General features: G+C 46.4%; 8 non-coding genes and 1 pseudogene across 8 annotated transcripts; all 9 read left to right on the top strand.

Moving 5' to 3' along the window:
- The first annotated feature begins 34,068 nt into the window (after positions 1-34,068).
- Positions 34,069-34,263, top strand: LOC123150613 (U2 spliceosomal RNA). The gene has a single exon (XR_006475244.1). It is a non-coding gene; the product is annotated as a U2 spliceosomal RNA (small nuclear RNA).
- A 4,094-nt stretch (positions 34,264-38,357) lies between these two features.
- On the top strand, positions 38,358-50,605 carry LOC123082068 (sugar transporter ERD6-like 4; annotated as a pseudogene).
- Positions 47,382-47,579, top strand: LOC123150609 (U2 spliceosomal RNA). Its single transcript, XR_006475242.1, has one exon. It is a non-coding gene; the product is annotated as a U2 spliceosomal RNA (small nuclear RNA).
- A 401-nt stretch (positions 50,606-51,006) lies between the features above and the next one.
- Positions 51,007-51,198, top strand: LOC123150587 (U2 spliceosomal RNA). The gene has a single exon (XR_006475231.1). It is a non-coding gene; the product is annotated as a U2 spliceosomal RNA (small nuclear RNA).
- Positions 51,199-53,975: 2,777 nt separating this feature from the next.
- On the top strand, positions 53,976-54,172 carry LOC123150536 (U2 spliceosomal RNA). The gene has a single exon (XR_006475164.1). It is a non-coding gene; the product is annotated as a U2 spliceosomal RNA (small nuclear RNA).
- A 455-nt stretch (positions 54,173-54,627) lies between these two features.
- On the top strand, positions 54,628-54,824 carry LOC123150543 (U2 spliceosomal RNA). The gene has a single exon (XR_006475187.1). It is a non-coding gene; the product is annotated as a U2 spliceosomal RNA (small nuclear RNA).
- Positions 54,825-56,716: 1,892 nt separating this feature from the next.
- On the top strand, positions 56,717-56,913 carry LOC123150549 (U2 spliceosomal RNA). The gene has a single exon (XR_006475190.1). It is a non-coding gene; the product is annotated as a U2 spliceosomal RNA (small nuclear RNA).
- Positions 56,914-59,807: 2,894 nt separating this feature from the next.
- Positions 59,808-60,004, top strand: LOC123150592 (U2 spliceosomal RNA). The gene has a single exon (XR_006475232.1). It is a non-coding gene; the product is annotated as a U2 spliceosomal RNA (small nuclear RNA).
- An 8,252-nt stretch (positions 60,005-68,256) lies between these two features.
- LOC123150598 (U2 spliceosomal RNA) lies at positions 68,257-68,455 on the top strand. Its single transcript, XR_006475233.1, has one exon. It is a non-coding gene; the product is annotated as a U2 spliceosomal RNA (small nuclear RNA).
- Positions 68,456-72,089: the final 3,634 nt, after the last annotated feature.

Raw genomic sequence — 72,089 nt, forward strand, 5'->3', positions numbered from 1 at the left:
AGCATCATCATCACCGTTTCCTCGGATGAAGCTGCGGCCTAATCGGCGCCACCAAAAAGATTGTACACTAATCGCCGTATTGTCTTCTTGATTCGATCTCACGGTGCTGCCGGCGCTTGGTCCCGAGCCGACATGGCGCAGCTCCATCCACGGCGGCATCACCGGCCACTTCCTCCACGGTGTCGCTCCCTCGGCGGCGACGTCCACATCAGTAGGAGCTGCTGCTGCTTTAGCTCTCACTCGCGCTGCTGCTCTGCTCTTGCTCTTGGTCCCCTGCCTGGTCTGCTCTTGCTATTGCTCTTGCTCGCGCTGCTGCTCTCGCTCTTGCTCTTGCTTGCGATGCTGCTCCAATTTGGCTACACTTCAGTCGACTGAATTGACTTTTGGGTCAGTCGATTTTCAAGGGGTGGGCTCGCCGGGGTGAAGGAAGAACCAGCCGCAGCGGGGAGGGGGCTCGCCGGAGAGGTACCCCACTATCTATCTTAGGGTTCAGGATGGGGGCGGTGGTCGCCGGCGGTGGCGGGGCGTTGGCGGGGCGGTGGCACGGGGATCGCCGGAGAAAAAGCTCGGCACGTGGGGGCCTAGAGGGATGGCCGGAGCGGCGGCGGACCGGCGATGGGGAGTGTTTTCGGGGCGGGCGGGGTGGCTCACCGCCGGCCGCGGGCGGCGGGGGGCTGCTGTTTGGCAGGTGGTGGCTGGCGGCTCAGGGGGGTGGAGGTTGAAGATGAACCGCAGGCCCTTGATTTCGTATCCAACGGCTGCAAAATCGACTGACCAGAGATGAAAAAGTCAGTCGACCTACGTGTAGCCTCACCTTGCTAGTGCGTTCAGTTTCGAAAGCAAAATTCAGTTTCGACAGCAAAATTCAGTTTCGACAGTTAGGTTCAGTTTCGACAGTTAAGTTCAGTTTCGACAGTTAAGTTCAGTTTCGACAGTTAAGTTCAGAGATGAGCGGCTGATGTATTTTACATCTAGCACTTGGTGGTTATGTATTTTATGTCATGTATTGGAGATGCTATTAGAATTCCACTCAGGTTAACGTTGTTCGTTGTCTCTCTTGTCTTGCTTCAGCCTCGGCGTTTGTACAACTCACCGGAGCTGCTCCAACGACGAAACCCTCCATCACAGCGGAGCAATACCTCGGGCTCCATCTCCAAACGCCTAAGATCTTCTTCCCCTCCTCCGACAGCAAAGTCAGCCAGAGCATCCTCACCGGCCAACCCAATCATGCTGAGATCGACATGGCTTCGCCAAAGAGGTTGTACACTTGTTGCATCTCTTTTTTACTCTACATGTTATATATATTGCCCACTGAGCACACGGATTTGTTCCTTTAGTGTCTCCTTGAAAGAAAAAACGTAGGAATTTTAATTTTCACTTGTCCTCCTTTTCAAATTCCTATTCATGAAGCACAAGACTAAGAGATTGTAGCATAATAGCATTATAACCGTACATTTTCTTGTGGTTTAACTTAATCTCACCAAGTGTCGGGGATATACCCCGCGGTATGACCCGGCCGGACTTGGCGATTCACCAGAAGACCCGGCTGGAGCTAGGCGACTCACTGGCGATCTGCCTGGACATGGCGGTTTACGTATAACCCGCCTGGACATTGTGACTCACTGGAGACCCGGCGGGCGGGTCAAACGGACGACAAGGCCCAAGGCCCAGTAGGCCGGTTCATGTGATGGTGGGCCGACTTAAGAAGAAAGGTGTAAGGAATATTTCCCTTACAAGGAATCAAGACCCGGACTTGTATCCGGCTTGTAGTAGAATATAGGCTAGTCCTAGTCCTACTAGTACTCCACATGTAACCCGCCCCTCTAACTTATATAAAGAGGGGCAGGGCTCCCCAAAGAGGGACAAGTAACAAGAAACAATATCTAGGGCTAGACACAAAGGGGGAGCCGGCTTATGCGGCGACTCCCGCATGAGCATAATGAGACCTAGCGTCAAACAGCATGTAGGGCTATTACCGGATGATGTTTCCCGGGGCCCGAAGCTATCTAAACCCTTGTCTTGCGTGTTGATCCGCCCTGCGTCTCTCGTCCCACTCAACCCCTCTCAAGCTACCACATATATGCGTTGGCCCCACGACTAAGTCCTGACACTAAGGACATCTGCCGTGACAAATCCAGGACAGTTGGCACCCACCGTGGGGCTTGCGCACAGTGGTGTTGAGATCTTGGAGGGAACTTTTCCATGGTTTTGAGAAGTTCGCAAATTTCCAGATGAAGAAGAGCTGGTTTGAAAGGATTTGCATAAGCTTCAAATTCATCCGTCCAGGTTTAATATGGGTAAGATTTAAGGTTTAAGAGAAAGAGAGGGTTGCGCCTGTGCGCCATCATAAGTCGCCGACATCGACGTTTTCTACTATGGCATGTTTCCGCTGGCATGTCAAGTCTGAATCCATAACTCGCCAAAGCTGGTACGGTTGGAGTCGCCGAGTAATCATCAACAGCGATGGAAAAAGTATTTTTGGAGTCACTCAAGAGTTGGAAATTTACCGGCTACTAATCGGACACAGTTCATTGAATACAATTGGATATTATATTCGGAAGTGGACAAAGATTACAGCGTGTTTCTTAATGAGCGTGGAAAGACCCGTACAGGGGAAAGTTACCTCTCTAAAAAAAAACTGGCACAAGTTGTCCTCGAGTAGCGTTGGCCGTTGAATCATCATGGTCTGGTGTTTCCGAGCTGTGTCAGGCCTCGATAACATCGCTGAGCCGTTTCCTGCCTCCACAGCTGTTGCGGCCATTGCCGGCTGCCTCCATGTCGACCCGCCTAAAAAGATCCCTGACGAAGAATACGTCTGCTGCATGGAGCGCCTCAAATTGCCTGCTGACCCGCCGGCCTGAACAGTCACCGAGCGCCTTCGCTGAGCACATGTGCTCGCATTTGAAGTGGGCTTTTTTCCTCGGTACTATTTGGAAGTACAAACCATTTCACGTACTTAGTCAAGCCTCGACAGAAATTAAGCTAGTACAGATTCCATTTCAAGCCGTGGGTCACCTCTGCTGTGTTGAGCCGCCGTGGCTGTGCGCCAGCTACTGCCGGGTCTGCTCCGCTTCCCTGCTTACACGCGGGCTCTGACCCGCCACCAAGTTGGTCTCAGCCTGCGCCTCTCAGCCGCAGAGCCGCCCGTTTTGTCGGGCCGCACTTGCCGCGAGCCTCCGGCACCCCTCTGCAGCTGCAGCACCAGCCTCAACCGCCGTTGCTACAGTAATTACCTGGGTCTGCATAGTCTCAACGCTCGCTTCAGCTGTAGCCTGTCGCCGTGGCCGTGACCCGCCACGGCCTTGTATTACTTCAGACGCGCTCCGCCACATGCCGCCGTTGCCGGTTCATCTCCGTTCCAGGTTACTGCTGCATCCCACATAAGGCCAAGTACTGGTAGTACTTTGTCTGTTCAAAGGTTGAAATCGCAGTACAAGACATCCTGGACAGATTCTAGCGGACATTTTATGTCTGCTGTTCAAATACATCAGGTAATATCTATCCGTTTAAGTTTATTTTATTAAACATATTGTTTATATCAAAGAACAATTACACTGGTCTATGGTATTTTTTCGCAGGACCATTGTTTATTACAAAGGTGTCACAAAAGAGCGTGCGCCAATATTATTTTTGCGCTAGCATGTTCGTGCCATGTTCTGGACGGATGTGTGAGCAAGTCGCCGCCCTCGCTACATCAACACACGCAATGGACTCGTCATCCGCGCCCGCGGCCGACTCGCCCGCGTCCTTGCCGTTTCCAACACCGCGGCCGACTCGCCCGCGTCCTTGCCGTTTCCAACACCGCGGCCGACTCGCCCGCGTCCTTGCCGTTTCCAACACCGCGGCCGACTCGCCCGCGTCCTTGCTGTTTCCAACGCTCCTGCCGACTCTTTCATCCACGCCGGCTTACAACGCCGGTGCCGACCTTCCCCGGACGCACCAGCTTATAAAAACTGCGGTCGGTTCACCCGTGAGTGTTTTTAGTTTCACCATAAGATGTCATCAACTCCATGGCGGATTATTTTCAGCCTAACATATCAGGTGATATCCATCTAAGTTTGTTTTATTAGCACATGTTATTTTTACTAGAGAACAATTTATCTTTGCCTTGGTCTGCAACATTGTTTATGCCGGCAATTATTTATGACAAAAAGTGATATTATACCACGGGGATGGAGGCACACCAACATCTTTTGGCACAGGTGATCGCCGTTACTCAACAGACTCCTGCACCGGCTTACAACGCTGTGGGCGTCTCTCGCGACCGCGCCGGCTTACAACGCCGTGGCCGTCTCCTGCGACCACGCCGGCTTACAGCAAGGTGGACAACTTGCCCGTCCGCACTGGCTTACAACTCCACGGCCGGTTTATCTGTCTGTGCCGCCTCAGATGTTGCAGTCGTTTTTACCGTCCGTCTCTCGCGGCCCGGTCTACATCAACGCACCAGGCCGCACTTGTCTGGATGAGCTGTTTATTGAGTATGATCAAGTCACTACTTGGGAAGCCCGGTTTCTCTTCCAATATATTGGAGGCAAATTATCATATATTATCAACCGCCGTCTGCACTTGATGGCTCAATGGATAGGTGCACAAGTCGCCGGCACTACGGTTTGGTTAACTTCAAACAGCCAGTTGGAAGGAACCATTGGCCGAGTTGCTGACACGGTTCATACAGGATCATTTATAACCCGCCGCAATCACCTCAACCTTCTGTGGATAATCATTAGCCTAACATATCAGGTGAAATCCATCCAATATATTTTATATTACATATTATTTTCTTCAAAAGAGCAATTACTTTGGTTTGCAAGTTGTCCCATGCAGGATTCAAACCGGTCTATATCGCGGTTAATTATGGAGAATCTCAAGCCAACTCCTCAAGTCGTCTTGAGACTCGGGGGCTACAATGATATGACTCGGCAAAATTAGCCGGTTTCAATGAATTCAAGAACTCCAGGTCATTAAAGGGAAAAATAACCCGGGCCCCGGAGATTACTGCTAGATCGATGAAAATTTAAAAGCTTTCAGAAGATTTCCGGCTCAAAATAAGGACTTTGGTTTAAAATCCGGTTCAAGAGACATCTTTCTCCCACAAAGCAGCGAAGCTCTTAAATCCGGTTCAAAAGCCGGCCCAGGGTAAATTTGTCCCTCACAAATTTTTGAAGCTCTCAAATCCGGTTCAAAATCTGGCTCAAGGTAAATTTGTCCTTCACAAATTTTTAAAGCTTTCAAATCCGGTTTAAAGTTCTGGTTTAAAAAGCATTAATCTCTCGCAAGTTCGAGTTCTCAGAAAAATTAAAGGTTGCCAAAAGAACTTCCTGCCATGATGCGCGGTTCAAAATTGGGTATCCTGCCTTACGGCTTATCTTATTATGATCACTTGGGGGCTTCTTGCTCATCGAGCATAGCTATCAGTACCCTCTTGATCGGCGCAATGCCAGAACTTATATGATCACTTGGGGGCTTCTTGTTCAAACATAGGTCGTATTCGAACCGAAGAGAACATAGCTGTCGATACCCTCTTGATCGGCATACTGCCAAACCCACTAGGGGGCTTCTTGATCATATCTGAATCATAGCTTAACCCCTTTGGGTCTGACGTGGGTCGTATTCGAACCAGCGTCATTAAACAACTCTTATGGTCACTTGGGGGCTTCCTGTTCAAACATAGGTCGTATTCGAACCAAAGAGAACATAGCTGTCGATACCCACTTGATCGGCATCGCCAAAGCCACTGGGGGCTATATGATCGTATTCGAATCTTAGCTTAACCCCTTTGGAATGGTTTACTGATCGTATCCGAATCAGAAGCCTCAAAAAGTTTTATTCTATCTCTGGTAAAGTTTATTGTAGCCACAATTACTTAACTTGAGACCTTTTGGGGATTATATCTCAAATGTATATAAGTGTTTTATGATTAACCCGGCTTGACTTTTGACTATAAGTCGCCAGCTTATGACAACCATCATTTATATGGAAGCATTGGCTTCTAAGGATTGGGTTATCACCCTTACTACACAGGTCATGTAAACCGGCAGTACAAATTCAATATCACAATGGTTATATGTGAGGTATTATGACCCGCCCTGCGGTAAACCGCCAAGGGTTCTTGTGATCTACTTGTGTGCAGGATAAGACTACATTTGGGTAGTTACCCGTCCTGGTTTTTGACGATAAGTCGCCAGGGCATATGTTGTTTAAACTCTTTGCAGGATTTGCAGAAATATGATGGATAAATGGTTAAGTTCAAGCTCATTACCAAAGTTGATGCTTCAAAATGATGATCCGTTCTGGATTTTTCTCAAAGGCTATAAGCCGCCGGGTTATAAAAATTCCGGCTTACAATGGAGGCGTATTAAATCACCATCGGCCAAGAGCCGCCGAGTATTTAAACTCCGGATTTACTTGTCAACCGATGAGGTATTCAAATCTTTAATAGCCAAAATTGGCTGGATTTTCATGATGATATTGAATGATTGAGGTTTTCATACCGGATTATATTATTCAAATCTCGAATAGCCAACATGGCTGGATTTCTATTGTGATTATCAATAACCAGTGCTATGATTGAGGTTTTCAAAGTCGCTTTAGCGCAACGGCTATTATTTTTATCAATGGATATGATTTATTCTACAATGGAAGGAATAGTCCCGAGTCACTGCAGGCTTACGACCCAGCGCTTGGGGGCTATATTATTCAGATTGGGATTATATCAAATATGCAAGTCCCATGTCACCGCCAGCATGCACCATGGCACTTGGGGGCTAATGTAAAGTCATTTTTAATCAACTTATTGAAGACTCGACTCATCCCATTGTAATGAGCCGGCCCTTGGGGGCTACCAATTGCTCCTGTCAAAAATTCAAGGTACACAAGCATTAATCCATTATATTGAACGGTCCACTATTTAGTTGGTGGAGTACAAAGCTCTTAACCTTGTGGACGTGGGTTCAAGCCCCATGGTGGAGACTATATTATATGATGTTATTATCAATTATATACAAAGTCCCAGCTCAGTATTATCTTACTAAGCCGGCCCTTGGGGGCTACACATTGCTGTTCAAATTTACATGGTTATATCTACAAAGTCCCTGCTCGTTATTTGCATAATGACCCGGCCCTTGGGGGCTACACTGGTTGAAGTTTTCATGAGCATAAAGCAATTACAAGTCCCAGGTTGCTGCAAGCATGACAACCTGGCACTTGGGGGCTACATGTGTGGAATATTCAGTTTATATGATTGAGATGAATAAACCGGATTTCTTCAAGGTTGCAACATTTATTGGAGCAAGTCTTAAATCATCACTTTGTTCTGCTCAAGACTTGGGGGGCTACAGGTAATATGGATATAAGGGAGAAAAAATCTTCAAATTATCAGTTTTGAGCAAATCAGGAGGATCAATTACATAAACCGGTGTCAACAACAATTATGTCCCGGCATCGTCTGTTTTATAATCAGGCAGTTTTTGGTAATGATAAACTGGCAAGTTTTACATCTTCAAGCCGACTGAATATCAGATGAGTATTTGAAGACCAAAATTATTTAACCCGGTGCCTTGGAAGCCGACTCAAGTGGATTATTCTTCACAATAATTTTTTCTGTGAGAAACCAACATCAGCAAATTGAGTATGAAGCTAGCTTATTTGACCCGGATTTTCTAGATGAAGGAAATGACAATTGGACTTAAGGATAATCAGGTCCTGTCTCAGGAGAATATTTAACCCGGAGCGCAAGGAATTAAGGATGATCAGGTGTCGGCTTACAAGAATTTTTAACCCGGAGCACAACCTGTCAAAGTTATTCTGGTGTTTATTTTGCAGGATCAGTTTAACATGGATGAATCCAAATTAAACTGGGGGCTAATGTCGGGGATATACCCCGCGGTATGACCCGGTCGGACATGGCGATTCACCAGAAGACCCAGCTGGAGCTAGGCGACTCACTGGCGATCTGCCTGGACATGGCGGTTTACATATAACCCGCCTGGACATTGTGACTCACTGGAGACCCGGCGGGCGGGTCAAACGGACGACAAGGCCCAAGGCCCAGTAGGCCGGTTCATGTGATGGTGGGCCAACTTAAGACGAAAGGTGTAAGGAATATTTCCCTTACAAGGAATCAAGACCCGGACTTGTATCCGGCTTGTAGTAGAAGATAGGCTAGTCCTAGTCCTACTAGGACTCCACATGTAACCCGCCCCTCTAACTTATATAAAGAGGGGCAGGGCTCCCCAAAGAGGGACAAGTAACAAGAAACAATATCTAGGGTTAGACACAAAGGGGGAGCCGGCTTATGCGGCGACTCCCACATGAGCATAATGAGACCTAGCCTCAAACAGTGTGTAGGGCTATTACCGGATGATGTTTCCCGGGGCCCGAAGCTGTCTAAACCCTTGTCTTGCGTGTTGATCCGCCATGCATCTCTCGTCCCACTCAACCCCTCTCAAGCTACCACATATATGCGTTGGCCCCGCGACTAAGTCCTGACACTAAGGACATCTGCCCTGACAAATCCACGACACCATGCTTCTTTGCATCCTGTGATCTTCCAATTGTTGTGAATCAAACACACAGATTGGCAGAAATCCTGTGTTTTTAAATTCTCTGTTTTGCACATGCATTCCTATCCTATACCTGTCTATTTCCTATCCCTGCATTGTTGGAATCCTCCAATTCAAACGAGCCCTTACAGAATTACTTCTCTTACAGATAGTTGTCAAAGAAAATCTTGCGTGGTTTGTCCCGCTCCTGCTGCGCCGTCGTCCACCCCAGCTCAGCTGCTCCAACGACAGAAGGGTCCAGCACAGCAGGGATCCGGCCTCCTGACTATCTTTCGCCGCCTCAGATCTTCTTCCCCGCCGCTGGCAGCCATGGAAACTGCATTACCATCATCAACCGAGAAGATGACCTCGAGGACTACACGGGTCCGCAAGAGAGGTCGCACTCTTTCGTGTCTACTTACCTTATGCATCGCTTAATATTAAATGCTACTTTATCATCCTGTTCACCGATTAGACTCTGAGTCAGCTCCAAACTAATGGTCAAACTTGAGTTTTTGAATGGTTGTGGGGTACATATCGGGGCCGCTATCAATAGTATCTATCTACTATCTGGTTAATCTCCGGTGTCTACTATGAGTTTCATGTTGGGTGGGAAACAAACAGTAAAGAAGCCATTATCTGTATTTATTAACTGAAGCCATTATCTACCTGCTATTATTGGTTTTGGGTCTACCCACAGGTTGCTACCATCACTCTGGATTTCTGCATGCACTCCTTACATAATCTCACTATGTTTTATTCCTATGCATGACAGTTATTGTAAACAATGGAACTGAACATGTAGAGCAAAAGAGACGAGCCTTGCCTGACAATATAATTTCATGCATACGTCGCTCCATGGTAGGCGCAAAGGCAGCCCCCCCTCCACGCATTTTGGATTGTAATCGAGAGGAAGATATCTGTTCTGAGGGGGATTCAGAAGGAGAAGATAACTCCTATTTACCCCCTGAGGTCTTCGCTCTAACATGGCATGCTGATGTTGGTTATATCATGCATATGGTGTCTTGCATTGCTTACTTTATACATCAAATATGTCATCTGCTTAGTTTAGACATCCTTTGTGTGAATGCCATCTGTTTAGTTTATTCATCGTTTATGTGAATTATGCAACGCCGCCTTGTTTAGCCAGGCATCATATATGTGAATTTTGCAATGCCATCCTGCTTAGCCAGTCATCTTATATGTAAATTATATCAGGCCATCCTTTTTTACGTTACATATTACATTTGTCAACAATGTTAGTACATTCAACTACTCTTCGTGTGCATCAGCCATTTGACACGGTGATGGCAAATTCTGGAGTGAAAACAAGGTCTTCTGAGCAGACTATGCTATCTGACGAAGCGCATATCTGGCTGGTTACGGATAGCTCCTCAGAGGAGGATTCAGAGACAGATGACCGGTCCTATCCCCCCCGAGGTGTATGCTCTAACTTGGCAGGGTTATGTTGCTCATATCGTGCGTATGGTGTCTCGCATTGCTATGCCATTTGATTAGTGGGACATGCTTTGTGTGAATGCCACCTGTTCAGTGTCTAATTACCATATATGTGAATTTTGCATTGCCATCTTGTTGGAAGACATTATATATGTGAATTATACAATGCTATCTTGTTGCAAAGGCATTATATATGTGAATTATGCAATGCCATGCTGTTTAGCCAATCATCATGTATGTGAATTATATCATGCTATCATTTTTTTGTATTATGTGTTCCATTTGTCGACAACGTTTGTATATTCAACTACTCTTCCTGTGCATCAGCCATTTGAAGCGGTGATGGAAGTATCTGGAGTGAAAACAAGGTATTCAGAGCAGACAATGCTACCTGCTGAAGCAGACATCTTGCTGGCTACAGAGAGCTCCTCAGAGGAGGATTGAGAGACTGATGACCAGTCCTATTTCCCCCCTGAGGTCTATGCTCAAACTTGGCAGGGTTATATTACCCATGTCATGCATGTTGTCTTGCATTGCTTAGTTTTTACATCATATATAGATTGCCATCTGCTTACTTGCTTACTATATAAATCATATATTTGAATTATATCATGCCATCATGTTTACATAGTACATACACATCATCTATCTGAATTATGGCATGGCAACCCATTTAATAAAGACATCATATAGTTATATCATCTCATCCTGTTTAGTGTTTACAGTCATCATATTTAGAATTATCGCATTCTATCCATGAATATATGTGAATTATGGCATGCCAACCTATTTAATAAACACATTATATAGTTAGGTCATGTCATCCTGTTTACATAGTCTCATATTTTGAACTATGTCTTTCCATCTTTTTTAGTTAGCCATCATAATGTGAAATTGTGTCATGCTATCCTGTTTAGTTAGCCATCATATATGTGAAATTGTGTCATGCTATCCTGCTTGGTTAGACAACATAAATATGAATTATTTCATGCCCTCTTTTATTCCCCACTATCCATTGCACCTGTCTATCATACAATTTCTATACTTTCAATTACTTTTCTTGTTTATCAGCCATTTGAATTGGAGAGCGTGATGGCAGTATCTAAGGGAGTAACAACACGGTCTTCAGAAAAGATAGTGCTCCCAGTTGATGCAGATAGAACCACGGTTGTACTTGCCCAAGGACCAGATCCACCACACATAACCCAGACTCTCATAGATTGTACCCCTACCCGGTTGGACAAAAAACCAGCTACACCCCTTCTAACCCCAACCCCGGCATATAGTAACCCAGTTCCAGTTGACACAACACCATCTCCAACACAGAGCACCCAAACACGAGCGGTTAGTAAGGGAACTGCAGTGCCCAAAGCACGAGGACCACCACTCCGAATCCCAACTCAACGCTTAAAGGAGAAGAAGATTTGTTCTCAGGTCAGGTTCTGTAGCTATGGTTCATACTCCTTTGCTCTTGCATTACTGTACTTACTCATACCAACTATTTTCAAATTTGAAGGATGGAATTGAAACTCCAATGGCGCAACAGGTATGTTTTAAACCTGTTTCTTTAAATGGTTTGCTGTTGTAACCTGCTCTATGTTGATTTCAGTTTCAATTCAATAAACAGTTATGTTCTCATGTCATGCATATTACAAGTGTTGTTATTGCTCTATAGTTACCCACACTTATATTCTGTCTATTCTGCTTTGTCTTGAACAAATATTATTTGAAATGTGTCTCTATCTTGATTTGGCAACAAAAACTAGAATGATATAGACCATAAAGTGACCATGGTACATAGATATATGTTTGTTTCATGCTGTTATCCTGTCCACTTTACTACTGAACTCATTTACCAAAATGAATTTCATATACAACATGGTAAACATGTGATGTGTCTGCTTGTTTCTCTTTTAGAATGTGGACAAAATATTGGAGAACAGTACTGCGTTATCCAATGGTAAAGGAAGTAATGCAGATAAGGTTCAAGATAGTGAGACATCCCTGTTGGTCTCCAAGAAAGCTGATAAAAACTATCTTGACGACAGTGAGGGAACCCAAAAGTCCTGTCTTGATGTAGTGTTCGAGTTACTGGCCACTACTGCTGGTAGAAGCTCTTCGAACTCGCTGCCTGAAAAAGTTCGTCTTCTTGAGTCTCAACTTCAAGTTGAAAGACATCGATCAGATGTGCTGCGACAGGAAGCTGAAGGACTGAGGAAGTCCCTGCAGAATTCAGATGCATATTTTCTGGTGCAACAGCAAGCGCTGGAGGATTTAAGCGCCAAACAGGAGAAAGCTAATAAGCTTGCTAAGCATCTTGCCAGCATTATGGGTACCCAGGATATTGTTTCTTGATATCTTCTAAAGTGGTTTCAGTTCTGGATTTGTTTTGCTGCGGCGTTTATTTGCGTTGGTCGCCAACTTTGACAACCAGTGTATATGATATGATGCTTTGTTCCCTATATTTGCACTGGTGGCGAACTTTGATGCCCAGTGGATGTAATATGTGTAACAGCCATGATAGCCTAGCATAAGTTGCTTGCTTATTTATTTCCTTGTTGTCTTGTTTATTTGTTTGCTTGTAGTCAGTGCAGTTCTTTTTAAAACTAGGCCACAATAACCATGGGCTAATATTTACTGTAGTGACACTGGGCCTCCTACGGGCCATAGAAATAGTGGTTCTTCTACGGCCCATAGAAATAGTAGACCTTCTACGGGCCGTATGTGGCGACCGGTTTTCCGGGTATTAATTTCCAGAAAAGGGCCGTCGTGCTCACCAGCCCCAGGATTACTGTTAGCTGATGAGGCATCAACTTGATACAGAAATTCCAAGCAAAAATACAAACTATGTAGCACAAGACCATTCTGGCCTGTGAGTACATCAAATGGTTTCTAGTGGTTGATGGCGGAAGCAGTTTGTGGATCATCAGTGTCTGTGGAACTCCATTTCCCACAAGAACAGCTAACCAGGCTAACTCCTATCTTCACGAGGCTGCTATCACCGTTGCTTAGGTTCGGGGGCCGTCATCGCGTCGCTCCTCTCCGTGCAAGAAATCTGGCCAAGACAATAGCCAGGGACAAGCCAGTGAGTACTTTGAATGTACTCGCAAACATTATGAACACGGGCATAACATAACAACGATATGCTAAAACAAATATCTATGCTCATGACGCCAGTCACAAAAGTTAATAAAAACTCTGATGCATGCAAGCAGGTCATTTATGAATATGCAATGACATAAATAAATAAATATAATGCACCGATTGGGTGTCTGAAGCGACACCTCGAAAGGTTGGTAAGCAAAAGAAATGCCTCAGTCGGGCGCCTGAGCGACACCACAAGAAGGGCTTATAAAGTAAATGCCACAGTCGGGCGTCTCAGCGACACCACATAAAGGGCTTACAAAAATAAAATGCCACAGTCGGGCGTTTCAGCGACACCACATAAAGGGCTTATAAAAATAAAATGCCACAGTCGGGCGTCTCAGCGACACCACATAAAGGGCTTATAAAAATAAAATGCCACAGTCGGGCGTCTCAGCGACACCACATAAAGGGCTTATAAAAATAAAATGCCACAGTCGGGTGTCTTAGCGACACCACATAAAGGGCTTATAAAAATAAAATGCCACAGTCGGGCGTCTCAGCGACACCACATAAAGGGCTTATAAAAATAAAATGCCACAGTCGGGCGTCTCAGTGACACCACATAAAGGGCTTATAAAAATAAAATGCCACAGTCGGGCGTCTCAGCGACACCACATAAAGGGCTTATAAAATAAAATGCCACAGTAGGGCATCTCAGCGACACCACATAAAGGGCTTATAAAAAATAAAATGCCACATTCGGGCGTCTTAGCGACACCACATAAAGGGATTATAAAAATAAAATAACAGTAAATATCTGGGAGGTAGAACCATCCCAAGGATATTCGGTATTACCAATAGTATAATGGGTTAGTACATAACAAAATAATAATCATAAACATCACAAGTCTCAAGTCGTAATTCCAGTTCTGGTTTAACAGTTTCACCTCCGAAGACCGACGCTAAGACTGACACTTGACCCATCCCAGACTGTAATCCTTAACCATGGACACGGCTATTCGAATAGGTTTAATCTCTGCAGAGGGTGTACTCTTTACCCACGAGTAACGGATTCCTTTAGTCCTTCGGGACTAATTCCGTCTACGGTCTTTTAATTGAAAACACTCCTGACTTGCACACACCAGCTTACTTACCGGTGTCAGGAATCACCCATGACACTTGTTAAGCAAAACTCTAAGTGGGGAGGCTACAACCTCGCGTAGCATGGGATCAAATTTATATCACGCGCTCTAAGGGGTGGCCTCCCCTCTCGGTCTCAACTGGAAACACCCATGCCCCCGGACCAGGTGGCATGCCTACCGGCTTCAACCGATATCTTCCACCATGGCCTCTCTGTACAGTGTGTGCTAGAATGGGGTTGACGACTGACTGAACCGTACCCTACTTGCGGTAGGGACAAGTGGTAGTACGAAACAAGTATGGGGTTACTGGTACAAGACTCGATCTACGGTCGACTCAGGAGGTTTATAACTTCCCTGTATGACATGAGTAACAAATATATCCACCAACAAAATCAACACTCATCATACCTTACTATACCATACCGAACATAACCGTCCCGACGGAGATCGGCGATAAACTCATGCGTACCCAAGGCAGGAGTTTTTCGCGGATTCCTTACCGGTATGCATGCAAGGCACATCAGGATGATTTCCATCACATGTATATTCATTGCCAACAGCAAGGAGATCACTAATATGCATCCATGCAAATGATCATATCACATGAAATAACGAGCTCTTCGAAAAGAGGTGGTGTTATGAATGTGTCGAATAACACACCAAAATTATTATGCCGGGGTTCAGAATGCTTGTCTTTAATATGTGGAAAGGCAGGGTGCACTCCAAAACTTTTGAAAGTTTGCTTCTCTCTCTCCAAAGTCCTATTTTAAAAAGAATTGAATTAACACACAAATTTTAAAACAGCACAAAAAATTTTCTTGAAATTTTTTCAAATAAATCTTAAAATAAACTAGACTAAATTTGAGAGAGGTAGGAAAAAGAATCATTTCATTTGGAGTTGTATTTAAAAAGTTACAGCCAGTGAAAGTTTTGATCAAAATCTGTTATTTAAATTAAAACAGAAAAAGAAAACGATTCGAATAAACACGTACACGTTGAAAGCGTATTCGGGAAGTATGCTTCCACTTATCCAGCGTGGACGGCGCGGGGAGTCACTGACAGTGGGTCCAGGTGGCCCACTAGTCAGGTTTGACTAGTCCGCCTCCCCTCTTCTTCCTCTGCCCGAGAGGGGGCGGAACTCCGGCGACGCTCGCCGGCGAACGGCGGCACCGTTCGGGAAACTGAGATCACCCACGGACTCAGGGGGGCCGATACGGTCGCTCCGGTGGTTGTTTTGGCCTCAGGGGTGGACGGAGCTGCCAGCGGCGAGCTTCGTGGCGGAGCTGCCAGGTTCTCCGCGGCGAGTCCCGATCAAGACTGAATAGGGGGATGGACTCCTGAGAGGGAGGGGGAGTTCCTGGTGAAGAGAGTGGAGTGGGGGAGGCCCTGGTGGCGCCAGAATGGCCGGGGCTGTGGCGGCGGCAGGAGTTGCCGGAGACGGGGAAGAAAACCTCCCCGGGTCGACTGGCTGCCACGGGGAAACGAGGGGGTGATTTTGAGGCTGCTACCGTGCTCGGAGGGCTTTAGGGGCTTCCTTTTATAGCGCTCCCACGTCGGTTCACGGCGGCAGTGGATGAGCTCGTTGGCGACCGACGTTCTGTAGCTTGCAGGCATCATGGCGAGGCTGGGGATGGCAGCAGGAGCTAGCGGACGAGTGGGTACTGCTCCAAGGGCGAGCTGGCGAGCGGGCGTGGCTCGGGCGGCGCTGGCCATTGCAGGGGCTGTCAGGCGGCATTGGCGGCTAGCTGCTAGCCTGCCGGAGACGTGGCGAGGGCTGTGGTGCTCGTGGGGAGCAGCAGGGGACGTGGCGTGCTGGCTGCGGTCGGCCACGAACCAGAGTGAGTGCGGGGCGAGACGCGGCGGCTTGGGCGCGGCACGTGCAATACGCGTGCTCTGGTCGCGCCCAGAGCACGCACGGGATGTGCTCGACGAAATGCTATGGCATGTTAGGGGGCTCCAAACCACAAGAAAATTAGCAGGGTGGGGTTATAGTCTAAGGCAAAACCATTGGACATGTTGGTCTGGTCAGGGGATCAAGTTCATAGTGTAAACAAAAACTCATGTCAAAAGAGATCATGCCCATATGGTGTTTGACAAAATGCCAAGGGCACTTAGGCATTTCTTGGAGTGGCCAACACTTCCAGAGTGGGGTCTCCTTAGATGAAAGAGAGGGTGGTAAGGTTAGTTTGTCCAAAGCACAAACTTTCTAGTGCAAGTTTTGCAAAACTTCAATTCTGGACAGAAAGTAAATGGCATTGTTGCAAGCACTTAGAATCATCCAATGGGTCCACTCTCGAGGACAGCACCTAAAAACAACCCTTGTGCCATGGAATATTCCCTTTTACGATTGGAGAACCTGGACTTAAGGGTTTGGCAAGGAGGACTACAAGTAGGAAAAGGAATCATGGATCAAGGAGCAACTAAAAGGTGGTTGTTGTACAAAACCTCAAGTTGGACCAGAATGGAAAAGAGGATGATTCACTCAGTTTTTTCCAAAGGACATCACTAGGTTATTGCATAAAGTTGAATAATACGCTCCTACTGACATCCTAAAATTTTGGTAGGAGTTTTAAAGAATTATTTAAATAGGTTGTAGTGCAAATCTGCCCACTGGACCGGATTTTTAAATATGGTGTAGAGCTCTAAATATTCAATGGGCAGAAGATAATTTTGCACAAAAGTGGTTCAAATACTCCATATGACATCTCTATATTTTGGTGGGATTTTTGAATGAATTTATAAAAGGGTTGTAGTACAAATGGGACCATAAAACTATGGGAAACCATTTTTCAAGAAAATAAAGATCAGGAAGAATATTATATAATTAATTATTCTGATAAAAGAAAAGATTTTCTTGAGAGGGTAAACAAGTCCAATATCATAAGTGAAAGGTTTCCATCTTAGGGAACAACTCCAAGATAACCAAGAAAAGAATGGTTCTGAAATCAAGAAAACCCAAGAAAAAGGAAAGTTAAATTTCCTGGCAAGATTTTAATTAACAAAACAAGGTTAAAATTTTTGGGGTGTCTACCCCCCTTAAGAAAAATCTCGTCCTCGAGATTTGTTAAGAGCTGTGGTAATGAAAAGATAGCATTAAAACAATTGCGGCTACAGTGAGAGGGCAATAAGTGGTGCAAAAATACAGTGTGGGACACTGGCGTGGCGTGGAGAATTCCATGGTTAGGGGAAAAATCGAGAGGTTTCTACGCCGGATATAAATTTAGAATAAATTCTAAATCTCAAAATGCGCTGGTCGCACCCGAGAGCACAGTGCTGTCTCTGGCTGACAGGTGGACCCGGGCCCACTGTCAGCCTCTTCTCCTTCCTCCGGCTCTTTCCTCTTCCTCTCTCCCGCATGCTTCCCGCGCTTTCTCCCTCAGCGACGCCTAGCGCGTAGGGCATCTAGGCCGTACTGCGGTAGTGCGTGGCGTGCTAGCTGCCGGTGCAGTGTGCACTCACTTCGCGGGCCAGTGCGCTGTCGGCACTGCTCGAGGATTCGCCTCCGAACACCGGCGATCGGGCGACGAGCGGCGCTGCTGGACCTCGCCCACCGTACACCGAGCTCGAGCTATAAAACGGTCGAGGTGTTCTTCTCTTCTTCCTCACACCTGGCCTCGCTCCTCCTTCTCCTTCCTTCTCCTCTGTTTCCGCTTGCCGAAGCTCGAGGCGAGGCTCTAATGGCGGCAGTGGTGCCGGACTGGTACGTGATCCTGTTGTGCGGAGGGCTGGCAGCGGTGCTGGGGCTCTCCGTGCTCCTGTGCGCGATGATCCTCGATGATCGTCGCGATGCTGCTGCTCGGGTGTTGGCTCTCTGCGGTGGTGGTGATCACGAGGAGTAGGTGGGGTGTGTCGGGCGCTGACTGTTGTCGGGAGGTGCTCAGTTAGATGTAACACCGTTGCAAAATTTTTGCAAGCAGTGTGTGTGTTCGAGTAGTTGTGGTTGTGAGTCTGCTATCGTGGTACTGCGGGAAATAAAAATAATCCATGTCGTGAGGAGATGTATGATGCAGCAATCAGGGAAAAGAAATCCCACTCCAGGATTTTTCGCGAGAGAAAACAGTAATACATTAGAGTCAAACTGCAACGGAACTACTCACCTTAATAGAAACTAAATAATTTACCTGCCGCACAAACTCGGGGTACCACGCATAAGTTACAACACATAAATAAATGTCACCGCAATAAATGCAGCGGCGACGTCTAAAATGAAAACGGTAACTGGACGGGGTCCCGAGAAAATGTCTCTGGTACTGGGATACACTCTTCTTCTATCGGGGAAAGTGGATTGACCAGACGATGTATGTGCCTCTCCTGGTCGGGCCTTAGTGATCTGCCGATGGCGATCTGAGGATTTAAATCCGCGAGGCTCTGGAGATAACCCATCACGCGTTGGGTTAAACGCTCTTGAGCGATGACGTACTGGACGAGGTTGGCCAGGACTGGGTCTCTCTCAATTCGTCCACCGGGAAAAGATGTTACTCCTCCGGGTGCTGCACGGCTCGGAAAGTAATAATACCCTCGTTCGCTGGCATAGGGTACCGCGAATCGAAGGCGAGCAAGCGCTTCGCATGCAGCAGCTTCTACGGCCATATGTGGGGTTGGCATAGATTTCCCTACGAAGGAGACCTCCGTTGGGTCTTGGTTTGGGTTTACGGGAGGGATGTGCACTGCTGCCCAATATCTCGAGGTGGAAGGGGTGATCCTTGATTTGAACAGCTCGTACTGGGGTGGCTGGGTAGCGCCCATGGTACTGCAGGTAAAATCCCACAATATCTTGACAAAACTACCCAGGGTTGCATCTGGGGTTCTCAGATAAATACTAGGGCTCGGCATGGCAAGAAATGGTTGTGAGGGGGGTGCACAAGGTGAGGGGTGTTTGGCAAGGTCACGCGGTGGCCTCTATATAGCACTGGAGTTGGGTCATTTTACCGTGGTGAATGGTAACGAATTAGCCGGCTCAGCTCCAAGGGTCGGGGTCAAGCCACAGATACACATATCTCACTAAAGTGACGTATCACTGTGGGAAATGTCGGGGTGGTTTTGGTAGCTGTGCTTGGGATAGAAAAATCACACTGCATGCTAATATATCCATGCAAGGCTACTATTTAAAACAGAGGCACGACGACAGGCTGCGTTTATTTACAAGGTCACATGATTACAAAGCGACGATACACTGGGACTCGACACTACTTTAGTGACTTAGTCTACCTCGTTTACATCCAAACAGGCGTGCCTTGTGGATGTCGAGGTTTCTCCACGGGTGTCACCGTCGGAATCAGCTGGAGAGGGTTGAGGGGCTGTAGGCTTGGGGTAGCGATGATGACCATCGCGGGGATTGTTGGCCACAATCCCGTTGGAGTGTGCTCCCAAAAGACGACGAAGTACTTCTGGGGTCATCAAAGCACCTTGGTTGATGGATGGGGCTGACCTCAGGGTCTCGATCGGGTGTCCGAACAGCACAACTGGGTTGTCGGCGTCGGGCTCGTTTCCTACTCTCGCCGGGGCTCGACAAACCAGCTCTCCACGAGCTGCGATCAGATCAATGGTGATTTGATCGAACAGTTCCTCCAGTGCACCTACATAGCGCACTAGGTGCAGCAATGCAGGATCCGTCTCGTGATCTCCGTTGGCGACTTGGGGTGGTCTACCATACCCTTCACGTCTGGGGTAGTAGTGGAACGATCGACAGTTAACTCTAGGCGACAAGTGCCTGAGATGAACTATAGCCTCTCGAGCAGCTAGTTGAATGGCTTGTGGCTCAAAGGAAGTTGTCCTTCCGGTGAACCTATAGGGGCGTTCGGGCGCTAGACCCTTACCGTAGATGTGTACAGTGGCCCAGAATTGACGGCTCTCACCGCTCATGGGTCCTTGGTACACAACATATTCTGGAGGCTCTTCTAACGCATAGGCACGGCGGGTGAGGTTTGCGAGGATGGTCACAAAGCCTCCAAGGTTGGTTGCTGTGGTCTTAGTGTGCACGACGGGACCAGGCATTGTGGCTCGGTTTGGGGTAGCGGTTGTGCTGTGCTGGGTTGGGGCTAGCGTGCCCTTTTTATAGGAAAAAGGGGACGGAGTCTTCCTTCGCACGCTTGCGAATGAGACACCTTGGGTGCTGGTCACTAGCGCATGATCGACAGGCTAGGTTGATAGGTTTGGCACCGACTGCCAAAAGGTGTCGGGTCACTGTGCGGTCATCTTGCACGAGAAGCTTGGCTGGGGTTTGGTTATGGTCTGGTGGGTTGGTTTGCCTCAGATTATTGACCTGGCTAAGATAGGATTAGCCAATGGTCAGCCTGGCTCTGATACCAAGTCTGTGGCGACCGGTTTTCCGGGTATTAATTTCCAGAAAAGGGCCATCGTGCTCACCAGCCCCAGCATTACTGTTAGCTGATGAGGCATCAACTTGATACAAAAATTCCAAGTAAAAATACAAACTATGTAGCACAAGACCATTCTAGCCTGTGAGTACATCAAATAGTTTCTACTGATTGATGGCGGAAGCGGTTTGTGGATCATCAGTGTCTGTGAACTCCATTTCCCACAAGAACAGCTGACCAGGCTAACTCCTATCTTTACGAGGCTGCTATCACCGTTGCTTAGGTTCCGGGGCCGTCGTCGCGTCGCTCCTCTCCGTGCAAGAAATCTGGCCAAGACAATAGCCAGGGACAAGCCAGTGAGTAATTTCAATGTACTCGCAAACATTATGAACACGGGCATAACATAATAATGATATGCTAAAACAAATATCTATGCTCATGACGCCAGTCACAAAAGTTAATAAAAACTCTGATGCATGCAAGCAGGTCATTTATGAATATGCAATGACATAAATAAATAAATATAATGCACCGATCGGGTGTCTGAAGCGACACCTCGAAAGGTTGCTAAGCAAAAGAAATGCCTCAGTCGGGCGCCTGAGCGACACCACGAGAAGGGCTTATAAAGTAAATGCCATAGTCGGGCGTCTCAGCGACACCACATAAAGGGCATATAAAAATAAAATGCCACAGTCGAGCATCTCAGCGACACCACATAAAGGGCTTATAAAAATAAAATGCCACAGTCGGGCGTCTCAGTGACACCACATAAAGGGCTTATAAAAATAAAATGCCACAGTCGGGCGTCTCAGCGACACCACATAAAGGGCTTATAAAAATAAAATGCCACAGCCGGGCGTCTCAGCGACACCACATAAAGGGCTTATAAAAATAAAATGCCACAGTCAGGCGTCTCAGCGACACCACATAAAGGGCTTATAAAAATAAAATGCCACAGCCGGGCGTCTCAGCGACACCACATAAAGGGCTTATAAAAATAAAATGCCACAGTCGGGCGTCTCAGCGACACCACATAAAGGGCTTATAAAAATAAAATGCCACAGTCGGGCGTCTCAGCGACACCACATAAAGGGCTTATAAAAATAAAATGCCACAGTCGGGCGTCTCAGCGACACCACATAAAGGGCTTATAAAAATAAAATGCCACAGTCGGGCGTCTCAGCGACACCACATAAAGGGCTTATAAAAATAAAATGCCACAGTCGGGCGTCTCAGCGACACCACATAAAGGCCTTATAAAAATAAAATGCCACATTCGGGCGTCTCAGCGACACCACATAAAGGGCTTATAAAAATAAAAATAACAGTGAATATCCGGGAGGTAGAACCATCCCAAGGATATTCGATATTACCAATAGTATAACGGGTTAGTGCATAACAAAATAATAATCATAAACATCACAAGTCTCAAGTCGTAATTCTAGTTCTGGTTTAACAGTTTCACCTCCGAAGACCGACGCTAAGACCGACACTTGACCCATCCCAGACTGTAATCCTTAACCATGGACACGGCTATTCGAATAGGTTTAATCTCTGTAGAGGGTGTACTCTTTACCCACGAGTAACGGATTCCTTTAGTCCTTCGGGACTAATTCCATCTACGGTCTTTTAATTGAAAACACTCCTGACTTGCACACACCAGCTTACTTACCGGTGTCAGGAATCACCCACGAAACTTGTTAAGCAAAACTCCAAGTGGGGAGGCTACAACCTCACGTAGCATGGGATCAAATTTATATCGCGCGGTCTAAGGGGTGGCCTCCCCTCTCGGTCTCAACCGGAAACACCCATGCCCCCGGACCAGGTGGCATGCCTACCGGCTTCAACCGATATCTTCCACCATGGCCTCTCTGTACGGTGTCTGCTAGAAAGGGGTTGACGACTGACTGAACCGTACCCTAATTGCGGTAGGGACAAGTGGTAGTACGAAACAAGTATGGGGTTACTGGTACAAGACTCGATCTACGGTCGACTCAGGAGGTTTATAACTTCCCTGTAAGACATGAGTAACAAATATATCCACCAACAAAATCAACACTCATCATACCTTACTATACCATACCGGACATAACCGTCCCGACGGAGATCGGCGATAAACTCATGCCTACCCAAGGCAGGAGTTTTTCCTGGATTCCTTACCGGTATGCATGCAAGGCACATCAGGATGATTTCCATCACATGTATATTCATTTCCAACAGCAAGGAGATCACAAATATGCATCCATGCAAATGATCATATCACATGAAATAATGAGCTCTTCGAAAAGAGGTGGTGTTATGAACGTGTCGAATAACACACCAAAATTATTATGCCAGGGTTCAGAATGCTTGTCTTTAATATGTGGAAAGGCAGGGTGCACTCCAAAACTTTTGAAAGTTTGCTTCTCTCTCTCCAAAGTCCTATTTTAAAAAGAATTGAATTAACACACAAATTTTAAAACAGCAAAAAAGTTGTCTTGAAAATTTTTCAAATAAATCTTAAAATAAACTAGACTAAATTTGAGAGAGGTAGGAAAAAGAATCATTTCATTTGGAGTTGTATTTAAAAAGTTACAGCCAGTGAAAGTTTTGATCAAAATCTGTTATTTAACTTAAAACAGAAAAAGAAAACGATTCGAATAAACACGTACACGTCGAAAGCGTATTCGGGAAGTACGCTTCCACTTATCCAGCGTGGACGGCGCGGGGAGTCACTGACAATGGGTCCAGGTGGCCCACTAGTCAGGTTTGACTAGTCCGCCTCCCCTCTTCTTCCTCTGCCGGAGAGGGGGCGGAACTCCGGCGACGCTCGCCGGCGAACAGCGGCACCGTTCGAGAAACTGAGTTCACCCACGGACTCAGGGGGCCGAGACGGTCGCTCCGGTGGTCGTTTTGGCCTCAGGGGTGGACGGAGCTGCCGGCGGCGAGCTTCGCGGCGGATGGTGGCCGTCGGGCAAAGTGAATTTCTACCCGCGGCGAGTCCCGATCAAGATTGAATAGGGGGATGGACTCCTGAGAGGGAGGGGGAGTTCCTGATGAAGAGAGTGGAGTGGGGGAGGCCCTGGTGGCGCCGGAATGGCCGGGGCTGTGGCGGCGGCAGGAGTTGCCGGAGACGGGGAAGAAAACCTCCCCGGGTCGACTGGCTGCCACGGGGAAACGAGGAGGGTGATTTTGAGGCTGCTACCGTGCTCGGGGGGCTCGAGGGGCTTCCTTTTATAGCGTTCCCACGTCGGTTCGCGGCGATAGTGGATGAGCTCATCGGCGACCGACGTTCTGTAGCTTGCTGGCATCGTGGCGAGGCTGGGGATGGCGGCAGGAGCTAGCGGACGAGTGGGTACTGCTCCAAGGGCGAGCTGGCGAGCGGGCGTGGTTCGGGCGGCGCTGGCCATTGCAGGGGTTGTCGGGCGGCATTGGCGGCTAGCTGCTGGCCTGCCGGAGACGTGGCGAGGGCTGTGGTGCTCGTGCGGAGCAGCAGGGGACGTGGCGTGCTGGCTGCGGTCGGCCACGAATCAGAGTGAGTGCGGGGCGAGACGCGGCGGCTCGGGCGCGGCACGTGCAATACGCGTGCTCTGCTCGCGCCCAGAGAACGCACGGGACGTGCTCGACGAAATGCTATGGCATGTTAGGGGGCTCCAAACCACAAGAAAGTTAGCAGGGTGGGGTTATAGTCTAAGGCAAAACCATTGGACATGTTGGTCTGGTCAGGGGATCAAGTTCACAGTGTAAACAAAAACTCATGTCAAAACAGATCATGCCCATAAGGTGTTTGACAAAATGCCAAGGGCACTTAGGCAATTCTTGGAGTGGCCAAAACATCCAGAGTGGGGTCTCTTTAGATGAAAGAGAGGGTGGAAAGGTTAGTTTGTCCAAAGCACAAACTTGCTAGTGCAAGTTTTGCAAAACTTCAATTCTGGACAGAAAGTAAATGGCATTGTTGCAAGCACTTAGAATCATCCAATGGGTCCACTCTCCTGGACTTAAGGGTTTGGCAAGGAGGACTACAAGTAGGAAAACGAATCATGGATCAAGGAGCAACTAAAAGGTGGTTGCTGTACAAAACCTCAAGTTGGACCAGAATGGAAAAGAGGATGATTCACTCAGTTTTTTCCAAAGGACATCACTAGGTTATTGCATAAAGTTGAATAATATGATCCTACTGACATCCCAAAATTTTGGTAGGAGTTTTAAAGAAATATTTAAATAGGTTGTAGTGCAAATCTGCCCACTGGACCAGATTTTAAATATGATGTAGAGCTCAAAATATTCAATGGGCAAAAGATAATTTTGCACAAGAGTGGTTCAAATACTCCATATGACATCTCCAAATTTTGGTGGGATTTTTGAATGAATTTATAAAAGGGTTGTAGTACAAATGGGACCATAAAACTATGGGAAACCATTTTTCAAGAAAATAAAGATCAGGAAGAATATTATATAATTAATTCTTCTGATAAAAGAAAAGATTTTCTTGATAGGGTAAACAAGTCCAATATCATAAGTGAAAGGTTTCCATCTTAGGGAACAACTCCAAGATAACCAAGAAAAGAATGGTTCTGAAATCAAGAAAAACCAAGAAAAAGGAAAGTTAAATTTCCTGCCAAGATTTTAATTAACAAAACAAGGTTAAAATTTTTGGGGTGTCACACCGTAGAAACAATGGGCCTTCTACGGGCCGTAGAAACAATGGGGCTTCTACGGGCTGTATCATCAATGGGCCTTATACGGGCCGTATGACCATAACGGGCCATCTTTAATAGGCCATATTTGATGACGCTATGAAAACGGCCCAACGTATTAACGGACCACAAATGGGCCGATGTAACCACGGGCTAAATTTGGCCCACAAGCAGAAAATGACAGTAACGGGCCGTAAGTAAACGAATGCTGGAAATGAGCCCAAGAATAAATGGGCTCTGAGAAGGCCAAAAGATAACATTTGCTGGAAATGGCCCAACTGAATAACGGGCCCTTAATGGGTATAATGTGATATGCTGTTCATTACGGGCCAGTTTCACCATGGGGCATCAATGGGTGTAAAGTGATACACTGTTCATTGCGGGCCAGTTTCACCACGGGTCGTTAATAGGCCAAGAGTTACATAGGGCCTCATATGGGCCGAAAGACGTCATGGGCCATACATGGGCCAGAAGTGAAAACGGGCTGGAATCATATTGGATGGCCCAGATGACGCTACTGGGTCTAATTCGGATAGGGCGTAACGGGCCTTGGGTTAGCGGGCCGTAAATGGGCTATATGCAAATAGGCCGTTAACAGGCTTTCCATGGGCCGGCTTGCCACCTTTTGACCAAGTCAAACGGGCCGGCCTTTTCACAGGAATGGGCCTCTGTTGGGCCGTGCCACGTGTCGACGTATCATAGGCGCCTTCTGTCCAATGAGTGGATGACATCTGTCCCAACGATGAGTCGACACGTGTTTCCTCCAGCCAATGATGATTTTACACGTGGAAAATCCCCATTGGTCGGGGCTGTTAACGGGTTATCGGATCCAGAATCCGACCCAATAGCTTAACGGCGTTCCGTTACGGTGGATGCCACGTCTCGGTCACCCTTGACGAAAGCACTTCTGTGACACGCGATTTATCGTCATGGAAGTGGACACTTCCGTGATGATAATTTTGGTAATGTCATGGAACAATTCTACGACAGCACAGGTATGACTATCTTGATTCTGTCATAAATTTGTCATGGATGTACATGCATGACAAAAAACGCGACCTACTGTGACAAACACGTATCATCACGGAAGTGTATTTTTTTGTAGTGTACCTCTCCGACAATCGGAGTGACAAATCCTAATCTCGAAATATGCCAACCCAACATGTACCTTCGGAGACACCTGTAGAGCACCTTTATTATCACCCAGTTATGTTGTGACGTTTGGTAGCACACAAAGTGTTCCTCAGATAAACGGGAGTTGCATAATCTCATAGTCATAGGAACATGTATAAGTCATGAAGAAAGCAATAGCAACATACTAAACGATCGTGTGCTAAGCTAACTGAATGGGTCATGTCAACCACATCATTCTCCTAATGATGTGATCCCGTTAATCAAGTGACAACCCATGTCAATGGCTAGGAAACATAACCATCTTTGATTAACGAGCTAGTTAAGTAGAGGCATACTAGTGACACTCTGTTTGTCTATGTATTCACACATGTATCACGTTTCCGGTTAATACAGTTCTAGCATGAATAATAAACATTTATCATGATATAACGAAATAAATAATAACTTTATTATTGCCTCTAGGGCATATTTCCTTCACATAGTCCCAGGTATTAATCATGTCGCCTTCATTTGCAGGTGGCTGAAGGTCCGGTGGCTAGCCGGACTGGTGAGTTTGCCGAACTAAAGCGGCAACTTGATGTGGCAGATGCCGACATCGTGCTTGTAAACAGGCGGCTTGACGAGGCACAGGGTATGTATTCTCCGATGGTTAACATTTATTATGAGGAGCATAATGCTAGTATCTATAATATGCTTGTGACTGCAGATGGAGCTGCCGCCGTGGAGACCCTTCGGGCGGAACTTGCCCGAGCCAAGGAACAAGCCCGGAGGAGTGATGCGGCCGCCCTAAAGGCGGTCGAAGAGTTAAAAGCCGAACAGGCTGCGCATTGCGAGAGCAAAGAGAAAATAGCCAAGATGGCTGTTGAGCTGAAAGACGCCGTCGACCATTATGAGCTTCTCGAAAGGGAAAGTCAAACGAAGAAGGAGGACCTGGAGAAAGCCATGGTAGCAGCTAAGGAAACCCGCTCTAAAATCAGAGCGACGAAGGAGGAGCTAAGTCAAGCCGGAAATATCACGGCTGGGAAGCCCTTTTTGTTGCGGATGTTCAGAGATCCTAATTATGCCCATCTGGATCAATTATGGAGTTCTGCGGATGCGTACCTGGATTTGGCAGCGAGTGCTGCTGATGGGACCAAGTTTTTCGAAGATCAAAAAGATCACGAAGAGGAAAAGTTGTTCTGGTCGCAGTTCCATGCTCCAGCGCGTCCGCTGCTGTTAAATGAGCAAATGGCCGAGTGGGCCGAGCTCCATAGGTTGTTCGGGCTTGCCATGAGGTCTGTCGTGGATTGTCTCTAGCCGGAAGGACCAAGGCTGAATAGTTATTTTGGTCTTATGCAACAATTCCTTGGTGTTGTGCCGCACATTGACGCTGTAAAGAGGTCGGCATGCATAGAGGGTGCGCGGATGGCTCTTGCCCGTGTCAAGACATACTGGGTGGAGATGGAGGCCACCACGATTGCAACCCAGAATCTGGCCGTAGGCCAGGTTTCTGCCGAGCACTATTTTGAAGAAGTCCTGGAAGGTGCTCGTTTGATAGAGGCTCAGTGCTCGAAGAGTGTCATGTTCGAGTGACATGTATCTCGATTGTAATAAAAATGCTATTTGAATTATAAAGGTTGTGTTTATACTTTTGCCTGAAAGTATTATGGTGCCTCCTTTGCGGCCGTTTATGTATATATGTATATAACCTGAAAGTTTGCAGTCGTCGCCTTCAGCCCCCACGCATATAATGCGGGGGTGTTCGCAAAAGCGCGTGTTCACACTTGATCCAACGTCTTGGTCCATTAAGGAGGTGGTAGCGCGGCAAACGAGGCAATCGGACTATATTGCTTTAACACTTTCACTTAACCATAGGAGTTTGACAGTGGGGCTGCTATATAGCCCCTGGTACTTCCGCGCTCATCCGAGTACGGGGCGTGTACGTACATGACCGGGAAAACCGGCCCTTCGTTAATGCGGAGGAATGCCGAAGATTCCGCTAAGTCATCGAGTGGTTGACCAGTCTCACGCTTTATCATGACAGTCAGTTTTTGGCTTTCTCTACTGAGGTGCTCATCCGGATGAACCAGGGCACAATCGCAGTAGTTCTCCCGGTGCCACCTTAGCCGATAGAGCGGAACGTAAGGTAGCAAAACGCGGGAGCCGGGCAAACCTAACATTTGACCAAAGACATGATTCGGAGCTGATGCATATAAGGCCAAACTCGCGACGCCGAACACTCCCTAAGGTATTCGGTCTTTATAACATATACCGGGCTGAGTAACGCCCTTGATAATGAACACCGAGTGTCCAGGTACGTGCATTATTCTGACGTGGCGAAATGCCAATAACGTCAGCATCCTTCTCGGTTAGACTGAGTATCCGGAGGATGTGAATCAACAAAAGACAGTAAAAAAAGGTTTACACAGGGTCTTAATCTAAAAAGAAACCTTTGAGCGGGGCCCTGCTGCACGTCTGCGCCTGTGTCTCCGTTGTGCCGTATCCTGGAAGGGTGTAGCACGATTATCATCTGTAAAAGAGAAGAACTTAGGTGAAAGTTGTCGTGCGAAAAATTGGTTATTCACAATAAGGTCGAGCCGAACTAGTCCTTTTTACATGCGGGAAGCCCTGGTACCGCCTATGGGGGTATATCCATTGAACCAATCTCAGGTTTATCTAAGCTATTACAGCTAGTGATGCGCCGGACTCGTGTAGCCGTGTCCGTGGTCTTGATGACCGATCAATTATTCTGGTTGGAGAGGCCGTTTAGTGTTCAGCTGCTAGAGCCGCCACACGTTCGTCTGCACGTAAGGAACGCTCAGAGTACTGCGTAAAAACAAGCAAATGATGTTCTTCCGAGTAGTGCTTGATAGCCGCTTCGGAATGGAGCGATGTCAAAGGTTAACTTTTCACTTCGGAAGTTGTTGGGAGAACTGAATACAACCTCTAGTACTAGAGAGCCCGTACAGCGGGCCTCTGGGCCTGGTATCACTCCTTTAAAGGCAGTATTGGTTTGGCTGATTCTTGTCGGGTCTATCCCCATTTTGCGGACTGTGTCCTGATATATCAGATTAAGACCACTGCCACCGTCCATGAGGACTTGGGTGAGATGGAATCCGTCGATAATTGGGTCTAGCACCAAGGCAGCCAATCCTCCGTGCCGGATACTTATCAGGTCATCCCTACGATCGAAAGTGATCGGGCAGGCCGACCAAGGGTTGAACTTAGGGGTGACGGGCTCTACGGCGCATATGTCTCGGAGTGCATGTTTGCTCCTTCTTTTTGTTGCGTGAATCATGTTCACTATTTTGACCTCTGGTGGGAATTTTTTCTGTCCCCCAGTGTTTTGCTGGCGAGGTTCATCATCGTCTTCACTTGGTGTATACCTCCCCTTGTGTTCGGCGTTTAGCTTGCCGGCCTGCTTGAAGACCCAGCATTCTCTGTGGGTGTGATTTGCAGGTTTATCGGAGGTGCCATGAATCTGACATAATTTGTCTAGAATCTTGTTTAGGCTGGACAGTCCATCACTGTTGCCTTTGAAAGGCTTTATCCGCTGGCCGGGTCGAGAGCCCCTAAATCCGGCGTTTACCGCCATGTTGTCTGGGTTGTCTTCGTTATTTCGACGCCTGCTTTTACTGCGTCGTGGTTTTCCATTGCCATCCTTGACTTCAGATGTGCCTGGGTCGCTGGTGCTACTACGGGCCAGCTAGCTATCTTCGCCCGCGCAAAAGCGGGTCATGAGGCTTGTTAGGGCTGCCATTGTCCTTGGCTTTTCTTGGCCGAGGTGTCTGGCGAGCCATTCGTCTCGGACGCTGTGTTTGAAAGCTGCTAAGGCTTCGGCGTCCGGGAATCGACGATTTGATTCTTCTTAGTAAGAAATCTATTGCAAAGCTTTCGGGCTGACTCTCCGGGCTGTTGAATTATATGACTTAAATCGTCTGCGTCCGGAGGTCGGACATAGGTCCCTTCAAAGTTAGCCCTGAAAGCATCCTCAATCTCCTCCCAACTTCCAATTGAATTTTCGGGGAGGCTCTTCAGCCAGTGCCGAGCTGGTCCTTTCAACTTGAGGGGCAAATATTTGATGGCGTGGAGGTCGTCTCCACGAGCCATATGGGTGTGAAGGATAAAGTCCTCAATCCAGACCCCAGGGTCTGTTGTTCCGTCGTATGCCTCTATGTTCATGGGTTTGAATCCCTCTGGGAATTCATGATCCAGTACCTCATCGGTGAAGCATAGGGGGTGTGTGGCACCCCTGTATTTGGATATGTCGTGGCGTTCTGACGATTGTAGTGTTCGCTTTTGATTCTGCGCTGGAGCGCGCTTCCTAGATCCATAGATGGATCTGGTCATGCCGGCTTTTTCATGCAAGTCCTCACGTGAATCGTGTGCTGACTTATGTGCGGCCTCGTTAGTCGCTCTATCGCGGCCACGAGGTGGTCTATCCGACAGGTCGGCCGTTTTATTCTTCGGCTGTGTAGGCTCTAAGGCCTCATCATCGAATTCAGGCAATAGCTTGCGCTTTGGGTAACTCTTTGTATGGCGACTGCCACCGTACTTTTTAGCAGTGTCCAGCACTTTGTTCCATCTACTGATGAGCGTATTTTGCGCGGCCTTAAGCCTTTACTTCTGCTTCTTAAGACTCCTCGCGGTGTCAATAAGCCTTCTGTGGAGGTTCTCTTGTTCCAAGTTCCTTTCCGTGATGATGTATGCATCGTCATCCGGACTATTCTCCTCTCCGAAGACGGGTTGATGATTTCTACCCTCGGTGTCGCCGTGATCGGACAGTGGCTCCGTACTATGTTCGCCGTCCGCTGGCTCGTCCTGCTCTGTCGCTTTGGAGTCGGCCGGGGTCTCATTCTTTTTTGCGCTGTTATCACTGTTTTTGCCGAGGCGGGATTTGGAGAGGCGTCTGCATCGTCTCTTTGGTTGCTTCTCGAGGGGGTTATCCTTCGTTGCATCCTCCCGTTCCTCATAATTGTCTTCTTTGGGTGTATCCACCATGTATATATCATGTGAGGAAGTGGCTGTCCAGCGCCCTGTGGGCGATGGTTCCTGTTCGTCTCCTGCATCGCCGTCCATATTGTCGATGTCTTCGGAGCCAAAATCGAGCATGTCGGTTAAATCGTCGACAGTGGCTACTAAGTGGGTGGTAGGTGGGGAGCGAATTTCTTCGTCGTCCGCATCCCAATCTAGCCGGACATAGTTCGGCCGAGGGTCTCCTGACAGGGAGAGAGACTTTAACGAGCTTAACACATCACCAAAGGGCGAGTGCTGAAAGATATCCGCGGAGGTAAACTCCATGATCAGTGCCCAATCGGATTCGATAGGCACGGACGCAAGCCGCTCGGGGCCCGTGGCCAGGGACGAATCCAACGGTTCGGCAACACGGGTCTCGTAGGAGGTGAAGTCAGTATTCGGCTCTATCACCACTGAGTGTGTGGCCTCCGAGGCGGGGTCCATCCACCCGTCCTGGGATGACGCGATCTGCTCCGGTTTGAGGGCCGGAGTAGTCACAGGTGTGATCTCGCGAGCATTGTCCGACGGCAGAGCTAAATCATGCTCGTCGTGACTGTGGGGTGCACCTGACATGGGCTCGAATCCGTCAAAGATCAAGTCTCCGTGGATGTCGGCAGTATAGTTCAAGTTTCCAAGTCTGACCTGATGGCCAGGGGCATAGCTTTCGATCTGCTCTAGACAGCCAAGCGAGTTGGCCCGCAGTACGAAGCCGCCGAATACGAAGATCTGTCCGGGGAGGAAAACCTCATCTTGGATCGCATCGTTGCCGATGATCGAAGGGGCCATCTAGCCTTACGCTGACAGCACAGTGGAACTCTCAATGAAAGCACCAATGTCGGTGTCAAAACCGGCGGATCTCGGGTAGGGGGTCCCGAACTATGCGTCTAAGGCGGATGGTAACAGGAGGCGGGGGACACGATGTTTACCCAGGTTCGGGCCCTCTCGATGGAGGTAATACCCTACTTCTTGCTTGATTGTTCTTGATGACATGAGTATTACAAGAGTTGATCTACCATGAGATCGTAGAGGCTAAACCCTAGAAGCTAGCCTATGGTCTGATTGTTGTCGTCCTACGGACTAAACCCTCCGATTTATATAGACACCGGAGAGGGCTAGGGTTACACAAAGTCGGTTAGAAGGGAGGAGATCTACATATCCGTATTGCCAAGCTTGCCTTCCATGCCAAGGAGAGTCCCATCCGGACACGGGACGAAGTCTTCAATCTTGTATCTTCATAGTCCAACAGTCCGGCTAAAGTATATAGTCCGGCTGTCCGAGGACCCCCTAATCCAAGACTCCCTCAGAAGCCACAACCGCCACCATAATGCCCACGGTCCGAAACCCCACCATCCGTCCACTTCACAGCAAACCCACCACGGTCCGAAACACCTCCATTCACTCCTAGCCCAACATCGGCCATCAATTCTAGGTTAGTGCCTCCACCATAGGAAGCGCCCACGCCCGCATCCCCTGTCAGCCCCGATGGACTAGGGGGCACACGAATCGAGGACCGCAACGACCGTTGTCAAGCAAGTCTTGACCCTACCACTCTGTCCTTGGTCCAGCCGCCCAGGCGAGCACGCACAATGCCATGTCCATGGCCTTCGGCCCGATCCGACGACACAAGTAGTGATGTCACGACCAGCACCAACCCCCACCGCACCCGCGAGAGGAAGACGCTGCTCGCGAGCACACCCCGGGCCGAGCCCAACCTCGCCTACTCGAAGCACCAACTCCGATCCGCCTCGGGCACAGATTTGGCCCACCCGAGCACGAACCCTAGCTCCAAGCCTTCCAAGTTTAGATAGGTCACTCAAATTCAACCCGTTTGCATCCCTACTTTCATGTTTTGGAATGAACATTTTTTTTGTCAACGTCGTCTAAAAATGGCCCACCGTGTATAGAAAACCATGGTTCTTGTCGCGCTGGGCATGTGGAAGGAAACGACCTTGTCATCGCCCGGCCGTGGCCGCGTCTAAGCCCGATCAGATCGCTAGCCACGTAAGATATTTTGGACATTTCAATGGCTGTCCAACACGTCATAGCGTGGATGGCCTTACTTTAGACATTTTCTGCAGACTTTAGACAACCAAATCATTAGCGAAGTACTCTGAATTATTCACTTCCAACTCTGAACGAACATTTTCAGATCCTTCCGGTCGGCATCAAGAGTTTCGCAGGGAGCTTCGCGACGCTCGGCAACATGCTCACTTCCTTCACGATGACGATGATGGTGAACCTGCCGCTCAGCTGGAGCCCTTGTGGTACGGTACGATTTCAGTTCAGAAGGACTTCGTTCAGTCGAGGTTCTGAGTTTCTGACCAAGGACTAGTTCTGAACCATGAAACCAGACGCAAATTCACGTGTTCATCATCTTTACAAATAATTTCCACAGGTACTTCCGCGTCGTACATGGTGGTCGTTCTTCGGGTGCCGGAGACAAATGGGGTCGAGAGGAACGTGGAGAAGATACAGTGGTCTGTCATACGCAGAAACCTAAAACGTATTTTCATGAAGGAGAAAATAAGCCAGAAGTGTCGTGTATCATGCCAAAGCCCAAATTGCTGGGCCTTTGAACATATGGGCTTTGAGGCTTTCTATCATCTAGTTGCCTTTTTGGGCCCAAACGTTAATCAAGCTAGTTGAAATTAGATAGAAAACCTCCCGCTTAGAATACTCGGACGGGTATAAGAGCAGGGGTAAGGCTCCATTTCAACTCATACCTTTCTCGGCTTTTTGGCTAAGATCAAATGTAATATCTGTTATTATTAATTTAATATCTGATATGTGGACTACATGTCCACAACGATACTAAATTTATTTTTCATGGGGAAGGATCCATCATAGTGGCTTGCCACTCGGGTCCTTGCGTGTTCCGGGCGTTGCACTATAGCCCGGGTGTGGCGCACCCAACCAAAACTAAAATAAGCTTTTAACTTGACCAAAACTTATTGTTCAAATTTCAAATTAAATGAATTGTGAAATCAGTGTTTAAGCCAAGAAGGGACAGGCTAAATTTGACTCCGAAATATAGCTTGGAAGTTGGATGGACTATGTTAGCTATGTTACTTTTGGTACGTAGGGTAAAAATTGCTGCTGTTTTGGATTGAAAACAAATCAGTTGCATTTTAATATATCGTGAAATTTCGCCTTATCCCCCCTCCCTTCGATTTTTTATCTTGCAATGGCCCAAGATCAACCAGAGCGTTGCATAATACAAGTTTGCAACTTGAACTCTAGCTAAAGTCAAACTGAGCTCGCTTACAGGTAGTTGACCCGATTTTAGTCTAGGTCATTCAAATTCAACCCGTTTATATCCCTACTTTCATGTTTTGGAATGAAAATGGAAATCCTCAGCATCGGCGGATAAAATAAATTCATTGGTCTACCGGCTATAGAAATACTTGGTTCTTGTTGCGCTAGCGGGGCAACACACACGTGGAAGGAGGTGATTTGAACTTTTTGATTGCTCTTGTGCAGATTGCAAGTTATCTGTCACCCTTGGTATCCGCTTGGCCTATGTGCTAGGCATGTCTGTTCCTTGGAGCTTGCTGGCAGTACTAGGTAATGCAACGAAACACATATCGTACTACTGAAGTTTGCTCTTGCTGCTACCATTTTGCAGTTCATTCCCTCTTTTTGCGAGACTTTTTTACGTTGATTTATGAAACCCGGTTTCTGATGCAAATCTTTGCCATCCATTCTTTCAGGAACCTTGCCTTGCACATTGTTGATTCCTGGCCTGTTCTTCATCCCGGAGTCTCCAAGATGGCTGGTGTGTATACGCTCAACTTCGATATATGAAACAGAGCATAACTTTGAAATCTGTAAAGACATTCTTTTTATGCATCTGTCTCCAGGCAAAGATGAACTTGATGGAAGATTTCCGAAAAAGGCTTTCGCCCCGCTTTATATATAAAGCACGATCCCAACAACCCAGTACAAACGCACACCACCACAACACACGCACACACCCAAGGCAAGATACAAAGGCGTTGAGCGTGGCAACACCACCTCTAAAACTACACCGTGAAGAGATGAAGCCGCATATGAAGAACCGTGGGCTCCAAGGCGGCGCCTTCAGGAAGGATAAGACACCGGAGCGCCGCCACCGCCCAATCCGAGGATTAGAGTTTCCCCCGGAGCCGCACGACGGGCAATGAGAGCCGCGACGACGCCTTCAAGAAGGGAACGAGCTTCGCCGCCACCGGTCCGTCCGAAGATAGAACAGGTTTTCACCCCGGCCAAAACTCACCGCCACCGAACGCCACACCCCGGCGACCATGCCGCCCAAACGGCCATGGCCACCGAGCAGCACCAAGCCACGGCCTCCGCCCGAGAGCACCGCGCAACCACCACCAGAGCCGCCGCCCCGGCATCCAAGACCTTGACACCACCTCACCCGAGACCTACCGCTATCCCAACCAAAGAGACGAGCGGAAAGGTCCCACCTTTCGCACCCCTGGGCGACCCCCTGCGCTAAGACCCAATAGGCCGGCCACCTGGCCTGCATCGACCCGTCCTGCAGCACCGGGCGCGAGGCAAGCTTGGTCCCGCAACTCCGTGCGCGAGACGAGGTTAGTCCTGCTGCATCGTGCGTGAGACGAGCTTAGTCCTGCGGCACTGTGCGCGAGACGAGCGGTGGATCGCAGCTGGGAGAAGGCCAGCCCTTTGCCGAACGTAGCGACCGGACGACAGGGAGGGGGGGCAAAGGCCGATACAAGTCGCCTACGGACGAACCGACGCCAGGACGTGCCAACCGTCGCCGAAGCCGACTTGCCAAGCCACCGTGGAGCCATCCACGGCCGGAGCAGCGGCCACCCCGGCCACTGCCCAACCCGCGCCGCCCGCCGAGCTCCAAGCGTCGGAGCTGCCGGGCACGCACCCGCGCGTCGAGCCGCAGAAGGGGAGGGACGCCGCCGAAGTCCCCAAACATGGCCGATCTAGGTCGAGGACGGAGATGCCCAAACTCCCCGCAGGCCCCCGCCGCCACGGGGCCACCACCACGAAACCCACCACGCCGCCGACCGCGCACGGGAGCTACGCCACCCATACACGTCGGGCGTCGCTGCAAGCCCTGCGCCGCTGCCACCCGCCGGAGCGCCGCCGCGAGCCAGGCGGAACCAGGCCAGCCCCCGAAGTGTCCAGCCGCATCTCGCTGCCCCGCACGCCGCCGGCCGGCCCTTGCCGTCGCGGCCCGCGTCGCCTGCCAGCCGCCGACCCAAGCATCCGCCCGATCCAGATCTGGGCCGAGACGCCCGCCGCCACCGCCTGAGCAAGCACGCCCCACCGCGCCCCTGACATGCAGCCGCCCGCGCCCCCAACCTAGGACGCCTCCGCTGCGCTGTCCCGGTCGCCGCCACGCCACGCCATCCTGCAGAACGGCGCACCTCCATGCCGTGGCGCTGTCCCGCGCCAGCCCGCCACGAGGAGGGGGAAGATGCCCCGCCGCCGCCGTCACCGGCTGGGCTTTGCCCGGCGGCGACGAGGAGGAGGGGGGAGGAATAGGGGGCTGGAGGAGATTGCTAGGGTTTGCCTCGCTGCTCGCCGGAGCGGACGAGACGAAGCGCACCTGTCTATTGGTTTTTAGTGCCTAGCCACTTTCTGAACACTGTACTCCCATTGATGGAAGATTTCAAGACTTCTCTGCAAGTTTTGAGGGGTTTCGATACCGGCATCACAACGGAAGTGAATGATAGTACTCCCTCCGTCTTAAAATTCTTGTCTTAAATTTGTTTAGATACGGATGTATCTAATACTAAAACGTGACTTGATACATCGGTATTTAGATAAATCTAAGACAATAATTTTGGGACGGAGGGAGTATAAAGCAAGCACTTGCACACTCTGTTTTTTTTGTTTTTGTTATTGACCTGGAAATCCTTCTGAAGTATTTTCAGCCTAGTATAATTTTATTTTAGGCACATTTTCTATAACTGTGCAACACGTGATGTCGTGGATGCCCTTAATTTGGACATGTTCTGCAGCCCTTCCCCACTGGTTAATGATACTATAGTTCAGACTTCAGAGCAAGTATTTTAATTACACAACCCATGCATTAGCGAAGTACTCTGAATTCTTCATTTCCCAACTCTGAATGAATGAACATTTTCAGATCCTCCCAGTGGGCATCACGAGTTTCAGTTCAGAAGGACTTCGTTCAATCGATGTTTAGGATGGAGCCATCACATGACTGCTCGGCCCTTGTGCTCTCCCCTCCCCTCTCGCCAGCCCGACCAAGAATGGATTCATTCTGAACCATGGAATCTGAAGCGAATTCACATGTCTATCTTTGAAAAATCTCTGCATGCATGGACATTGGCGCCCTACATGGTCATGAGCACGTTCATCCTCGTGTTCGTCGTGCCCGGTCATCGCATATTGGTGTGGAAGAGTTGGTTCGTCGTGACCGGAAATCTTGGCCCTGAGAGTGTTCAAACTAGTTCCCACCAAGTGAACGTAGTAGTACGAGTCACGTTTCTTTTTCTATATGTTTTTTTAGGGGTTTTTCTATAAGACAGTCGCCGGAAAGAAAAAAATTATTTTCAGGGGAACAGCCTACAAGCCCGTATTGGCGGGCCTTTACACGTACGGGCTTTGAGGCTTTCTATACCGTATTGCTTGCTGGGCTTCTGCGCCGAAACGTTAATGAACTGCAGACAGTAAGATTAGTCCTCGCGTGTTCCCCTGGCGTTGCACTATAGCCTGGGTGTGGCGCGCCCCACCCAAAACTAAATTAATCTTTTTTACTTGCCTTGTTCCCTGGTTCATGGTATCTTCCTTCTCTGGTTGAAAAATCTTCAGAAAGAAAGATCAATTGGCAAAAGAGAAAGGAATGTTCTCTAAGACGTGAATACACTGGATGCAGAATGGTTACTTGTTTATACCAATTTATTTTATTGCGAAAAGATTAATGAGCTACTTAGTAGTACTCCCTCCATCCCGAATTATTACAAAATGTGTCTGTATCTAGACAAATTTAAGAGAAAAAATTGGGACGTTGGTAATATGAATCATGTGCTGCCATCATACTAGGTGCCTGTATACATAGCAGAGATATCTCCTCAGAGCACAAGAGGATCCGTGAACTAGGTGCCTGTATACAACTTGAAAAAAAAACTAGGTGCCTGTATACATAGCAGAGATATCTCCTCAGTCACAAGTACATGGATTGTTCATGTCAAGCTCAACGTGCAATTGATCGTTCTGTAGTTATCTATCACCCTTGGTATTTTCTTGGCCTATGTGCTAGGCATGTTTGTTCCTTGGAGGCAGGGACGAATCCAAGGGGGGACGAGGGGGGGTTAACGATTAGCTTCGCCCCGCCTGATGGGCTGATCACTCCCTAATCACGTGAAAATGAAGCCTGATTCTCTACTCTCCAAAGCCCAAGCCCACACATACCAAGCCGAGATCCAGCAACAGTAGGCCCACAATTTATGAAGACAAAGCGATCGGTCTAGGTCACGCACGTTTCTTTTCCTCTGACCTTGCTGTTCGATGCTGCCGCCACACGTCTAGGGCGGTTTTGCATCAGTTCTCCTTCCAGCCGACGCAAAATCTAAAAGGGTTGGCGATCCATAGTTGCGGTTGCGTAGGCGCACGGCCGGCCGGTCGTTCTCACGGCCAAGATGAACGGCATGGCAACGATGGGTAAGTTTTACTTCCGTCTCTCGCTCTCTCTTGGGAGTAATTTCTTTTTGCGGGGAACTCTCTTGGAGTAAGTTTACATTCATCTCTAATTCTTACTTATATCTCGTTAGTTTGTCGAATCTAATTTTCCAATGCCACAAATTTGTAGAAACTACAAACATTGGAAATTAATTAGGTGTAATCTGATTGACCAGTTCTGCTTGACGCTTGTGTTGATAACTTGCATCAAAAGAGAAAACGAACAATATTCATAGTATGTACTGATGATATGGTTTCCTATATATGGTTACAAAATTTTGGTGCTTATAGTTCTTGCCCCCCCCCCCCCCCCCCCCCCCCCCCCCCGTATCGCCGATTTCTGGCTCTGTCCTGCTTGGAGGTTGCTTGCAGTACTAGGTAATGAAATCATATTACTGAAGTTTGGTCTTGCTGCCACCATTTTGCAGTTTGTTCCCTCTTTTTGTGAGAGTTTTCAGTTAATTTATGGCACCAGGTTTCTGATGCAAATCTTTGGTACCCATTCTTTCAGGAATCTTGCCTTGTACGTTGTCGATTCCTGGTCTATTCTTGATTCCGGAGTCTCCAAGATGGCTGGTGTGTATATGCTCAAGTTCCATACATGAAACAGAGCATCATTCTGAAATCTGTAGTGACATTCTTTTTACTCATCCCTCTTCAGGCAAAGATGAACTTGATGGATGATTTCGTGAATCTTTACAAGTTTTGAGCGGTTTCGAGACTGACATCACAACAGAAGTGAATGATATAAAGGCAAGCACTTGCCCTTTTGTTTCTCTTGTTTCATTATCTTGGAAATCCTTTGCAAGTATTTTCAGCCTAGTATAAGTTTCTTATCATTGGAAATATGTCTATATGTATGTCATTCTTGTAGAAGCAACATCGCCGATTTTACATTTGAACTTTTGATTGCTGTTGTGCAGAGAGCCGTAGCATCTACAAACAGAAATGCTACGGTCCGTTTTCAGGAGCTAAATCAAAAGAAGTACCGAACTCCATTACTAGTAATTTCCATACCCTTTTTCACCTTTTTTGGTTCGTTACATACCAAAACCACTGCATTTCTTTAAATGATAGTTATGCTACATTTGGGCAGATAGGAACTGGCCTTCTAGTACTACAAAATTTATGTGGGATAAATGGCACACTGTTCTATGCAAGTAGAATATTCAGAGGTGCAGGTGAGTTATGTCCGGTGATTTTTTTTCTCGTTCAGGCATATCAAGTTCCAGGCATGACTTTTTGGATGGAATTATGATACCTTTGCTAAATTAGGTTAGAACAGGAGGAGAGGTGTTTGCTACATAAGCAACCTGACAGTTACAAGTTTCACTTTGGCAAAAAAAAAAAAAATTGAAGTCACAGGATGCCGCAGCAGATTTATACCCAAGAATTCCTTGTTATTAGTTCAGCCTCTCCTTTAGCATGGGTGCCATTCCATGGCACATAATGTCCAAGGTAAGAGCTGCTGGCCTCTCATAGCCCTTAAGAGCATTCAGATAACCATAATTCTTTTTTGCGGGGCAGATAACCATAATTCAGCGAGATGTTGTGAGTAACAATTCAGAGCAAGCATCTGAATTTCACAACCGATGCATTAGCAAAGTATTATTCTTCAGTTCCAACTCTGAACGAACATTTTCAGATCCTCCCGATGGGCATCAAGAGTTTCGCGAGGAGCTTCGCGACACTGGCCAACATGCTCACTTCCTTCAGGGTGACAATGACAGCAAACCTGCTGCTGAGCTGGAGCGCTGGCGATACGGGACCTAGGTTACAATTCATCTTATAAACCATATATCAGGTAAGAGTTGGTTTCCACAGATTGGAAATCTAGGCGATGGGAGTGTTCAAGCTAGTTCCCACAAAGTGAACGTAGTAGTGGGAGTCATGTTTCTTTTTTCCATCATCTTCTGTAAGAAAGTCGCAGGAAAAAAAATATTTTCAGGGGAACAACCTACATCTTTCTATCTTAACTACCGGCGAAAAAAATGTTGGGACCGGCGAATCAATTTTTTTTTGCTGATGGATGAAATTGCTGCAACCGGCGAAACAAAAGCTGGAAACGACAAATTAAGAAGCTGCAACCGGGTAAATAAAAATAAATAAAAGGCATGCAGGAGCACAGCGCCTTGCAAATAATGTTATTGCATCCGCATGGGTTGCGAGCATCGTCGCCTCGACAATGTCGACATTGCAGAGGAGGGCGCGGAGCAGCTCGTCGTTGCCTCATCCACGTCCTCTCACATCGCAGCAACAGTCGGGTTCTTGAGCTCTCAGCAGCAGATAGAGCTCGCAACGGGGGTGGGTGGTTGCCCGCGGGAGGGTGGGGGCAGCGAGCGCACTGTGCCGTGCTGCAGACATGAGAGGTGGACGATGGGGAGAAAGAAGTGGCCATGAATTGGCAAGAGAAGGAGAAATAAAGTGGGCGGGGGGAACGAAGGAGAAGGTATGCGAAGGGATAAGAAAACGAGTGGTAGAGAAGATAAGGCAGGAAAAAAGAAGGATGTGGAACGCAGGATCTCTCATGATCGCGTGGTTCCCACGAGACCGGCGCAAAGCTTCCGCCGGCCGTCCGTCAGCCTTTAAAAAAACTACCAATTGCACGCACGGGTAACATAAGGGACACATCATGTAAAAAAACATAAGGAACTTTTGAGGTTGTTCTTTTTGCTGCTCAAGCTTCTGCAGCTTTTCTATATTTTTTTCCCTGAGAACAATAGCAAACATAGACGTTGTCGATCAAGATCCTGAACACGCGCCATCCCACGAATCCGGATCATGGACAGTGACGCAGGCGTAACTATATAACTCAGGCACTAACCTTGTGCTACGACGTGTTTCTCTGTCGTGCCATCTCACGACCCAGTTGACGCACAACGCTAGCGGCTGCGACTCGGACGAGACCAGGGCTCGACGTCGGCCCGTTCGATTATTTACCTATTACATATGACGCACTATTGACCATGCATATCATATAAACGAGCGAATATGATATCAGAACACTTGCACCATCGTCGCCCTCCATGCACCTTGAGCTTCCTTCACCACCCCCTCTGTTGTCTTCGCCTATACGCCCTCCACCGTTCCTTCATAATGTCGAATAGAGTGCGGGCAACATGGAAAGCGTGGAAACCATGGACAGCGTGGACGATCCAGTCCAACATCTCGCCAGTCCTGCAGTGCAAATGGTTACCAACTACTGTAGTAGCAGTATGTTTGTGTGTTTTTGTTTTGGTACAGCGGAGATGGAGGGAGGGGAGGGCCTACTTTTATAAGCGCCAAAAGTGAAGAAAGAAAACTGCGGGCATTTCATTTGCAACACCATGCGGCCAAATCAGCATTCTTCACTGGAACCAGTGTTACTTTGTCCAAAGCGCGTCAAGAGTCTTGCACCGGTCGTCTTACGTTCTTGCGTATATTCTGATTCCAGAAGGTGTGAAGACTTGTAATCCCGGTCGTGGCGAATAATCTACAGGGATGAAAGCAACTAGACCTAAAAATATACTCCCTCCGTCCCATAATGTATGACGTTTTTTGACACTACACTAGTGTCAAAAAAACGTCTTTCCTTTCCCGCAAAAAAAAAAGTGTAGTGTGTTCTTCACCCCAGCCTGTTCGTCCATCCACAACCACGCAAGCCACATCGTAAGAAAAAATGGACTGGGAGTCAGGTAAACTTACGAGGGCAGGAAGGAGCATGTCCCACTGAAACCACCGGCCGTAAGCAGAACGACTCGCAAGGTAATTTTACAAGATGCATGGAGATAAAATTACATCGTGCATGCAAGAAACCAATCCGGTTTTGTTTTGTTTTGCATGCAACGTAGTTTTACAGCGAGATATAGACTATTTAAACTCAAATTTTTTAAAGCGCACGCGCACTTTTTGAAAGAAACAAGCGGCCTCTCTCTCGCGACCGCGTCGCCCCCCGCGGGCGACCGGCCACGCGACCGGTCTCCTCCCTCCAGGCCCCCTCCCTCCCCCCTTCTCGCCGCCGTCGCCGGCGCCCGCGGCCGGCTTGGCCCCGGGGCTGGTGGTGGCGGTGGCCTCCTGGCCCTTCCCCTCCTGGTCACTCTCCGGCGCGGGCGGAGCTGCTCCGGGGGGTGCGTCTAGACGGCGGCGGTCTGGCGTGGCGGCGGGGCTCCGTGGCGCATGCAGGCGAGCAGCTGGGCGGCAGCGCTGCCGTTGGCGGCGGGGCGGCGGGATCTGGCGTCGTCCGCTGGGCCCAGATCATCTGGGCCTGGGCGGGCCGGCGGCGGGGATGGTCTCCGGTGTGGCTTTTGGGAGGCGGGGGAGACGCGGCGAGTGGCTGGGTGCCGGCGGCGCCGATGCCGGCCTGCTGCATCGCAGCCGGCGGGGCTTAACGGGCCCGCTTCGGGCCTGGCTGGCCAGGGGTGGCCCGGCATGCCCCGCTGCCGCGTCCGGACGGATACTGCGACGGTGCCGGAGGCACGGGCCTCCCGGATGACGGCGGTGGAGGTGGTTCCCTCCCGCTCGGTGTCGGTGTTGCTGCTCCCATCATGGTGAGCTTCTCTCCGGTCCTCTCGGCCTCGTAGTGGTGTTCGTAGTGAGGCGGCGTGGCGGCGGCGCTACCGCGTTGGCGCATGGTGACGGGCGACGGTTTGGCGGGTCGGTTCCGTCCGGTTGGGCGGTTGGGGTTGGAATGCGGGAGAAATCCCTGCCGGCTTCAGCCCCGACGCGGTGACACCTGCGGGTGCCACCATTCCTTTCTGGAGGGTGTTCGGTGGTATCCACCCCCCACCTTCCTCCGCGTGCCGGGGGAAACCCGAGGACTCGTCCGAGCAGCAGTGTCGTCGGCGTCGCATCCCTTCTTGGAGGTGCTGCTTGGTACGCGGCGGTTCGAAGCCTCGGTCTGTGGTCGTCTGTATCCAGTGGGCGCCGCGGTGGCGGGTCATCCGCGCTTTGCCGAGCTGCCGTGGTTGGCATTTCTTTATTCTTCTTTTTCTTTTGGTGTGTTGTGCTACTCGCCACAGCGATCTCTGTACTCGGTGTTGGTTGCTTTGAAATACAAAGCGGGGGAAACCCTTTTTGTAAGAAACAAGCGGCCAGGCTTCATTGCCATGCATGAGTAGTTTTTTTGTCTGCTATTGCATGTCGTTATTAGTATTAAATGTGTTCACACTGGTTAGTTCGATTTGAAAGAAACAACTTCACATGCAATTTTTTCGGTTTTTTAAATTTTTTAAAAGCCATATCTTTCAAACCGCGCGTCCAATTTCAGATCGGTCTTCACTCTTGGATTTTTGGCGATGAGATCTTTGAAACTAGTGTCGGAAATATTAGCACTTTTCTGACTAATCTAATCCACGAGTAAACAGTAAGCATGGCAAATACGGTATGCATCTCATACCGATACCTAAGCATGTGAGCATGTATAGTACATAGAACCAAAACATCTATGAACAGCATATATACGGCCAGCACATGAACGAGCAAATAGGGGATGAACGAGTCATACCCTCCGGTTGGCCAGGCCAATGCGGCGGCGGCGGCGGCAGCCTCGGCATCGGCCGAGGCCTTCTTCTTGGCGGCAGCGTCGTCAGCCATGGGGTCGATGCAGGGGAAGTAGTGGAAGCAGAGGCGGACGGAGACGGGGACGGATCGGGAGCAGTCGTGTCGAGACGCTCCTCAAAAACCTTATTGCCGTTCTCCCGGGCAGGATCTCGAACGACAGGGTTCCGGAGGCACCTGCTCTCCCGACCAACCGTGAATGCGGTCGTTGGGATGGGATCGCCGGAAGAAGCACAGAGAGAGGAACAGTAGATGACGGCTAGGGTTGTACGAGAGACGGTGAGTGAACTGAGTTAGGGTTCACTCCACTGGCCAGCGCCTTCTTATATAGGCCTTCAGGTAGATGGGCCTGGGCCAGGCCCACGATCGAGTCCGCGAACAGCCCATGGTCCAACGTCTTGGAAAGTGGCGCTTCCGTAAGCGACTCGTTAATTAATTAACCATTCCTGAGCGGCAAAAATAAGCTTCGGCTCGGCTCATTCCCGCAACCCGCAACCCGCGGCGCGCGCACGTCGTGACGAGGCGAGGCGGGCGGCGGAGGAGGAGGAGCGCGCGTGTACAGCTTCTATTCCCAAGCTCCCAATAGCAAGTGGTAGAGCAACCCTGATAAAAAGGTCTTACTCTTCTTACTGTAGCAGTATTGTGTCTACTAAACAAGTAAACTGTTGGCTACTTAGATAAGGTATTTTGAATTATGCGCTTATTGGTTTGTAAAAACATTTACCAGCTAGTATGGCTGTGTTAAAACCTCATGGCTTGTGAGCAGCTTGAGAATGACTCAGGTTTTAGTTGGACGTGAAAATATATGAGGCAGAGTATGAGCTTCCTTTTGTATCATTGTTGGAAAAATTAGCCGAAAGGTAGCTCACAGAATTTTAAATCGACATGAGTCGTACTAGCATGGTAGGTACGTTATCTTTGATACATATAATTAGAACTGTACCGATTTGTTACCTTTATGTTTTGGAATGAAAATTTAGTTGCCAAAACACAAATGAAATTAAGTCACAAAATGGGAAATAAAGCAAGTTTGCGGAACAAGCAAATAATACTGAAACTGAAGTACGCAAGGCAGATTGAACTCAAAATTAAATAATAGCTTGAGCAATCCAAGCAGCCCGTGCTCCTCATCCTGATCAAGGTCTTCTTCCCAACGTTCCAGCTCAATCCTACACCTCCTTTATACATGGATCGGTCCCTGAAAGCAGCCGGCAAATGCACGTTTGTTAGCAAAAGTGCCCAGAAAGTTTCAACAAAAAAGGCAGGTTCTTAAACTTTATGCTTGTTTGACTTGGCCTAGTTTAGTTCGGAACATTTATGTCTTATATCAAATATCACTTTTACAGTTCCTTCACAGGTCACTAATGGCACATCCGCACGTGCCTAGGTTCTGCGACGTCGGGCTCCCAGATTGACAAGGCGTTGATTCATCGGGCATGGAAAAGGAGCTAATTAACGGTTGCCGAAACAAGAAGTAGCTGGTATGCAGTCTGGACCGTGCACGCATAAATATTTGATGGGAAGAAAGGACCGTGCAGAAAAAGTAGACACTGCCCAAAAAGCGGCTTGCAAAATGATCCATACTTTAGTATTCACTTCTTCAATCCATACTTTAGTATTTTCTAAAAAGGCTTTCAGGTTTCCTGCGAGTCAATAAATTCACATGTTCACCCGCAAATAAAAAATAAAATAAAAATCACATGTTGCAGCATGAATAGTATACCTGAACCTTTCTGCGAACCTACCTAAATCCTTATCTTGATATAGGCATATAGCAATAAAGAGTATATCTAACAAAAATTCAATTCTACATGCAAAACAACATCATAAACTTGAGTTTTATTGCACAATAGTAGATAAAGGTTGGGATTTTGTTCTAGGCCGGGAGCCGACATGGAGAGAGGGCCGGGACACCATCAAAATAGGCAAATGTGTTTTTAGCCACAAAAGGCATAGTAAAGGATCCTATCCTATTTCTTGTGTTATCTTAAATTTTGGGTATATCTTGTAAAAAAGAAGATAGAGGTGCCTATCAAAAAGATACTCCGAAGGCTTCGGGATCAAGGTCTCATTAGCCGAAGAAGACCCAGGCGAATCCACGAGGCCTCTTTGACCAACGTCAGTGACAGAGACATATAGCATATTGGTCCGTGGGCATCTCGATAAGGCCTCTGTCCTACTACAGGTGCTGCGACAACCTTTACCAAGTCCCAACGATTGTCTGCAGCCTGCGGGAGTGAAGCGGGGGCCAAACGTTTCTTAAAGGTGATAATACTAATGAATCAATTCTTTTTTCCATCATACTATTATAGTTCAGGGAAAACATTTGAATTACACAACCAATGCTCACTTCCTTGGCGGTGACAATGGCGGCAAAACTTGCTGCTCAGCTGGAGCGCTGGAGGTTAATACTTCTGCACTCCTATCTTGCCTGCCTGGATCAATGATCCTGACCAAAAACCTGAAGAAATTTTACATTCCTTTCTTTGAACAATCTCTACATGCAGCGACATTCATGTTTCTTTTAGGGAATACAGGGAAATTCACGTAGTACATGGTCGTGAGCGCGGTCACCCTTGTATGGGCCGGCTCCAGAGTCACGCTGAGGCCGTATGACTGGGCCTTTAAACATATGGGCTTTGAGGCTTTCTATCTTATTGCTGGATTTATGCGCCTCAACAGTAATGAATATAAAATTCTCAAAAAAAAACAGTAACGAATATCAAACGGAAATCCTCAAGGTTAGATTAGTCCCACACTGCTTGCGCAGATTAGAGGAACTCGTCAGACGGGTATAAGAGGAGGGGCAAGGCTCCACATCAACTCATACCTTTCTCGGCCTTTTGGCTAAGATCAAGTGTAGTATCTGTTCTTATCAGTTTAATATCTGATATGTGGACTACATTGTCCATAACGATATTAAATTTATTTTTTATGGGAGAGGATCCATCATAGTGGCTTGCCACTAGGGTCCTTGTGTGTTCCTCAGGCGTTGCACTACAATCCGGGTGTGGCGCACCCTAGCCAAAACCAAATTAAATATTTAACTTGCCTTGTTCGCTGGGCTTCAAACACGGTTCATGGTATCTTCCTTCTCTGGTTGAAAAATGTTTAGAAAGAAAGATCATTTGTATAAAGAGAAAGGAATGTTCTCTGAGACTTGAATGTGTTGGATGCAGAATGGTCCATCTTTTATACCAATTTATTTTATTGCCAAAATATTATTGAGCTACTTGGTAGTACTCCCTCCATCGTGAATTATTAAAAAAATGTATCTAGACAAATCTAAGACAAGAATTTGGGACGGAGGTAATATGAATTATGTGCTGCCACCATACTAGGTGCCCTGCATACATAGCAGAGATATCTCCTCAAAGCACACGAGGATCCGTGTGAACCAGGTGCCTATATACATATCAGAGATATCTCCTCAGTCACGAGTACATGGATTGTTCATGTCAAGCTCACCGTGCAATTGATCGTTAAGTACTAGGTAATGCAATCATATTACTGAAGTTTGGTCTTGCTGCTACCATTTTGCAGTTTCTTCCCTGCTTTTTGTGAGAGTTTTCAGTTAATTTCTGACATCGGGTTTCTGATGAAAATCTCTGGTATCTATTCTTTCAGTAACCTTGCCTTGTACATTGTTGATTCCTGATCTATTCTTCATTCCAAAATCTTGAAGATGGCTCGTGTGTACATGATCAAGTTCGATATATGAAACAGAGCATCATTCTGAAATCTGTACTGTAGTGACATTCTTTTTACTCATCCCTTTTGAGGCAAAGATGAACTTGATGGATGATTTCGAGACTTCTCTGCTAGTTTTTGAGGGGTTTCGAGACCGACATCACAGCGGAAGTGAATGATATAAAGGCAAGCACTTGCACTCTTTTTTTCTCTCATTTATTGACTTGGAAATCCTTCTGAAGTATATTCAGTCTAGTATAATTTCCTTAAAATCGGAAATATGTATATATGTGTGTCACTCTTCTAGAAGTAACATCGTCGATTTTAGATTTGAAATTTTTGACTGCTGTTGTGCAGAGAGCCGTAGCATCTGCAAACAAAAAGGCTACGGGCCGTTTTCAGGAGCTGAATCAAAAGAAGTACCGAACTCCCTTACTAGTAATTTCCTTACCCTTTTTCATATTTTTGGTTCATCACATACAAAAATTACTGCATCTTTTAAATGATAATTATGCCAAATTTGGGCAGATAGGAACTGGCCTTCTAGTACTTCAAAATTTATGTGGGATAAATGGATACTGTTTTACGCAAGTAGAATCTTCAGAGCTGCAGGTGAGTTATGCAGCATTTTCCTTTTCCAGGTTTTTTTTTATCGTTTAGGCATAGTAAGTTGTAGGCATGACTTTCCGGATGGAATTAGGTTATCTTTGCTAATTTAGACTGGAATAATAGGAGAGGTGTTAGGTTGTTTGCTACATAGCCAACCTGACAGTGACAAGTTACACTTTGGCAAAAAAATCTTTCAAGTCACAGGGTATCCCAACAATTCCTTGTTATTATGAGTTCAGCACTATGCTAGCTTCAATAAAGATAATATAATAAATAACTTGATGGTATGGTTTTTCATTCTGCTTTCTCAATCGAAGTAGGAAGATGCCATTTCATCATCTACTGTAAAATCATTCGTCTTGACCGAATAGCTTCAAAGTACCAGCAGTTTCATCTGTTTCTGAACCCTTTTCGAAAAAAAAAGATTCTGTTTCTGAAGTACAAAAGTGACTTTCCTTAAGTACAATTGTGATACTTTGGCTTGTAAATCTGACATGTAAAGTTCATCAGGGTTCACAAACAGTGACCTGGCCACATGTGCACTTGGAGCTATTCAGGTATGTGATATAACATGTTTTGAGGCCATTTAAGTTATCTTTTTAGCAAGTTTCGATCTCGTCTCGCTGACAGCACTACCTCTATTAGGTTCTCGCCACCGGAGTTACAACCTCGCTACTTGATAAAGCTGGCCGACGGATGCTCCTTATTGTAAGTTCCTCACAACCTCGCTACTAGTTTGTAAGCTGTATGTTTTTTAAATGAAGTGTAAGCTGTATGTAACTTTAATATGTTTCCCACTTCAAATTTCAGATCTCTACTGCTGGGACGACTCTAAGCCTTCTTGCAATTTCTGTTGCATTTTTCCTCAAGGTATATTGGGGTGTCTTAGCCTTTGATTCTGGTAAAAAAAAACATGGCATTTTAAGATGCTGAGCGGCAAGCACGGTTTATCACCGGGTCTCTTGCTCTTCTGCCAAGCCACTCTGAACTTATCATATGGTTATGATGGTTATTTCTTTCAGGATAATCTACCACATGACTCTCACTCGGACTACATCTTAAGCATGGTGTCCTTGGTGGCTCTTGTGGTATGTCTGCAGTTATATCATTTCATCGCGTGACATATGCGGTGAACGAACCTGTGCCAAAAAATCTTCTTAACCTAGATGTTTCTTCAGGCTTATATCATCACCTTCTCCTTCGGCATGGGTGCCATTCCATGGGTCATAATGTCCGAGGTAAGAGCTGCCGGCCTCTCATAGCCCTCAAGAGCATTCAGACAACCATAATTCAGAGAGATGCCATGAATAACAATTCAGAGCAATCATCTGAATTGCACCACCGATGCATTAGGAAAGTATTCTGAATTCTTCAGTACCAACTTTGCATGAATATTTTCAGATCCTCCCGGTGGGCATCAAGAGCTTCGCGGGGAGCTTCGCGACGCTGGCCAACATGCTCACTTCCTTCGGGGTGACAATGACGGCGAACCTGCTACTGAGCTGGAGCGCTGGCGGTACGTGACTGTTCCGCGCCTCTGCTCTCCCCTCTTGCCTGACCAAGGATTCATTCTGAACCATGAAACTTGATGAACTTTTACATATTCATTCATCATATCTCTATAAACAATTTCTGCAGGGACCTTCGCATCGTACATGGTCGTGAGCGCGTTCGCCCTCGTGTTCGTCATCCTTTGGGTGCCGGAGACCAAGGGGAGGACCCTGGAGGAGATACAATGGTCGTTCCGGTGAGCAATCTCATCCGCGGTACCACCCGGTCGTCGCATATGTCAGGCAAGAACTGGTTTGCACAGTCAGCAATCTTGGCTCCTCGAATCTGGCAGCCAGTTCCCATCAAGTGGAATCAGTAGTACCAGCTGTCACATTATTTTCTTCTTCTGTTATGTATCTTTTGTCTAAGACAAGAAAATCATATTTTCAGCGGGAACGAGCAGCCCCAGAAAGGCCGTGTGTTATGTTTCCTGCCGACGCTGTGCGGCTGGGCCGGGCTTTGAGGCCCAGTCTTCTTCTTGGTTTCTGCGCCCGAACGGTCAAATAAAACCTGCCGGTTAGATTAGTCCCACACGGCTTACGTAGCTCAGCATAGGTGGTCGGATGGGTATAAAAGCAGGGGCAAGGCTGTGTTTCAACTCATACCTTTCTCGGCCTTTTGGCTAAGATCAAGTGTAGTATCTGTTCTTATCAGTTTAATATCTGATATGTGGATGTCCACAATGATATTAAATTTATTTTTTATGAGGGAGGAACCATCATAGTGGCTTGCCACTAGGATCCTCGCGTGTTCACCGGGCGTTGCACTATAGCCTGGGTGAGGCGCACCCCAACCAAAACCAAATTAAATATTTAACTCAACTTTAAATTTGATTTGATTAAATCATTTAATTCAAAATAAAATGAGCTGTGAAACAACAATGGCCTAGCTCAGTCAAACTGAGCTCTTGCTGCAGTTGAACATGATCAAATAGCTAATCACGACCCAAAGAGCATAAGTTAGTTTTTCCTTTGTTTTTGCTGGGATTTCCTTTTTCTTTTCAAGAATCCAGAGTTCACTCATTACGAAACTCGTAAACATTATTTGTAGAAACATTATCAAGGAGTAGGGCTCCGTTTATAGTTTGTGAGCCCCATGAGGTCAACTCATTTTTTTGGTTTGGTTCAAAAAGAAATGAGTTGGTACAAACTTCCTTTTTGTATCTCGGTTGAAATATGAGCCGAGGGAGGGTGCTCCAAGTCTAGCTTGCTAAATTTTGACTACAAATAGGTTAAGCTAGCATCGTAGGTAGTGTGTTATCTTCATTACAAATAATGAGCTACTGAGGAATAGGGGGGGTTCGACCAAATCTTAGCAATATGTTGCCTTTGTATTTAGGAAAATTTTGGTTGCTTTTTTATACGTGCTAGAATTTGTGTGCCCCCCCCCTCCCCCCACGCACACCCCCGCGCAGACACACACAAGTTTATCTTACTTGTGTTGAAAATGACTCATGATGGGCTCGAGGTCGTTACTGACCGAGTATGATTCAACTCTAAAGTTCGAACTCTTGAAACAGGCTTTTGCCCGCTTTATATATAAATAAATAACCGAACAAAGTACACAAGACAAAATGGAGAGGTAGCCCTCTTACAAAGCATGCCCCAGGATAACCTGATCACACAAAACACACACAACTACGCTATCGAAGAGAACATAGGGAGGACTAGATACAACACCATGCTATGCCCCAGCACACCTAAGCTTCACGGGAAAGCCCTCAAGAGGGAAAGACGGCGTGAAGCGTCGTTGCTGCCGAGTCCAATGTGGACATGAGCTTTCACCCGGAACCCTGACACGAAGAGGAGAACCACAACGACGTCTTCAAGAAGAGAGTGGTGCCCGTGAGTGTCGCCACAGTCGGCACAAAGCGTGGAGCTTTTGTTTGGTAGCTCAACCATGTCACACCAGGATAACTGCGACGATCCCAGACTCCCAACTCTGTATTTGGGCGTCGCCACTGGCAACGACAGACGACGAGCCTGAGCCACCTAACGCTGCCCCGTCGCCGCCCACAGGACCAAGAGGGAAACCACCGCCGCCGCCATAGTACCTACAGGTCTGAAACACTGCCATCCGTCCACTTCACAGCACACCCACCACAGTTGGAAGAGTGGACACCTCCATCCACTCATAGCCCGACATCATCCATTGATTCTGGGTTAGCGCCTCCACCGTAGGAAGTGCCCACACCTGCATCTCCAGCCAGCCCCGGTGGACAAGGAGGGGTACGAATCGAGGATTGCCAATGTCCGTTGTCGAGCAAGTCCTAACCCTAGCCCTCCGGCCTTGAGCCAGGTGAGCACGCACAACGCCATGTCCTTGGCCTTCGGCGACGATCTGACAACACAAGTAGCGATGGCACGCCCACCACCAACTCCTACCGCACCTGCGAGAGGAAGACGCCGCTCACGAGCACATCCCGCGCCGAGCCCAACCTCACCTACCCCAAGCACCAGCTGTCCAGCTCCGATCCGCCTCAGGCATAGATCTATCCCGGCCGAGCATGAACCTTAGCTCCAAGCCTTCGCCATTTGCATTCGAACTCTAGCTCAAGTCAAACTGAGCTCGCTTGTTTTATAATACAAGTTGAGCCAAGTTTAGATTGGTCAATCAAATTCAACCCGTTTTCATCCCTACTTTCATGTTTTGGAATGAACAAAAATAATTTGTCAACGTCGTCTAAAAATGGTCCACCATTTATAGAAAAACATGGTTCTTGTCGCGCTAACCAGGCAATGCGCATGTGGAATGAAGCGACCTTGTCATCCCCCGGCCGTTGCCGCATCTAAGCCTGATCAGACCGCTAGTCATGTAAGATATTTTGGACATTTTCTGCGGACTCCCCCCCCCCCCCTGGTTAATAATACTAGAGCAAGCATTTTAATTACACAACCGATGCATCAGCGAAATACTCGGAATTATTCACTTCCAACTCTGAACGAACATTTTCAGATCATTCATGTCTGCATCAGAGTTTCGCGGGGAGCTTCGCCGACACTCGCCAACATGCTCACTTCATGGTGACGATGATGGTGAATCTGTGCCCTTGCGGTACGACGATTTCAGTTCAGAAGGACTTTGTTCAGTCGAGGTTCTGAGTTTCTGACCAAGGACTAATTCTGAGCCATGAAACCAGACGCAAATTCACATGTTCATCATCTTTGCAAACAATTTCTACAGGTACTACCGCGTCGTACATGGTGGTCACTCTTCGGGTGCCGGAGACAAATGGGATTATGGGAGGAACCTTTTTTTTGCATGGTATTATGGGAGGAACCTGGAAGAGATACAGTGGTCCGCCATACGCAGAAACCTAAAACGTATTTCCATGAAGGAAAAAAAAAACCAGGATTGTCGTGTATCATGCCGAAGCCGTATTACTGGGCCTTTGAATATGTGGGCTTTGAGGATTTCTGTCTTCTAGCTGGGTCTCTGGGCCCAAGCGTTAATCAAGCTAGTTGAAATCAGATAGAAACCTCCCGCTTAGAATAGTCCCACACGGCTTAGGCAGTTCATCACAGGTGGTCGGACGGGTATAAGAGCGGGGGCAAGTCACCGTTTTTACTCATACCTTTCTCGGCCTTTTGGCTAAGATCAAGTGTAGTATCTGTTCTTATCAGTTTAATATCTGATATGTGGACTACACGTCCACAATGATATTAAATTTATTTTTTATGGGGGAGGATCCATCATAGTGGCTTGCCACTCGGGTCCTCGCGTGTTTCCCGGGCGTTGCACTATAGCCCGGGTGTGGCGCACCCCAACCAAAACTAAAATAAGCTTTTAACTTGACCAAATCATATTGTTCAAATTTAGATTAAATGACTTATGAAATCAGTGTTTAAACAATTTCTACAGGTACTTTCGCGTCATACATGGTGGTCGTTCTTCAGGTGCCGGAGACAAATGAGATAATGGGAGGAACCTGGAGGAGATACAATGGTCCGTCATACGCAGAAACCTAAAACGTATTTTCATGATGAAGGAGAAAATAAGCCGGAATTGTCGTCTACCATGCAGAAGCCGTATTGTTGGGCCTTTGAACCTGTGGGCTTTGAGGCTTTCTATCATCTAGCTGGCTTTTTGGGCCCAAACAGTAATCAAGCTAGTTGAAATTAGACAGAAAACCTCCCGGTTAGATTAGTCCCACACGGCTTACGTAGCTCAGCATAGGTGGTCGGATGGGTATAAAAGCAGGGGCAAGGCTGTGTTTCAACTCATACCTTTCTCGGCCTTTTGGCTAAGATCAAGTGTAGTATCTGTTCTTATCAGTTTAATATCTGATATGTGGACTACATGTCCACAACGATATTAAATTTATTTTTTATGGGGGAGGATCCATCATAGTGGCTTGCCACTCGGGTCCTCGCGTGTTCCCCGGGCGTTGCACTATAGCCCGGGTGTGGCGCACCCCAACCAAAACTAAAATAACCTTTTAACTTGACTAAATTTGACTCCGACATATAGCTTGGAAGTTGGATTGAAAACAAATCAGTTGCATTTTAATAGATCGTGAAATTTCGCCCCATCCCCCCTCCCTTCGATTTTTCATCTTGCTAGGCAATGGCCCAAGATCAACCAGGTCGTTACATAATACAAGTTTGCAACTTGAACTCTAGCTAAAGTCAAAATGAGCTCGCTTACAGGTTTTATAATACATAATACAAGTTGAGCCAAGTTTAGTGTAGGTCACTCGAATTCAACCCGTTTATATCCCTACTTTCATGTTTTGGAATGGAAAAGGAAATCGTCAGCATCGGATAAAATAAATTCATTGGTCTACCGGCTATAGAAATACTTTGTTCTTGTTGCGCTAGTGGGGCAACACGCATGTGAAAGGAGGCGATTTGAACTTTTTGATTGCTATTGTGCACATTGTTGTAGCATCCGCTAGTTATCTATCACCCTTTTGGTATCTTCTTGGCCTATGTGCTAGGCATGTCTGTTCCTTGGAGCTTGCTGGCAGTACTAGGTAATTCAAGTAAACACCTATCGTATTACTGAAGTTTGCTCTTGCCGCTACCAATTTGCAGTTCATTCCCTCTTTTTTGTGAGAGTTTTCGGTTAATTTATGACACCCGGTTTTCTGATGCAAATCTCTGGTATCCAGTCTTTCAGGAACCTTGCCTGTGCGTTGTTAATTCCTGGTTTATTCTTCATTCCAAGTTCCAAGATGGCTGGTGTGTATACGCTCAACTTTGATATATGAAACAGAGCATCATTCTGAAATCTGTAATGACATTCTTTTTACGCATCTGTCTCCACGCAAAGATGAACACGATGGAAGATTTTGAGACTTCTCCGCAAGCTTCGAGGGGTTTCAAGACCGGCATCACAACGGAAGTGAATGATACTAAAGGCAAGCACTTGCACACTCTGTTTTTTTTTTCTCTTATTGACCTGGAAATCCTTCTGAAGTATTTTTCAGCCTAGTATAATTTTATTTTCTGCACATTTTCTATAGCTGTGCAACACGTGATGTCGTGGATGCCCTTGATTTGGACATGTTCTGCAACCCTTCCCCCCGGTTAATAATACTATAGTTCAGACTTCAGAGCAAGTATTTTAATTACGCAACCGATGCATCAGCAAAGTACTCTGAATTCTTCAATTCCCAACTCTGAATGAACAAATTCAGTTTCAGTTCAGAAGGACTTCGTTGAATCGAAGTTTAAATCACGTGTCTGCTCGGCCCTTGTGCTCTCCCCTCCCTTCTCGCCAGCCTGACCAAGAATGGATTCATTCTGAACCATGGAACCTGCAGACGCGAATCCACATGTTCATCTTTGAACAATCTCTACATGCAGGGACCTTTGCATCGTACATGGTCGTGATCACGCCCACCATTGTGTTCGTCGTACTTCAGGTGCCGGGGTCCAAGGGGAGGTCGTTCCGGTGAGGGATTTCAAGCCGTGGTGCCCGGTCATCGCATATTGGTGTGCAAGAGTTGGTTCGTCGTGACCGGAAATCTTGGCCCTGAGAGTGTTCAAGCTAGCTCCCACCAAGTGAACGTAGTATTGCGAGTCACGTTTTTTTTTTCTTTTGTAAGACAAGTCGCGAGAAAGAAAAAACATCTTTTCAGGGCAACAACCTACTACAAGCCCGTGTGTTTCCCTACGAGGCTGTATTGGGCCTTTAAACTTACGGCCTTTTTGAGGCTTTCTATCCTATTGCTGGGCTTCTGAGCCAAAATGTTAATGCACTGCAAACACAAACCCTCAAGGTTAGATTAGTCCCACCTCGCTTGCGGAGCTCGGCGGAACCTGTCGGATGGGTATAAGAGGAGGGGGAAGGCTCCACATCAACTCATACCTTTCTCGGCCTTTTGGCTAAGATCAAGTGTAGTATCTGTTCTTATCAGTTTAATATCTGATATGTGGACTACATGTCCACAACGATATTAAATTTATTTTTTGTGGGGGAGGATCCATCATAGTGGCTTGCCACTAGGGTCCTCTTGTGTTCCCCAGGCGTTGCACTACTGCCCGGGTGTGGCGCACCCCAACCAAAACCACTTTAACCTTTTTACTTGGTGTGTGATTTTATTAAGCCTAAAGCCTAATTTTGGCTTGTATAACAAAGCCTAATTTTGGCTATACATTTCCGTCGGTGAAAGTAGCAGGTTACACATCCAATCTCTTATCAGGTTGTCAGTGATTAACTTGAATACATCATTTTTTCTTAATAAATCCAGTGTCTACTAAACCAGTAAACTGTCGGCTACTTAGATAAGGTATTTTGAATTATGAGCTTATTGCTTTGTAAAAACATTTACCAGCTAGTATGGCTCTGTTAAAAGCTCATGGCTTGTGAGTAGCTTGAGAATGACTCAGATTTTAATTAGTTGGACGTGAAAAATATACGAGGCAGAGTATGAACTTCCTTTTGTATCATTGTTGGAAAAATTAGTAGAAAGGTAGCTCACAGAATTTTAAATTGACATGAGTCGAACTAGCATTGTAGGTACTTAACTTTGATACATATAATGAGAATTGTTCCGATTTGTTACCTTTAAGTTTTGGAATGAAAAGTTAGTTGCCAAAGCACAAATGAAAATAAGTCACAAACTGGGAAATAAAGCAAGTTTGCATACTGAAACTTAAGTACACAAGGCAGATTGAACTCAAAATTAAATAATAGCTTGAGCAATCCAAGCAGCCCGTGCTCCTCATCCTGATCAAGGTCTTCTTCCCAACGTTCCAGCTCAATCCTACACCTCCTTATACATGGATCGGTCCCTGAAAGCAGCCGGCGAATGCACGTTTGTTAGCAAAAGTGCCCAGAAAGTTTCAACAAAAAAGGCAGGTTCTTACCAACGATTCCCACTGCTGCCTCTACTCTAATCTAATCACAAATCACAAAATCCACTAATTTCCAAAAAAAAGTAATTTGTTTCTGGTTCTATTATATATCAATGTGCAGGAACTGCGTTGGTAATGAAATCATTTGATTGATTTAAAAAACCCAGAACAAAAGGCAAAACTTTATGCTTTTTTGACTTGGCCTAATTTAGTTCTGAATATTTTATGTCTTATATCAGATATCACTTTTGCAGTTCCTTCATAGGTCACAATGGTACATCCCCACGTGCCTAGGTTCTGCGATGTCGGTCCCCCAGATTGACAAGGCGTTGATTCATCCGGCATGGGAAAGGAGCTAATTAACGGTTGCCGAAACAAGAAATAGCTGGATGCAATCAGGACCGTGTGCACACATAAATATTTGATGGGAAGAAAGGACCGTGCAGAAAAAGTAGGCAAGCGGCTCACAAAATGATCCATACTTCAGTATTTTCTAAATACATGAATAAATGGTATGTAATGCTGCTGCTATTACGGTACTACCTATAGGCTTTCAGGTTTCCTGCGAGTCAATAAATTCACATGTTGCAGCATGAGTAGTACTACCTGAACCTTTCTGAACAAACCTACCGAAATCCTTATCTTGATCTAGCAATGAAGAGTTTATCTAACAAGAATTCAATTCTACATGCAAACAACATCATAACCTTGAGTTTTATTGCACAATGATAGATAAAGGTTGGCATTTATTCTAGGCCGTATGTGGTGAGAGAGGCCCCCTAGCCAGGACACCATCAAAATAGACAAAAGTGTTTTTAGCCCCAAAAGACGTAGTAAAGGATCCTATCCTATTTCTTGTATTACCTTAAATTTTGGGTATATTTTGCGCAAAAAAAAGATAGAGGCGCCTATAAAAAAGATACTCCAAAGGCTTCGGGACCAAGGTCTCATTAGCCGAAGAAGACCCAGGCCAATCCACGTGGCCTCTTTGACCAACGTCAGCGACAGAGACATATAATTGTTCCGCGGGAATCACGATAAGTCCTCTGTCCACTGTCCTGCAACAAGTGCTGCAACAACCTTTACCAAGTCCCAACGATTGTTTGGAATCAGCTGGAGTGAAGCAGGGGCCAAATGTATCTTAAAGGTGAATTATTTCTTTTTCCGTCGTACTATTGTCGTTCAGGGAAAGCATTTGAATTACACAACCAATGCATTAGCGAAGTACTCTGAATTCTTCAGCTCCAACTATGAATGGACATTATGAGATCATTCCTGTCGGCATAATGGGTTTCGCGGGCAGCTTCGCCACGCTCACCCAACATGCTCATTTCCTTGGCGGTGACGACGGCAAAACTTGCTGCTCAGCTGGAGCGCTGGAGGTTACTACTTCTGCACTCCTATCTTGCCTGCCTGGATCAATGATCCTGACCAAAAACCTGAAGAATTTTTTTTTGCGGGTGAAAGGAAAACCTGAAGAAATTTTACATTCCTTTCTTTGAACAATCTCTACATGTAGGGCCCCCGCGAAAAAAAAATCTCTACATGTATGGACATTCAGTTTTTTTTTAGGGAAGCAGGGTCAAGGACATTCACGTGGTAAATGGTCTTTTTTTTTTTGAGAAACACGTAGTACATTTTTTTAGGGGTAAAACCAAGTTTTATTCATGAAATTCCACATGTAGTGGGATACATCTTTAGTCATGAGACACTCCAAACCACACATGGCGCCCCGGACCTCTAGATAGTGAAAACTTGGCTAATCTATGTGCTTCATAATTAACAGCACGACTCTCAAAAATAAATTTACACTGAAAAGTAGATGATCTAATAGTTATCTCCTCAATGATCGATCCATAATTCCCATATGAGTCGTCAGCGCAGTCACCCTTGTATGGGCCGGCTCCAGAGTCCCGCTGAGGCCGTATGACTGGGCCTTTAAACATGTGGGCTCTATCTTATTTCTAGGTTTATGCGCCCCAACAGTAATAACGTGAAACAGAAATCCTGAAAGTTAGATTAGTCCCACACTGCCTGCGCAGACTAGAGGAACCGGTTAGACGTGTATAAGAGGAGGTGCAAGGCTCCCTTCCAAAGCATACCTTTCTCGGCCTTTTGGCTAAGATCAAGTGTAGTATCTGTTCTTATTAGTTTAATATCTGATATGTGGACCACATGTCCATATCGATATTAAATTTAGTTTTTATGGGGGAGGATCCAACATAGTGGCTTGCCACTAGGGTCCTCGCGTGTTCCCCAGGCGTTGCACTACAGCCCGGGTGTGACGCCCCCCAACCAAAACTAAATTAACCTTTTTACTTGCCTTGTTCCTTGGGCTTCAAACACGGTTCATGGTATCTTCCTTCTCTAGTTGAATTGTTTAGAAAGAAACATCATTTGGCAGAAAAAAATAGGAATGTTCTCTGAGATGTGAATACATTGGATGCAGAATGGTCCTTCGTTCATTTGCAAAAACAAGAATGGTCCATCGTTATTTTATTGCCAAAAGACCACTGAGCTACTTAGTAGTATGAACTATGAATTATCTGCCGAGGATCCGTGAACCAGGTGCCTGTATACATATCAGAGATATCTCCTCAGTCACAAGTACATAGATTGTTCATGTCAAGCTCACTGTGCAATTGATCGTTATGTAGTTATCTATCACCCTTGGTATCTTCTTGGCCTATGCGCTAGGCATGTTTGTTCCTTGGAGGTTGCTTGCAGTACTAGGTAATGCAATCATATTACTGAAGTTTGGTCTTGCGGCTACGATTTTGTAGTTTCTTCCCTCTTTTTGTGAGAATTTTCAGTTAATTTCCGACATCGGGTTTCTGATGCAAATCTCTGGTATCTATTCTTTCTGTAACCTTGTCTTGTACATTGTTGATTCCTGGTCTATTCTTCATTACATAATCTCCAAGATGGCTGGAGTGTATATGATCAAGTTCGACATATGAAACAGAGCATCATTCTGAAATCTGTACTGTAGTGACATTCTTTTTACTCATCCCTCTTCAGGCAAAGATGAACTTGATGGATGATTTCGTGAATCTTTACAAGTTTTGAGCGGTTTCGAGACTGACATCACAACGGAAGTGAATGATATAAAGGCAAGCACTTTTGATTCCAAAACATGAGTGGGGTAGTACATTAATTCTTTCATGGGAAATCCAATGTCTACTAAACTACTCCGTAGTAAATTGTTAGCTACTTAGGTACGTATTGTAATGTGCTTTTTGGTTACTAAACACTTTTACCTCGGATTAGGGATTCATTAAAAGCTCGCGGCTTGAGATCAAACTCGGGTTTTAGCTGGATGTGAAAATATATGAGCCGGGTATGAGCTTCTTTTTGTATCACTGTTGGAAAATGAGATGAAAGGTAGCTCACAAAATTTTAATCGACATGAGTCGAACTAGCATGGTAGGTATCTTTATGTTTTGGAATGAAAAGTGTATTGCCTTTTAATAGGTGAGCAAACAAGTTAGGGAATAACGTTGACACTGCACGCAAGAACTTTTAGGACTTCTTATCTGCCTCGAGATTGAGCATGCACGCAAGATCTTCCAGGACTTCTTTTGTGCCTCGAGATTGAGCAGAATATGAAACGTCTTTGCCACTTAAACTCTAGCCCATGTCAAACTGAGCTCGCTGCTTTTTAATACGAGTTGAACTGGGTTTAATCTAAGTCACTCAGATTAAACTCATTTGCATCCCTAGTTTTAGAATTTCGTATGGTTCTCAGAATCTCGATGTAATTTTTACTATGTTTGAGGTGCTTTGTACTTCCAGTGAACTTGGATAATAGATCTGAATCATTTTCGCAAAAAAAGAGTCGGGTATAAGTTTAGGCAAGAATTGATCTTTGCAAGAATCTTGGCTCATGAGTCATCAAAGTCAATTGCTAGGTGACTTTATGTGGCTGTGTAAGAAATAAAGTTGAAGGAAATTTTTATACATTGATGAAACAGATGACATCACACATATTCAGTGAATGATTGGGTGTCTTCCAGGATAATACAAAACACAAATGAAAATAAGTCACAAACTGGGAAATCGAGCAAGTTTGTAGAACTAGCAAATAATACTGAAACTGAAGTAAGCGAGGCAGACTGAACTCAAAATAAAATAATAACTTGAGCAATTCAAGCAGCCCGTGCTCCTCATCCTGATCAAGGTTCTCTTCCCAACGTTCCAGCTCAATCCTACACCTCCTTATACATCGGTAGATCCCTGAAAGCAGTCGCCAAATGCATGTTTGCTAGCAATCAAAGTCTATTTCCATACAGCCAGAGAAAAAAGATCGTTGTATTATAGTAGAACAACTACCGATCTTCTCATCAATCAGTAAAAGGAAAACTTCGATCTTAACCAGTACCAAAACTGCTATTACAACTTTACAAGTCAGAAAGTTTCAACAACAAAATATTTTATTCTGACTACCAACAATTCCGACTGCTGACTCTATTCTAATTTCTACTAATTCCAAAAATAATAGTTTGGTTCTGGTTCATTTATACACCAATAGGTTACATGCATTGAAATCACTTATTAATTTAAAACCCTTGCAACAATAGGCAAAACTTTATACTTCTTTGACTTGGCCTAGCATAGTTCTGAACATGTATGTCTTGTAGTATGAAATATCACTTTTGCAGGTCCATCATGGGTCACTAATGGCGCATCTTAGGTTCTGCAATGCTGCTGGTCTCCCAGATTGACAAGGTGTTGATTCATCTGGCATGGGAAAGGAGCTAATTAACGGTTGCCAAATCAAGCAACAGCTGGTATGCAACAACAAGCAGCATTGTGCGCAAATAAATATTTGATGGGAAGAAAGGACGCTGCAGAAAAAGTAGGCACTGCAACAAAACCGGCTTGCAAACTGATCCATATACTTTAGTATTTTCTGAAATTCATGAGTAAATGCTATGTAATGGTGCTGCTGTTACGGTATTACTAGATCGTCGACGGCGCGCGTTGCTGCGCCCGTCCATTTTGGCATTATAATATTAGTTACTAATGCAATTATATGTAAATGTACTAATTTAATCATCATATTGTCATACATTATATTTAAGGTTAGTATTCAATATCACAACTATGAATTTTTTGCCCGAAATTCAACTAACGGTGTGTGCGTTTGTGCTTGTTTATTTTGTTATTGGTGGAACAAATATTTTAAGTTGATTATTATGCTCGTAGGAATGTGTTAGATGTTAAGGTGGCAATAATTTGATTTTGTATAAGAATACTTGCTTCTTTTGGGTTTATTGGGCCCCTTGTGCTTTGTATAAGTCAAGCATAGCATAAGTAACATAAACAGACACATACTTTTTTTGTTATACTTTTATACCAAAGTGAAACCACCCTTTAATTTTTTTTGTTAATTTTTTTGCTAATAAAGTGCATTTTTTTATTTCATTGACAACAGCTTGTATAATTTCAACCATTCCTGTATCAAACATTTTCTAAAGATCATCAGGCGTCACACTGGTACTATTGTACATCACATCATGATTCAAGTTGTAACATAATTAACCATACACTGATTTTAATTGAATAGAAAATGAGGAATACAAGAATCCATATTGCGAAAATTACAGGGTCGCTAACATTTTGATTTTATCCTAACTTATTCAACTTACTGGAATCCATTAAGGAATAGAACAATGGCACTAACATTTCGTTTTTCTATATAGAAACAATTCAACTTACTGGCACTAACCATAGGATAACTAACTGATCAATTCATCCAATCTGTTTCCCCAAGAAGGCAAGTAATAATGTGTGCAACCCAAGAGGGGACTGAACACTATGTATCAAACAAAGCTTAGTGGAGTCAAAACTCATCGCATCGCTCTAGCTACATCCTGGATACATCACCTGGCGTGATGCACAGCCAAACTGCAGCTTGCAGTCTAGTAGCTGCAGTAGCTTCTGATTTACCTGCTCGGACTTTAGAATCCGCGGCGTGAAAACATAATTATGGGTGTACATCATGTTCATCCTACGCAGATACGGTCATAGGTACTGCTCATTTGTTATAGACTCAGTCTGGCCGGCAACTTACACCTGAATTCCATTGCGCCTGCTGCAAAAAAAGAAATAGCATGAATTCTTAAAAGGCAAAATTGCAATTACTTGTAAAGTCGACTATCAAATAGAACAAGGATTAAGTACAAAGACAATGTACCAAAATAAATAATACTGTTTCATCTTCTCAAGTGAATTGGCTCCATACAGAGATGTGCTCCTTTAGCTAACATTCATTCTACATAAGGCCCCATTTAGGATACCTGATAAATGGCCAGAGCTAATGAACTCGAAACCTACTCATATTCTGCTCCACCACCTAGTGAAATTCCACTCCACCACATCATCTCTCGAGTTACTACATATATATGTTGATCGCATATATTCCTCTCCTCTGTCCATAATTACCATCTCTCTGTTCCTAAACCTCTCACATTGTGACATGAACAAGATACTACACAGATGTTTGGTGTATCACAAAATAGGCTACACCTGATTGTAGTCTCGTACATATTTCACTAAAAAATTTACAATATGCCGATGCAACCCTACATGAGAAATTTTCATTCCTGTACTTCTCTGTCCCCAACTTCTAACTCTTCTTTGCTATGTGCAGATAAATGACTTCATGACGACATCCTAACCTAGAGTACATATTTTGCTATAATGTGTAGAGCTGATAAGAATAGAGATTACCCTGAAACCAATTGATGATTGACCTAAACTGAAGCAAAATCTTGAAAAAAGAAACCAAGCAACAACAACACAGTATAAGTTAATCAATAATTTCTTTGACAAATAAATTGTTCATTGTACCCTCATGTACAAGGTTTTACCTAATTGGTGGGGATATTGGATGTCCCAATCTGACTGAGGGGTGGATTTTAGTCACTATCTCCTGCGTGAAACAACAGTCACCACCTGCACGGGTGGAAGAAGGGATAGTACAGGTAAGGGTGGAAATTAAGATAGAGGCCAACCTAGTAGAGAACCGTGCTGCAAGAGTAAGAACAGTGATTCAGTTTAAAAGAAAAGGAGCAAGAACGGTGATCGAGATTTGAGAGGGACATGCGAAGGAGCATATATATAACACAGGTTGGAAAATAGAAAGGCACACACCTTCATTAATGGCCATCGGCGAGTGGCATACATCATCCACCATGAATGACTCTAGAAACTGAAGATTGATTGCCTTCTTCAAATCCCAAAGATCAGTTTCGATTGTCGATTGCCTCATGGAACTGCCGAACACCCGAATGCCTATTGCCTAGACCCGCATCACACGCGTCGGCTGGATACCCTCGTAGACATACTGCCTGCGTCGGTTGGATCCAGGGATCCCCGCGTCACCTGCATCGCGCTCGGCTGGATCAACCAGGCAAATCCCAGTTGACCTTCCCTGTGGCAGCGATCGAACACATTTTTCTGCAGGTTAGCCTGATGGGCCGGCACAAAAGCCCAGTGCACCACAGATCTCAGTTTTTTCTTCCGGAGTAGAGGCCCTTAAGGACAGTTGGGCCAGGAAAAAAAACTGCGGTGGAGCTCGGAATTGGCAGCAGATCTAACGGCTCAGGTCGACCAGATCACGCGAACGGACGGCCAGAAACTGCCAAGTCGTGAGAGGGCTCGGAAAGGGTTCAGTTTTACTGTCCTTAATTACCTACAGGCTTTCAGGTTTCCGCACATGTAGCAGGATCAAATAGTGTAGTACTGAACCTCCCTGAACGAACCTACTACCTAAACCCTTATCTTGATCAAGCAATGAAGGTATATTTAACAAGAATTCAATTCTACATGCAGAAACATATTACTATAGTTATCATAAACTTGAGTTTTATTGCACAGTAGGAGATAAAAGTTGGCTTTTTTTATTAATTCCAGACTAGCAAAATCTCCTGTGTTGCTACAAAGCCATAAAAAAGACGCTTGCGAGCGGTAAGATGTCGATTTTTTTTTCAAATTATTCACTTACATCCTTACCCTATTCTGTCCAAGAAATTCACTTCAAAATTCAAATTCAGCCAGGCAGTTTGGTACGTAACGGCAATCACCTCAGGGTCAGAATTAATTAGTAAAAATACCAACGGAACAAACAGCTTGTTTGAGAAGGTCGACGAACACAATTATATATGTGACATGCAAACTAATACCTGCGGAAGCGAAACAAATTTAGAATGGAGAAGGAAGAAAAGGCCGCAACAGAGGAAGCTAGCTCAGTAGCCAAGCCAACAATAGCAAGAGCCAGTATGAAGTAATAAATACACAATGTGCAAGAAATAAAACATGTGAGATGTAAATTAATACCTGTGAAATCAGCCGAGAACATGTTTGAGAACTGACAGGGAGAAAGGACTGCAGAAGACGAAACCTGTCCCTGAACCATGTCTGCATCTTTGCCGAAGAGGTCTTCCTCTCCTTGAATATATGGAGAAACCGAAACTATTGCCTCTTTGATGATATCAATAACAACCACCGAAAGCTTGTCAACATTGTCCCTAGGCTCACACACGATGAAGTGTATGAGATCGGGCTCGTCCCTATTCACAAGAGGGAACATGGGCACACAGTTGTACGGTAGAAGACGTTTACGGGCGGCTAGGCGCCGAAATGTTTGAGACGTAATCACCGCCTCCTTGTGCCAAACATTATCTTCTGACGATGCACGGGCATGGCAGGTGATGGTGAAACTAGAATAAGGATCAAGCGGCCCAACAAAGGTACCATCGTCACGGGCAACGTCGACAAACTTGAGGAGATCGCCCTCTTTCCCCGCGACGCACAGACTGCGGCACATCTCATGTGTCTCTCCACTTGGCGAGGAATCCCGAGGACGATTGTTGATAGGCAGTCAGCTGTAATGTATGATTCTACGTGGTCTTGTTTCTAGTGCATCGTCATGACATGGCTTGTACGACAGGATACCTCCTTGGTGGTAATCAACCCAGATCACGCAGACGTTGGATATGATGGTGGCATCGGTCGACCAGCAGGTCAGGTCGGTGAACTCCTCCTCTGTATGCTGGATCGGCAGCGTCAGAATCTCCCACTTCCCCTCGGCAACGTTATCATCGGAGCCATCGGTCGACAGAGGGGAGCGGAAGACGCATAGTTCGGCTCCCATAACACTGTTCCTTGCTGAAACACAGAACTTGGCCAGCTGCAGCACGGTGAAGTGATCCCTGCCGCAATGTATTCCGATGGTGTCACGGTTGAACCAGCGATCCATTGTTGTATCGTCGCCCCACAGTTTCAGCACAATCGGTATGGTGCACGCCGGGAGCCGTGTGAGCCGCGATTCACCAGCCCCTAGAGCGGCATGGAACACGAAGTAGTCCTGCCGGTAAGGGTCACTGTCGTCGAGGCTCAGCTCGGAGGCGAGGCTGAGCAGGAGGAGGTCCCGGTGGGCGGACAAGAGTTCGGTCCCCGTATCCGAGCCGTCGAAGCTGCGTGGACCGCGCGGCCACTGCACGTAGAGGCGGGAGAAGGTGGGAGGGCCGGCGGGGAGCAAGGCGACGGCGAAGGGGTCTCCGAGGGAGGTGACGGAGTTGGCCCTCAACGGCGCGGCCGCTTCGTCCGGGAAGACGGAGGAGCCGCTGCCGTCCTCGTCGTCGTCGTCGTCCCTGCGGAACACGAAGCGCTCCAGCATCATCCACGAGGCCTCCACGGGCGGACGTTCTGCGGACCACATGGTGGTGGACAGGTTAAGGAACGGCCATAACGAGGAGGTGCTGCCGTACTGAGCCGTGGCCATGGATCGGCCAAGACGAAACGAACTTTCGGGGGAATATATTAGGGTTTGAGCGGTCGCGGCGCACAAGGAAAAAGGGGATCGCGTTGTGGCTTATATGAGATGAGAAGAGGTCTTGAGACGGACCGGAACACTTTCCGTATCTTCTCCTACAACCGCCTCGCGCGGTTCGGCGTCTACAGTCTACTCCACGTCCACGGCGGCCTCAACTTCCCGGGCCGCGCGGCCGCCGCCTGATGCCATGCGACCAGTCCGACTGCCAGCGCCGCTGGTGCCGCTGCACTTTACGCGACCATGGCGCTCAGCCGCGCGCGGGAGGGCCAGCATCATCATCACGCGCGCCCTCTGTAGGCTGCTCAACGAATCGCTGCTCCTGCTCCCTGCGGTCTTGTACCGGAGAGATGAACTGAGGCGAGGGAAATCCGGTGGAGGTCCCGCCGCCGCTGCGGCTACCGGATCAGTGATGCGACCCTGCTATTCATCCTTTCCAAGACAAACGTAGACGACCATATTTTTCAGCCGCGAGAACAACCCCAGAAAGGCTTTTTTTGTGTTTCGTGCACAGGCCGTATTGGCGTATTACTGGGCCTCTAAGCATTATGGGCTTTCTATCTTATTGCTGGGTTTATGCACCCAAATGTTAATGAAGCTAATTAGACAGAAAACATCCGGTTAGATTAATTAGTCCCACACCGCTTGCATTGCCCAGCGGAGTCGGTCATACATGTATAAGATGAGGGGAAAGGCTCTGTTTCGATTCATACCTTTCTCGGCCTTTTGGCTAAGATCAAGTGTAGTATCTGTTCTTATCAGTTTAATATCTGATATGTGGATTACATCTCCACAATGATATTAAATTTATTTTTTATAGGGGAGGATCCATCTTAGTAGCTTGCCACTATAGGGTTCTTAGGTGTTCCCTGGGTGTTGCACTACAGCCCGGGTGTGGCACACCCCAACCAAAGCTAAATTAACATTCTTTACTTGGTATGTGATTTTATCTAGCCTAACCGTGGCTTAAAATATTTATAATGAGCTGTTACAGTATTTGACCATGTTGCCGACTCGGGTGGTTGAAGGTAAATGGGTTTGCACATGCAATTTGTGTCCAAAATATCTTCTGTGATTATCGACGCGAAACGTACGAGTCCAAACATGAGTCAAACTAGGTTTTTTTTAGAGGATGAGTCAAACTAGTTTGGTAGGTATGTTTTCATTGATGCATATAACGAGGATGAAAATAATAATGATCTGTTATCTTTACGTTTTTAATAGGTGGACGCAAAATTACCACAATTTAGGCAATCACGTTGACATCGAAGGCGAGATCTTTTAGGACTTCTTATGTGCTCGAGATTGAGCCGAGTATGAAACAACTACGCCACTCTAACTCTGGCCGAAGTCAAACCGAGCTCGCTCACTTTGTAATATGAGTTGAGCTAGGTCAATGTAGGTCACAAATCAAACTCATTTGCATAGAATTAAGACCACTCACTGGAAGACTCTCGTGAATTCCTTCACTCTCTGTGTTCATCGTCCTCTGGGTGCCAAACACCGATGGACATTGCGGGAGATACAATTTTTTTTCCTATGAGCAATCTTGATTCGTGTTGTGTTCCTTGAAGTTGGGTATGAGTTTAGGAAGAGTTGATCTTTGCAATAATCTCGTCTCTTGAGCCCTAAAAGTCAATTGCTAGGTGGATATATATAGCGGTATAAGAAATAAAGGAAATAATTGAGTAAGTAGACATAACATTACAGTTTTCATCTCGCAATTAGAGGAAAAATCATGCTGTAAAATCTAGTTAATTCAAATGGTTTTTGTCAATTGCGGTTCCATATTCTATTATAAAAACAATCATCCCATTACTAAAAGAAAAGAGTAACCAAATTCAGGAAAATAAAAGGGACATGAAAAAAGAACACTACATGTAGTGGGCAGCCAGTTCTACGACATGCCCAAAGAAGTTGCCCTCATAAAATTCAAGGTAAAGACAAATTAAAAGGCACCATACGACAAAAAGCAAGAGCATGATTGAAAGATCTACGAAGAGATGACTAGTCGTCACGTTGCAAACTAGTTTAGCCACGCTCCAAACAAGTTAGGCACAAAATTTGCCTTTTTTTTAGCCAAAGAAGAAGAAGAAGACCAACATCTGTGCAAAGCATATGTTCTATGCACATTTAGCGAAGGAGCACTTATGGAAACATAGGCTCCCTCAATCATTTTGGGTCCACAAATTGACAAAGGTCATATCCTTTCCGCGAGCGGCGGAGGTGCAGTGGTGTAGCTGGCTGCATTGGCGACACAAGCGGCTTCAGGTAGGAGAGAGGGCAGTTGAAATATGGGCCCCACGATGTTGGTGAAGGTATGGGGGCCAAAGGCAACTCCCTTTGTATATTGTTGGAGTTGGGGTGGTTTATTGGTGATGGCAAAATGAAAATTTTTGGAGTTGATTTTTTTGGCCCAATTATCTCAATACTGGAAAATGAGACAGTATTAGGGATCCGTTGGAGATGCTCTTAATTACGAGGGTAATGGAAAGAATGCCATTCTCTTTTCTTGGCTAGAGAGCCCAAGGCTTCATATTAAAACTGAACCGGTATTACAAGAAAACCCCTCGCATAAGAAAATTTGCATCCCAATCATCTCTTACATGTCGATGACCTGCCAATTGCTGCCGCAAGTGGAGTTTCATGCCAACTCCGGAATAAGCGAAAGTGCTATTGTGAGCTCGAGCTCACAGGCACCCTTTGCTACAGTACAAACAAAAAAAATATTTAAAAAGTAAAAAAAATCTGAATTTTTTTGGCATCAAACATTGATATATTTTTCACATGCGTACAAATTTTCATGACAAAATGACATTCATGCAGGTCTCAGCAAAAAAAAACAAAATCGATATGCTCCAAAATGCTTCCAAAAACAGTTTTTTTGGAGCATGATTTTGTTTTTTTTGCTGACACCTCCACAAATGTCATTTCATCATGAAAATTGGCATGCATGTAAAAAAACATCAAAGTTTCTTGACAAAAAAGTTCAGATTTTTTTGAATTTTTTTACTATTTTTTCGGATTTTACTGTTCATCCAGGATCACTGGTGCCCGGGATCAATTCCTCCGCGTCCCGGAATAAGAAAGTTTTCTCAACACATGTACAGTAGCTGGGAAGTCATCGAACTCTGCCAACAAACATTGTCGCTCACGATCCAGAAGGACCAGTGACCCAAATAAGGAAACAATGCTGCACCAAATGATGAAGGACACTCCAAAACTCCATAGATGTGATGCCCTGTTCCTGGAGACACAAACCTTAATAGTTCTCCCATGGAGACGCCGAAAGCATCAAGGACTTGCCATGTAGGGTGTAGAGCTAGAGTACCAAAAGTACAACACATGACACAGGCACCTCCCAAAGCAACGACGGCAGCGACCAAACTCTAATTAATCTCGTTGATTTGAAGAATTGACAAGGACATGAGGTTGCCATCTCACAGAGCGTTGCCACCTCTGTCCGAAGACCCGCACCGAGGGCAATTTTGGAAGACTTCCATCCTATTCGACCACCTCTTGGCGTGCATTCGAATCTTCTTCCAGCGATATACTGGAGTTTCTCCACCCCTGTCGGTGGAGCCATTCTCATCCACTCCGAAGGACAAATTATGGCTGAATTGTACTCCCTCCATTCCATAATGTAAGACAATTTTCGACACTACAGTAGTGTCAAAAAACGTCTTACATTATAGGACAAAGGGAGTAGTTTCCATTTCCCGAACTGTGGTTCGCATTTTGATTAAGAATGTTCCGAGGTGATTGGTACACGATTGTGTCCATGTCGTGAATTGTTGGATGATTTTCACTTTTTCAGAGGCCGTTCATAACCACCTGAAGCGGGGTACATAATCAAGAGGAGTATGTACGGCCTCATTTCGGCAGCATGTCTCTTTCTCACCACCGCCCAGTGGATGATTAAGTAGTTAACTAGTAGTAGTCCACGATAAACACAAAGGCCATCACATCAAAGTATGATTGCACGATCCCTCAAGAAAAAAAGTATGATTGCACGAGATCGCTCCCCTGATCCAATCTGATGCCCACCTACCACATATGTCGATGTGGATCCCTCTTGTTGACACCAACGTGCGCTGCATTTTCCGTAGCAATAGTATTCTATCAAACACACAACTGGGCGCTGGACTTTTTCTTTTGACAGCTACTAGGCGGTTCATTTCTCAGTTTTGTGCCAGAGAAGAAAAACAAATATTTTGGTACCAGATATAATTGTTCGTGTGTTGCACCTAGAGCACAAATATTTTTTTGTACGCAATCGTCATGGTTTACCTGCGATCTTTTACTACTAAAATGATTATGTATCATAATAATTTTAGTTCTCAATTGAATCAATACATTTGGGTTAAAACACATGATTTTTTTTGCGGGTGCACATGATTTTTTCTAAGTAAGATGTGAGACAATTAAAGCATTTTTTAAAGGGCAATCTCATTAAAAAAATTGACAGCACCGAAAAGGAGGAGGTGGAGTGAGGAAGGAGAGGGCAAACGGAAGAAAGTAACATAAGGTGAAATTACATAT

Source organism: Triticum aestivum, chromosome 1B (genome assembly GCF_018294505.1).
Source record: "Triticum aestivum cultivar Chinese Spring chromosome 1B, IWGSC CS RefSeq v2.1, whole genome shotgun sequence".
Classification (NCBI taxonomy): domain Eukaryota; kingdom Viridiplantae; phylum Streptophyta; class Magnoliopsida; order Poales; family Poaceae; genus Triticum; species Triticum aestivum.